This window comes from Corvus kubaryi, unplaced genomic scaffold (assembly GCF_017639235.1).
Source record: "Corvus kubaryi isolate FWS band 111438036 unplaced genomic scaffold, C.kubaryi_AGA036_p1.0 split3-73, whole genome shotgun sequence".
NCBI lineage: Eukaryota > Metazoa > Chordata > Aves > Passeriformes > Corvidae > Corvus > Corvus kubaryi.
In genome coordinates, this window is record NW_024582091.1 from 8,741,473 (window position 1) to 8,813,561 (window position 72,089).

General features: G+C 35.4%; 1 long non-coding RNA gene across 1 annotated transcript; it reads right to left on the minus strand.

The window, feature by feature from the left end:
• Positions 1-9,891: 9,891 nt before the first annotated feature.
• LOC121659270 lies at positions 9,892-38,049 on the minus strand. Its single transcript, XR_006014244.1, has 3 exons — positions 37,849-38,049; positions 17,727-17,819; positions 9,892-14,440 (listed from the first exon to the last, which is right to left on the minus strand). It is a non-coding gene; the product is annotated as an uncharacterized LOC121659270 (long non-coding RNA).
• Positions 38,050-72,089: the final 34,040 nt, after the last annotated feature.

Sequence of the window (72,089 nt, forward strand, 5' to 3'; positions counted from 1 at the left end):
AAGATGATCCAAAAAAAAAGCAGACCAAAACACAAACAACAAAACTCAGAAGAAGCCAAAAAGTCAACAATTTTAAACTTGTGTAAGATTAGGCATATCACAAAAAAAACCCAGTCATGATGGAGAAGAGCTATTGCATTCATCTTAGATATCAATTGCACAGTGAAGAACAGACATTTTCTCATAGGAGTAAAGTTGCATAGTGAGTTTTACTAGATACTACTTCTAAGTATAAATTATTATTTTTAATGGGAAAGCCTACTTTTGTTTTTGAATTTATCCTGTCTTCATCACTGATTGTTTTTCTGGCAACCTATAAATTCTGAAAAATATGATTAATGCTACAAATGTGATTTCTTTTTTTGTTGTTTGTTCATTTGAAAACTAAATCAACCCAAAGAACACCAAAACTGAGCAAAAGTAGACACATGTGAGAAGTCTGCTGATGAACCTGGGTAGTGAAACTAGTAATAAGACCAAAGTAAAATGCATACTGGTTGAGGGTCTCAACAAATGGTCAACCTTTTCTGAATATTTATTTTCATTTGAGGAAATAGGTCATATTGGACAAATGTCTATTGTTATTGGTTTTGTCAGCTTCTCATCTGGTACCTCGTTCTGGTCTCAAAGCTCTGTTCTTTTCTCTGCTCCACTGCGTATCCAGTACAACACACCAGAGTCACTATCTAAAGCTACCAGATAGGCAGGTAGCCATCAGATGCTCTCTCTGCTCAAATGGCCATCTGGCTTGTCTGTTTCCAGATTCTGAAAAACACTTAACCTTTTATTTTCCTGAAGAAAACAGAAACAGTGGAATTGTTTAAAATCATAGCTATATTTCTCAAGAAGATGATTTGGAAAAAAGGCAGGGACAGAAAGCTACATACAAGACGAGAGGGAAAAATATGAAAGGCAAAGTGACTATCCAAATAGGAACTGGGTCCAAGATCTCATGGGAACAGTAACATGATGTTTCTTTACATATTGGTTTCTTCAGAACAATTTTAATACAGACATCAGTCAAGATTTCAGACGTAGAAGTCCTTAAGTTTTTTATATAATACACGCAAAACATCTGAAAGACAACAATGCCCACAGGCAGAGCAGACAACAGAAATGATGAATAAAAAAATCACAAACACTTGTGCTGTCCAATACTGAGCTCTTTGTTTCTGTACGAGCTACATTGATTCACTGCTGTCTCTGCCCAATTTCATGGTTCATTGTCCTTGCTAAAAGAAGACTGGTTTCAACTTCATTGTCCTATACAAAAGAACAGTCCATCCTTCCAAAGATAACAAATGGCCATTAGGCCTTACTGTGAGTACAAACACTACAGACACTGGCAGGTGCACTGTTGTGGAGCAACTCAAATCTGTTACAGTCGTCCTCTAACGGGGTAGTTGTTAAATGTATATTTAGTATCACTGTCAATCCTAGCTCTCTCCAGCAGATGATGAGCAGACTTAGCCTAAAAGCAAGACAACATTTTTTTTATAGCTTCTCCTCTCTCTGTTTCTATTCTACCATTACATCTGCTATACTGTATATATTTTGCGATAGAGAAATTATTGGTTTAGAGACAGTGAAACATTTGGTTGGTTGAGATTGGGTAACCACAGCATAACCATTATTACCATCATAAAACAGAAGAGAGTCAAGCACAGAGTGTTTGAAAGAGTTCCAGATATACCAGGATGAACTGAAAATCTTGGATTATTTTAAGAAATATAAGAAAATGGATGGAATACTGTAGCCTGGAAAGTCCTTTTTCCTCTCTCATTTGTAAAAAAAATATAGGCATCATTACAGAACTGAAGGATGGTTGGAGAGAAGAAATTAGAGCAGAACCTATAATGTAGCTCTACAAGAGGTACATGAACCTGTCTCCAAATACATGTGTTCTTTCAATGAATAATCTGTTCCTTTCTGTGCAACTTGAATAGGACTTTGCAACATGACTAATCCCCTTTTGGAAGATATTCTGGTAGTTTCCTGTATCCTCAAAGAAATTCTCAGGCTGTAGAGGATAGTATCATGTCTCCCACCTTCTCATCTGTCATCTAATATAATTAAATAAATTTTAACAAAATAAGTATCATATCATTACCTGAACAGCAGAAAAAGGAAAAGAAAGCAGAAGAGTAATGTCAGAGTATAGACATTATAATTGTATTTATTATTATTACAAAATTCTTATTGGCAAAAATGGAACAGATTTTCAGTATCAGATTCTTATACTGAGGTATCATTTTTTATCATCATACTCTATATATTGGCTTCAAATCTTTGGTGTGCTAAGATTACACAAAGTTATTCCATCCTAAAAAACATATAGAAAATAAAGAACAATAAGGACATCGCTTCTTCTTGACTTCTAAAGAAAACAAAATTGCAACTTTTTAAACTCAGTGATGCTAGATGTTATCACCTGGGAACAGCTTTATGTGGAAAATGCATTGTGTTTCATAGAATTCTAATTAAAAAAAAGGTTCCTGATTCTCTCATTCTGGGAAGGTATTTTTTCTGAAAAAGAAAGCAGATCCAGTCTACAGCGCATGAAAATTGAATCTCTGGTTTCAAGAAAAAAGAAACAAAGAAACTAATCTAATCATTTATTGTGTAAAAAAGGAAGAGAATGACTCCACAGCACATTTTGAAACCACCAGTTGAGAGAGATATTCTGTATTTCAGTACTGGCTCCATTGCATGTTTGGTAATACCAGTAAAATCAGAAGACATTCATTCTTCTTCTGGGGAGAGCTAATAACCAGCTAGTGGGATTTGAGGTGGAACTCTCAGGCATGTGAATGTATTTGCTTAGGAAATGGAATGTGAACTCTGTCAAATATTCTCATGATAAGTTAGTGGAAGACTGGACCTGGGATAGAGAAAGGATCACATTCATGTACCTCTGTATTGTGTGTGATTAAGTAAGTTATTGTAAGGCTTCAGAGGTAAAATAGAAGAAGGAAATGTCCATACCTTTGAGAGAAACTTAGATGTCCCTGGAAAAATATGGGTATTTTTTAAGGAATAATCTTTGACATATATCCTGTAGTTTGAGGGGGGGGGGGGGGAGGAAGGGAGATATGATAAAAATATGCATTCATAAACAGTGCCAAGACTATATTCTGACCCACAAGCCTAGAAACAACTTGCACCCATACTATTAATATTCCTAAACCATGCTCAGATTCCTTTGGAAGGATGCAAGTCACCCAAGACTGAAACTGCATAAGAAACGAGCCTGAAAACTGATCTCTTAGATGATTAAGATGCAGCCTTGTCCCAAGTCTTTGCAGTGCTTGACTAATTAAGATGAAAATTATGAGCTTACTTACCTTTCATCAATGTAACTCTGTCTTTTTAAAATGTGTATGTGTAACACCAGAGACAGATGATCAGAATCAAAAATAACAATGCAACACTGAGATTGCTTTTAAAATCTCACTTTAAGCAAGGAAATACTTTAAGCAGGAAGATATGAATAAGAAAGAAGACAAAGAGAAAAGAGAAAAGAGCAACAGCACAGATGAGAAGTCTCAGACTTAGAGTTAACATTAACCTAAAAATCCCCTACATGATAGTTCAAAAAATCAAGTATTTCATGGATTTTTTTCATCTCTAAGGATATAGCAGCAAAATTATTCTAAACAGTGAGGTGTGTAATGCACTGACTTTCTACTGCATAGTACTAAACCTCATATATATTCACTCTAAAAACAAGATCTGCTCTTAAAGAAATGAAACAGAGTTTAAAAGAATACAGTCCATGTGAGGTGGTTTCAGTGCCATAGGATAAGTGGAAGCTTCATTCAAGCCCTGCCTTAGCCTCACATTTTGGCAACAGTTTAAATTTAAGGAATCCCTCTGGTCCTCAAGTTCTAATAACGACAGATCAGGTCTATTTATAAAAATGAACTGTTTATTAAACAAACAAGAGACCACAGATAAAAGATCTTAATCAGAATTACTTACTACACAGTATAAAACTAAAGAGCTACTAGCAGATTACAGCACAACACAAAACAGTGGACTACATCAAGGGACTTACATTAAAACTAGCAAAAGAAATAGTATTGATTAGGAGGAGTCAAATGTAATTTACCACTGGAATGACAATAATGTGCACAAATTCCTTCACTTAATCCCTGGGGAGTAACTGTGAAGAGTCCCTACTCACAGGAGAAACTCCACACAGTTCCAGGAAAATATACAGGTTTCTCTTTGTGAAAGTTTGGAGTGGCTTTTATGGTCATAAAGTGAGGTGTCTGTCAGTCAGAAATCTGGCTTATCTTCCCAGATCTCACTTCAACAGCAAGATGTTCGTTGGCAGCTGGGAGATGCCAGACCAGCATTAACCCCATAGTGCCAAAATAACTCACGACAAGACAGCTTGCCCTGCTTGAGTTATCTGATGGGTTAAGTAACAAACAGATAAGCTCTTGTGGGGAGTGAGATTCCCTGGTACATCTGGTCCCTGAACAGATTCAGATCTTACCTAGCAATAGAAATGAAGACTGTGTAAGGAATTCTGGAAAGACAATCTGATTCTGTAAGGAATACACAGTACAAGGAAAAGGAGCAGGTAACACAGCAATTGGTAAAGTACTGAAAAAATTTGGAAAAATGCTGTAATATGATAGCCACTTTGAATTTTTAATTGAACTACTTATTCTGACTTTGTCCTCTTTTATGTTAATTCTTTCACAAATACTTAAGGAAGATATAATTTTCTCCATGTAGTTAGTTAAACACTCCTTTTATATCAAATTTACACTACTCTTTATTAGAGTGTACCAATTACTTGCCTTAGAATCATTAATATATTATTATGCCATCAATAAAATAACGCATAAAATTTCAACTATTTTCAGCTTTGCTTTCCATTTTTTGGTCTAAAAAAGCAGACAAGCATTCCAACCCATAGGCTGGAGTGGTAAAGAAGAAAATATATCAATAAGGTTGTCCTCTTGCTGTTATTTTCATAATGTGCACATGCCTACTGAAATAATCACATCATTAAAAGACATGAGCTGTAGGTATTTCTTCAGTCTATTAACATTTTGACATCATGTATCTATGTTCAAATATAGGATCAATTAATAAAGAAATAAAAATTTCTCTAAGTTTAAAGTTTCTAGATTGGGTAGCAGCGCATGTTAACTCTGACTTACTGAGGCAGTGAAACAAGATTGCAATTGGGTACAAAGTACACTGTACGGCACAAGAAGAAAAAGGAAAAAGGACCATTTTTTGGTTTAGAAATTAAAATATCCACTATAGAAGTATCATCAAAGGAACACTGCCTTAAACCGTGATTTGGGGTTATAAAAGACAAGCCATTGGTCACAGCTAGCACGAGTTCAGAAGGGGGAAGTCCTGCTTGAAAAACTCAATTTCCTTTTGCTACCTGGTAAAGGAAATACAATAAATGAGCACAAAGCAGCACTCAGTAGTGCTATACTGGATTACTTAATTTCTAAACCTAAGAATACTGCTTTTTTTTACAGAGTTTCTCTCCTAAGCTTGTTAAACTCTATTTTAAATTAATGTAGATAGTTTGCTCGTACAGTGTACTGCAGAGTACTGCTTTGTGCTCTTCTATTATATTTCCTTGACTGTTAAAGACCCAGGACAACCCACCATTATTTCCAAATAACATATGTAGTACTGAGTCTTACACTAAATGAGATATGTTTGTTAAAAAAGAAGTATCTCTGTACAGTCTTGATATTCATATAGAAGTTTCTGTTGCACCAAAGCCTAGTGACATTGCACTATCCACACATACTGTTTTGTTTCTTCCTGATCAAGAGGAAGACACAAAGTTTCTTCTGGATAGGTGAAATACTGAGAAATCAACATTAAAATGATGCAATATAGTCTTATGGCTGTATACATTTTACTGTGTTTCAGTAACACAAAACTTACTTCGTGTCTATGATGTACCAAAGCACAACTAGGCTCGATTTTAAATGGGAGCTATGTCATATAATCTTTAAGTATAAGCCATTAATGTTATTCAGAAAGTATCACAGTTTAGTGCTCAACACAATGTCTGTAAAATGCTATCATCTAATGAATATAAAGCCAATATTGACTTACAGCTCATTGAGCTCATTGGTATTTGACCATGGGTCATTGACGGTAAAACATTTTACATCTACTATGATTGTGTTTGGATACATATTTATACCCAACAGTTTATTGTTACAATTATATAGAAGATTAAAAATTACACTGAGTTTAAAGCAGCCATGTTAAGGAAACTCAGCTTAAAGATAAAGTGATATCCTCATCAACATGTTACCTCAGGAACCTGTTATTATCCAGTTACTGCATTGCTCCACAAAATGGAAAATCCATCTTAATAAATTCTTTTTTTATTGACTAAGCAAAGCGTAAAACTGAGTGGACTGCTGTTAAAACTCCTGGATGATGGAGCATACTTTGCTGGACCAGCCTTTCACATATATTAAAGCAACTCCACAAAAGGCTAGTCTTCTGGTTTTAACTGGTTTTTCAAAGCTCTTTTATAAGCCAAATTAATGCCCTAGAATATTAGCACTTGTATGATCATTGGTGTTATATTTCTAGTTGCAAAAGACATCTCTGTAGAAGAAAACTTTGAATATTCATTTATTTATTTATTTGATAGATTTTATATCACTACATCAGGAATAGCTATTATTTACAGTATGGTTAGATACAAAATGTAGCCCAAACTTCAATAAGGTACAGAAAAAGACAAAGACTATCTTCAAAAGCTAATGCAGAGAAAGTGTGATGGCTTTAGGAATTGAAAATCACTTAGATATATAGAAAGAAATAATAAAGTCATTTCAAAGGTGAAAATAATTTTTTCAGTTTCATTATCTATTTTATGAATCAACAATACCCTGCTTTGCAGAGAGAGGTAGGTCTAGCCTATCAACTGCCAAATCACAGAATGAAAAATACTTTAATCTCAAAAGCTGTGTTTTCAAATTTTGGAAGGATAACAATAGGTAAAGCTTTAGCACTGAAAGGCCTCACTTTGTTACAATAAAGTGACTCATTCTGTACAAGTGGAATTGGACAGAGAAAACTGGACAATCCATTTAACTCCACAAAAAAAAAAAAAAAGACTGCTATCTATGAAACAGCCTCACAATTCTTACCATAGAATTAATACAGAAAAGTTTGTTGCTTGAAATAAAGAAAAAATTGCTTGCTCTTCCTCTAGCTGAATAATGTTATTGTGAAAGTTATATATCCTCATAATTAAAAAATATGGGACTGAATTAAATTCTCCTAAATTTAATTGCTCCACTCAGACATTAAAGCAAAATCCCTAATCTTACCTGGGTTGAATATAAGTTTGGTATACATCCTTGTGTATCTTGTTCCTTCTCCTGAGATTTAGATAAAAAGAAGATCAGCATTCTTCACAAAAGCCGTCTTTTCAAAGGTTTATTCTTACAGCAAAAATACCACTAAGCTAAAACTTGGCTCACAGGTTTTCAGTCCAGATAGGAAATTATTCTTTAGAATCTAAGCTGTCACTACTGTTTAGTCTAGAAAGAAAAGACTAAGAGGGATCTTATGACTGTGTATAAATATCTCAAAGGTGGGTGCTGAGAAGATGGTGCCAGACACTTTTCAGTGGTGCCCAGTGACAGGATGAGGAACACTGGCCATAAACTAAAACACAAGTTCCACCTCAACATGAGGAAGAACTTTACATTGAGGGTGGCACAGCACTGAACAGGCCCAGGGAGGTTGTGGAGGCTCCCTTTCTGGAGACCTGGAGGTGTTCCTGTGTAACCTGCTCCAGGTGACCCTGCCTTGGCAGTGGGGCTGGACTGGATGGTCACTTCCAACCCTAACGATTCTGTTATTCTGTGACTGCATAATCAAAGTGATTTTTCTTTAATGCCTGAAATCCACATAACAGAAAGAAATAGTTGTTTCAATAAACTCTGTATATGCAAGGCCTCATTCTATGCTCTTGCATTTTCGGTGTTATAAAATCAATTCTAACAATGATAAGCTAATGTTGGCATAGTGGACAGTAAGGGCAGATCACTGATCACCAGTTAAGAATTCTTTTTCTCGTGTCTATTTTAAAATGCACTTATATTTGCTTTGAAAGTAGATAATGAATACAATTAAACATTTAAATTAATGTTGAAACTGCATTAAAAAATCTTCATATTTTATCAGATTTGGCTCTATAGTGATATTTATATTTCTAGCCTTAAAATTTTTAAATTCAAACATTTAAATATCTTTTATATTTATCCTCCTTATGATCTATATAATTAGAAAAAATACTATCACTTCTTCTCTACTGTAAATTAGATGAAATACACAAGAAAAATAGTGATGGTTTGTACATATTTAAAGTTATAAATTGATTTATATTAGCCTGCTTTTTATCACAGATTTCGTAATTCAGCACTGTATTACACAATCCTAACAAAAGACTGAGTTAAGTAAGGAGCATTTTTTGTCTAATGAGTAACTGGAAACAAGAGATTTCACTGTGTTCGTAAGATAGAGTGATAATCTCCAAATTAGCACCATATTCACCATTTGTTGTTTGTGAAACAACTGACAATTTTCTTACTAAACTGTTGAGGGGCATAATTTGCCTATTACTTGTCATTTTGGCTTGGGTTTGGTTTGAAATAGGCAGAAACAGCTTAATTTGAATAAAGCATTTTTAATGAGTAAAATAAAATTTAGTTTAGTTTTCTTTTATTCAGATGTAAAAAAAGAAGAAAGTTCTCATATTACCTAAAAAATCTAATATTTTTTAAGTAACATGGTGTGTCATGAAGTTCTTATATTTTGACCTCCCCAAAAGTAGGAAACTTTCATTAATGGTAATTTATAAATATAGTGACACAAAGTTAAGGGACTCATGTAGAAAATGCACTCTAAATATAGAATTTGCACTCCTACTTATGGTATCCCAGGAGACTTGTACTAAATAATATCAAAATATCCAGTCAGCAGGATTGTTTTAATATGATTGAAAAGGTAATGATTTAAATAAATCGTTATTTAAATAATGATGGGCAGCTAACTCTAAACTCAAAAGTTGGATCACTGAAATCAACAGAAAAGAAGTGCAGGCATGTTTTGCTGTTCAGACATCACAGGAAGCACACAAGACATTCAAAACCAATGAGCATTTTAGTTTGTTTGTTTCTATTTGGGTGGAGTATTTTTCCTTTCTTTTTTTCACATTGACTTCAGTGTCAATTATGGAATGTGCTAACATATGGAATAATGGTGGAAAAACTGAAATCAAGAGTTTCTGATTTTTTCCACTGGACATGGTTTTGCATTGGTACAGTAATTCTTGACTCAGTAACATAACAGCTGAGGTTCCTCTCCCGTGTATCCTTTTTTAGTGTACTTTCTCATTATGGATAGTTTTCATTTGGATTATATTAGGATTGGGACTAACCAAGTAGCAGTTTTCTGGCATCTAATTATCTTTTCCATCTTTCTGATGTTACTGGTTTCTTTAAAGGGTGTGTTAAAAATGTTTTGCTCAAGTTAGCTTTTAAAAGCTCAAATATAGAATGTGTGCCTCCTGTCCACACAGGCTATTTTGCAGTCTGAAAGGCTGCCCTGTATTCTGGAATGTTTCATTGTAATCAGTCTATGCTTTCCTTTGGTTAAGATTATCTAGCTACTACCTAAACAATCTTTTCTCTTTCCCGCTGTCATGTCTATAGCCTTCAATTACACACCAGTCTCGCTTCATCGATTATACTGAGGTTCCACAGTGGTATAATAATGTTGGAACATGTATGTACATTTCCAAACAAAACCGACATTTCTAAACTTGAGCATATGGAGGGGGGTTTGTTGTTTGTTTTCCTTTTTTTGTCTTTTTATATTCTCACTGCATTACAGAAAGAATAACAAATGTAACTGAAATCATCTGTGGTTAGTCTGAGCTATTTTATGAACTGACTAAAAGCAAGTAAATGTAAACTTAATTTATGCATATAGACAAGATCAGGAATTGGCATTGAATTCAAGGATATCCAGATTACTCTTTACAAAGCAGAATGGAATTTTTCATTTGTCTGCAAACTAAGGTGGTTTTGTTCAACACCGTGACCCTGTAGCACTTCATAAAACCATTTTGTAGTTCCTAAAAGTGAAAGGTTATGTGCAGAGGGGTATTGAGGTAATGCAGAAGAGGAAATTAAATAAACATGATCTTAATATATTACTAGTATTTTATTTGCATTATTCTTGCTGTTGTTAGGTGTATCTGGAGATCTTAACAAATCATACTATGTTATTGTGTTATATTTGACAAATACGAAACAAAAATATCCAGAATGTTGGTATGTTTTATGTCTGGATTGAAAACATGTACTTGAAGATAAAAGAAAAACAAATAAAATACTAGTAATTACACAAAAAATCTAGCAGTCCTTACCTTGATGAAATAGAAGGCACTCTTATAAAAAAAATCATAATTGCAATCTAATCTATCAGCATCACAGTGGACACAGTTTTTCATTCCATGAGTCTGACTGATAACTGTTGAAGTCTGCATTGGTGACAGAAGTATTGAACTATTGAATTGTTTCTTCTGAATTAACTGTCATACAGGTATAGGTTGAAACTTGTGTGCCAGTCTAAGCTAGAAGAAAGACCTTAACAATAACACAAATTATTTTTCTGGACATTTTTATCCAGAAAGAAGCAAGTACTACTCCAAAGAATTTAGAAGACTTTCAATTATGCAGTTTCCTGTTACCAATGACTCTGTTGCTTCAGCAGTCAAGATAATAAACAGGGTATTTTTTAACACTCAGTATATATTTTATTTTACAACATGTAAAATAGGTAATATAAAATAAGTATTATTAAAGACAAGGATTGATGCCAGAAAACACATAAATTGGGGATGAATTCATCTGTGATGACTTGGCAGGCCACAAACAGTTGTCTAATCACATTTGAGATACCTAAAACACTGTGCCTGGCCTTCAGGTTCTGCTTCACAAAGGAACAGTTCTCCCATCAATTCCAAGTCATGTTTGTTAGCTTTCCTGATAACTCTAATATCCTGTAACATTCCAAATGCCTATTAACATTGACGTTTGGATAAATGAATCAAGCTTGTTCTGTAGCCTGTAGAGAAATTCTTGGGCAGAGTGCTAAGAGAACTTTTGTCTTCCTGTTAGCACTATGGAGTTATTGCGCATCAGAATCACAAGTAATACTGCCAGGGTGGGCTGTTCCCTCATGTACTCAGCTGGTCTAAGATAGATGTCATTTGTATATCTTCTTATCAATGTGTGTTAATACTTGGTGGGAGGAGGTAAAAAAAATGGCTCCAGACTGCATCCAGAGTTGTTTAGTGACAGGACAACGCACAGTGGTCACATATTGAAATACAGGTAATTGCATTTAAGCATAAGAAAAAGAAAATACTGTGAGGGGGATCAAACACAGGATCAGATTGCCCAAACAAGTTGTGGAGGCTTCATCAGTGGAGACATAGTCCTGAGCAACCTATGGTAGTCAACCATGATTGAGCAAGGATGTTTAAATAATACCCAGGGATTCTTCCCAAACTTAGAAGTTCTGCGATTTTTCTTCCATTAATAGTCAGTCTCTGTCCAACTTGTTAAACTTTTAACAGGTACAGTTTCCTAGAGTGAAGACAGCTTGACAACCCATTGCTTGAAGCACCATGTCCTTCTGTTTGAGCCAGTGTCCTCCTGGCTTGTTCTAATGTGCCTTTAATCTTGTGTTGGAAAAAAAAATGGAAAATCAATCCCTACCCTCCTTACCCTCTTGCCCATAATTTTCATGTCCCTCTTGACCCTATAAACCTCTGTCAGTTCTCCTTTGCACATATTTTATTAATAATGAAGAGCCCAAATTTATTTAGCTGTGGCTTAGTCATTCCTTCAGAGACTGTTTTCATGCACTGCCTTTATTTCTCTTTTTCTGAAGCTTTCTATTTTAATACACTTTTTTTGACATTTAGGAATCCAGCATGTACATTCATATTGTGACCCAATTCTTTACAGTCTAGTATAGTAGTTGTCCATTACTTTCAAATAATTCTTAACAGTATGATTGTTTGCTTGCTTTCTACTGCTACCAAATACTGAGCAGATGTTTATATGGAACAATTTACTTTAATCCCTAGATTTCAGATTGAGTCACAATGATCAGCTCAGAACACATAATTTTTTATGCAATGTGATATATTTATTTATTTATGTATTTTGGTTTAATTACTTTATTGCCCACCAGTATTGTAAGAACTTTTCATGATTATTCACAGACTGTCTTTGTACTTGCTAAAATGAATAACGCGATAACATCATAAAATTTGTCAAAGGTCACATCAGCATATCTTGCACAGTTTGTTGGGGATCTTCCCTGTGAACTCTGACCACTATGAAAATTGATCATTTATCTTTACATTCTAATTTCCATCTCTTAATCATGCAAGAACTTCTATTCTCGTCTAAAGTTTTTTTGAGTTATTTCCCTGTCAAAAGACTTTTGGTAATCTAGCAATACATGTCAATGGGATTGACCCCTATTCACAAACTTGTTGGCTGTTTGACATGGTATTTAAGGCATGAAATAATTTTCCAAAAGCCATGCTTCCAGTATTTTATATCTGTGCACAGAACAGCTGCTTCTGTTCTTTATCTACCAAATTGCCTAGTATGTATTAGTTTTACAGAACTGTATGTTATTGCATGTCTTATCAAACCTTTTCTCTACTTGTATAGTACATTTCCTACATATAAAGAAAGAAATATTCTTAATACCATAACTGGAGCAAGCAAACTGCAAAAGAGCTACAATTAAATGATGTTTAATACATAGCATGAGATTATTAGGTGAAGCAGAACCTTAATGGAACCTTCAGGAGCCTCAGTGCAGAAACATAATTTGAATGACTAGACAGAATCTAAGTTACACTTAAGATTTTATTTTGTAGTGGAGAATTGTTTCACAGATATCTTACTGGTTTCAAATGTCTAATAGCTTGCAATATGCAAGGTATTATTAATCTAAAGTTAGATGAATCATCACTAGAGCATTTAAAAATGCACATTTTCCTCTCTGATGTCAAAGTAAATCACAGACCATCACTCTTTATCAGTTTTACTCTAGTCTTTTAAAGAGCAAAGTCAAGTTAATCTGTACTCTACAAGTCAGAAGAAGGACAAAAAGGAGAACCAGTCTTGACACATAGGGTAGTATATGTTAAGTGTCTTCTGATTCATTAGAAAGAAAAACTGTGTCTCCAGGAGGTTTTAAGCTATACATGTAAATAAATCTTGGCAGGTAAAACTTTTTACAAAATGGCAGAACAAGAATTCAGCTGTCTGGTGTGTTGTTGAATTTCTTGCTAATAGAAACTTGCATTTTGAAGATGAAATTTTTGGTGGGCTATGTGGTAATTCAAAATGTAAACTTTGTTAATATTCGCTTACATTTGGTTAACCACTCTTAGAACTGTTGTCCACCATGGCCCTTATCAAGACTGAGACCTGATTCTTCCATGTACTATGTTAATATGCAATTAGGTGCATTTTGTCTCAAATAGGTAGTAGCATGAAGATGAAAGATAGTATACAGATGGACAACTGAATCTTAAATAAGTGATCCAGTATCTTGAGCTAGGTACAAACCAAGCATCTATTTATAGAATATATCCCACTTAGCTTTAGTGTCACAGAAGTAATCGAAAGTAATTGTTCAGAGTCCATGTGATGCCAGTGAAGAAAGTTAAACTTACTGCCTGTACTGCTGTTTGCCTCTGACTATTACTTGCCTGGTTATTTATTTTGGGGGTAAGCTGGATGTGCCAGAACAGCCTTTCCATCAGACTTCTCCTTTCATAGGAACTGAGGTTTGCTCATATAGAAGAAGAAGATGACCTGGAGTTTATGAATTCCAAATGTAGGGTCAGAACATGATTAGAGACCATCAGAACATGACTGGAGAACACTATTAGATTTAGCTCGGATAATATTCTATAGTTTAGATACAACCACTGCAAATTTCACCTTCAGATTACTGTAGTTCAGTGATTTGCATTAAAAACTCAATCTTCCCTTCCATAGCTTCTTAAAGTTACCATTTCCAACAAGGCAAATTCTTACCACAAATTTTCTGGTTATCATTATATGCTGTTTTGGGTTGTGGGTTTTGGGTTTTGGTTGTTTTTCTTGTTTGATGGTTTGGGTTTTTTTTAGTTTTTCTTTTGTTCTTGTTTTTAATTTTCTTGATCAACTTGAGGATAAGATTACTTCCTGTTAGTTTGCTTGTTACCCATTCAAAGTCATTCAAAGTACCAAGTGACCACTGGAAACAGGTGCAATAGTAGACATGTTCAGTTTGATAGGAGAACTGAAGTACACCATGTTACCCACTAATGGAAAGAAAAACATTAAAATATTATTTCAGTGAAATGTAAATTTCTTAATAATCAGGAAAAATCTCATTTAAATTGGAGAGTATTTAAAATATATCTGCTTTGTTTGTTAGACCACTTTAAAAAGAAAATGTAAAATGAATTCAAAGGTATCTAAATGTTTTGGCACTTATTGAATGAAGCTCTATTTTGACTTCACAAAAAAGCCCAGGTAAGTACTCATTAAGTAAGCCTGTCCTTAGAAATAATGTCTTGCGTGTCACAATAGAGCTGTTGACTAGAATTAGGAAAAATTTACATTTCAGTTCACAATTAAGCCAGAGCAATTCAACTGACAGTAGATCAGAATTTGGCATTTAGTTTGGGCATTTTCAAACCCTAGTGGCATTTTTATATTTTTCATTACAATTCTGATGAAAAATTTAATTTGGGAAAGTAATTAATTTGCTTGTTCCCTTGCCATCTGAATCTGTCATGGCTCAGCATATTCATCACAAGGGGTCAAGCATGGGTAATGAAGCAGTTACGAGCTCACTGGCAACTACTATGCCAGCATTGTTACTGAAATGTAACCCAATCCTCTGATTACAGTTGTCTATATTGGGACACTGAATTTTTTCAGAGCCTCTGTCTTAGCTGCATCATCATCATCTTCATCATCATCATCTTCATCATCATCATCATCATCGTAATTCTCAATACTACTATGAAGGTTTTTCCTCAAATCAAGCTATGAAACTTTACTTTGTTTACATGTCAAGAGAAGGTCTTTGCCTCAAAAAACATAGAGGTAAGGGACAGAATGAAAAATAGTTAATCTACTGCTGGCATACTGAGGCACATTCAACTTCAACTTTCTGTCATTTCAGAACCACTCCATCTCTCAATAATCAAAATTATTTGCAGATCATTTACACTTGTCTTCCTTAATAAATTAGTTAAAAGAAACTTTCATTGTGCAGAAATATTAAGCAGAGAAAGATAAAAGCAGGAGATACTTTTCTTGCCATTTGAGATTGTCTCTGTAAGAAAAAGACTGAACAATGATTGCCTCTCAGATGGGGACAGTACAATACAGGTAATGTTTTTTATTCCCTAATCCTAGTACTCTTCTGAATGTTGTTTCTTGTTGAAAATGTTTTGAGAGAGGTGATATATTTACAGAGACTTTGTAGTCTAATTTTTATAAGTCCTATGTATGTAGCCGTATAACAGCATTTATTAAGATTCAAATTCGTACTAGATCTTCTATCCTCCACAAACTGACATATTTTAAAATTAAGATCTTCCATCCTCCTGTATTATTATCTTTGAGGGGAAAAGACCATTTGAAAGGCAGAGGTCATATTTAGTGCCTCATCTGACATGGCATCTGACTTAGCAGTTTTACTTATCCTTTTGTGAACAGTTAAACATGCACTGTGTAAGTGCTACAATGGGACAATTCTACATTAATGATGGTTGTAATAATAATGGTTTTATTTTATTATTTGTTTATCAAGGTAAAAACTGATTTAATTTTTTATTATGCATATGGTAATGTGTCTTAATTTGGTTACAACTAGTATTCTATGCAGGCAATCAAGATGCTTAGAGTGGTTTTTTTAGCAGTTACATTATCTCTTTTTCCTTGCATAATATAAATAAAACATACCTCATTAAAAAAAAAAATTCTAATATATTTTTCTCTGAGCTATCATTTATTTCAATGAAGACAAAAAGTGTAAATCATTGCCCTTTGTTAAATTTTATACATCTCCTGCTTCAAAATCTTGCTTACTGTAGTCTAGTACCCTCCAAGAAAGCAGTTTGGTTAGGAGTTATGGTTATCAGACATGACAGTGTAGTATTTCCCTGCTCTTGATGAATATTCCTTTTTTTTTCCTTAAGCTTCGACTACACTATTAGCTTCCTCAGATGACTGAAATAACTAGTCTCCTTCAATGAAGGATTCCTAAAGGAGACAGAATGTGAGTTTCTCTTCTTCTGGGAAACTGATTTTATAATGGTGAAGGTGTCAGACATAATTAAGATGAATGATTGTGTACCCAACTAAATGAATCTTATTGTTGTAAATTTGACATTTTTCCTATACTGTTCATGAGCCTAATAGGAACAAATCAAATGCACATCTTCTTAGCAGGAGTCAGACAGGATAAAGTACACAACACTGTTACATAACTGCTGAAATTGCAGAAGTCTGAAGCCCTTCGTCAGACATAACCCTTTCAGTATTTTCAACACAAATGTTGAAGGGGCAAATTTTATGTTTTATGACGTAAATGTGATTTATGTAAAAAATTTTGTCAGATTTCCTCATTCAGTGAAGGTAGTGAAAAGAGTACATAGGCTCTCAGTCACGATAATATACTGAGTCTCTTATGAGATATTTGGATCATTTTAGAGATTAGTGAATAAGACAGAAATAATGTCCACTACTGTTCTTTATTTTGTCTTTCTACTACCTTGTCCCAACAACCTTTAAACTCTTCTCATGGCTGGGGTTTTTTGGGGGTTTTTTGGTTTTTTTTAAGAAGTAGCAGCTAATCCAGGCCATTACAATTTTTGTCAGTAAGTCAGTTTCCAAATGAATTTCAGATTCCAATGAAGATGATGACATATTTATTTTTCAGGAAATAAAACAAAAAAACACTTTACAGCTTGCCATCAGTTAGCTTGCTATCAATTATTTACAAGCACTACAAAATCTAATTTATGTCTCAGTGCACTGTAAATAGGGAATACATCCAGATATTACTAACCACTGCCAAATTTACTGGCAAAATCTTTATTTATATTATGTATGGCTCTGGCTAATTATTTCGTATTAAGAAGTGAGCAGCAACTATCAGTCCACAACATCCAGTGGTCCAAGACAAGATAGCGTTGTCTTTTGATAGTCTGATTTTTGGTATCTGAGTAAAACTTGTTACAGAGAGAAGAAAGATAACAAAGAGCAAATATCCAATGCATTTAAAGCAGAACACACATAGTAAATTCAGATATGTTATCGAATTGCAAGCCAATGAAGAAAATAACAAATAAGCTAATTCTACTATCTAAAAACCATAAAAATTATGTTAATGTAATCCAAATGAGTAAGAAGAAATCATTAGCTTAAGTATAAGATGCCTCCTGACAAAGAGCTTGGGATGGTAATTTGCAGTGTCTGTCTTCTTCCTGAAGAAAATTCATTTCATCAACCCTAGGACCCAAGGAGAGGCCATATGTAACCAGTATTAACCTGCTCCACATCCCTGGTAATGTGGTTAGTATAACTTACCCTAGTTTATAAAGCAAGCAGCCATTCTCTGTGACCAAGTGGGTCACTCTTCATTTCCTGTCCTCCCACAATTAGGGCCGAAGATCCTGTTAACTAAGAAGAAAAATAAAATAAAACTTATTTCTACTTCTACTCTGTACCAGTCTCAAGATTCCTGTGTGCCAAGCCAATTACTCCCTTCCTTAGCAGCCTTGTAAGTCCTAGGCACTTGAGCAAACAGATGTTGTTGAGGACCCCATCATAGAACAAAGAAGCGTGACAACACACTGCCTATGAAATCAAGCAGCAACTTCTTAGTCCTAAGTAGTGATCTTGGATGGATAGGGGACATATTGGGCATAGCATTCATGAAATGACAGACTTTTCAGTTCTCAGAGAAGTAAGGAGGGGAGTCAGCATAACTGCTACCTTGGACTTCCAAAGGGCAACCTTTGACTTGTTTAGGAACCTGGTCAACAGAGTCCCTGGAAGACAGTCCTGAAGGGCAAAGGAGTCCAGGAAGGATGGACATTCTTCAAAAAGAAAATCAAGAAGATGGAAGAGCAGGCCATTGCCGTGTCCCAGAAGACAAATCAGTGGGTTACAACAGCCAGGATGAACAGAGAGCTTTGGCTGGAACTCAGGGGAAAAAAGAGTTTATGATCTTAGGAAGAAGGAGCAGGCAGCTCAGACGGATATTGTGAGGTTATGCAGGGAGAAAATAATTAGAAGGACCAATGCCCAAATAGAACTTAATCTGGCTCTGCCATAAAAGACAATAAAAATGTTTCTATAAAGACCTCAGCAAGAAAAGGAGGCCTAAGGGGAAACTACATTCTTTACTGGATGCAGAGAGAGACAGAATGACAAAGGATGAGGAAAATGCAGAAGGACTTAATGCTTTCTGTGCCTCAGTCTGTAATAGTAAGACCAGCTGTTCTCCAGGTACTCAGCTCCCTCAGCTGGAAAACAGGGATGAGGAACAGAATGAATCCCCTATGTGAGGGGGCAAAAGGTCAGTGAGCTGCTGCTTAGAAACAAGTAAGTCTATGGGGTCAGATGGAATCCACCCAAGAGTACTGAGAGAGCTGGCGGAAGTGCTCACCAAGCCACTTCGAAATATTTATCAGCACTCCTGACTAAGCAGGGAGGTTCAACTTGACTGGAGGTTAGCAAATATGATGTCCATCCACAGAAAGGATTGAAAGGAGTATCTGGGGAACTATAGGCCTGTCAGCCTGACCTCAGTGCCAGGGAATGTTATGGAACAGAAATCTTGAGTGCAATCACATGGTGTGTGTGATCATAGTGTTTGGGCTGATAACCTTGCTTTTAAGACCCACCTGTTAAAATTTTAATGTAACAAATGACAATATGTCTAGCCCTCCTGTGAGCTCTGATAGGGCTCTGTTGTCCTGGGAGCATTTTTCTTAAAGTATGACAAATTATTTCCAGCATATAATTGGGAAGCATAACAATGACTTAGGCTGCAATTTGCAATGCAATGCAATGCAATACAAAGGTCAGTTACACAGACCTATACAATTCAAAGTTATAATAGGAACAACATAAGACAAAAGAGCATGTCATTCTGGTCCTCTTCTCTGGGACTTAACATAGCAAAAGACATGAACAAGTAAAAACAGGGTAAAAATTAGAAAAAGAATACTTTTATCAGCTGTCATCAGTGAAAAATGGAAAAGAAGAATTTAGTGTACATCATTCTGTATAGCTTCCTCTCCTTACCTTAACAAAGGGACATCATGATTTGCTTGCTCAGTAACCATTAGAATCTTCAATGTAAGAGGCAGAGGCAAATTTTCTAAAAGGCTAGTGTCTTTAGAAAGCGTGGAATTCCAGGGTACCATTTCTGCTATTAAAAATTGCCTTTAAAATGGTGTTTAAAATGATCACATATGACCAATACACTCAAATGTGAAGAAGTGGAGAAAAGGGTCTCCACAATCAGTACCTGAATTCTACTCTTTAACTTTTCAATGTCAAAAATCTTCATTTTGCCTAAATAAGCCCAAGCAGAAGTTCTTCAAAAAATAATCACAAAAGTTAGAGCAGAGTAATGAGTCAGCATTTACCAGATGACCCGTTGTGCATGCACAGGTGTTCAGTCTTGGCCTATGGTCTCAGGGAAGTAACTGAAGTGAACCCTTGTCTCAGTATAAGATTCCATGACTGATGTTTCACATTGGATCATTATTTGATATAGACCAATAAATGATCCAGCTCATGTCTGGACCATAGAATTTTATTGCTTTGTTTTTTTTCAGTATCTAGCACTAGGCTGATGCAGTCATGTCAGCATAATTTTGGGCTTCTTCCAGTGATCAGCAAGAGAAGACGTGTACAGAGATTTCCTAATCTAATAATGCTTTCAAGTGGATATAACTACAAATGTGACTCAGACAGTAACAGCCTTTTCTGTTAAATTCAAAGGCTCTAGTTTCACTTCCTGCACATGATCCAGCTAGGATCAGTGTTGCATTCATAAAAGTACCTCAGAATTAGCATACTGCTCAATGCTGAAAGCTTTTACAGCTAAAAAACATTGTTAAATGACAATATAAAGTATTTATAATCAGCTGTCATCTTGATTTCAGTGGGACAACTCACATCAAATAGATCTTGTAAGTGTTTAGGATCAGCCCCAGGCTCTGTCTCTAAACTTTTGTTAGGCTTAATCAGTGTCTCACACACAGAAGCATTAAGAGGTTTTTCAACTGCTGTAATGTGTGCAGTAGCATGTATTATTTTTTAATCTTGTTTCTAAGAATTATATAAAAAAATTAAGGAAAGGTTGAAAACCTCAAGTATAAACAAGCACTGAACAGATTGCTCAAGGTGGTTATGGGACCTCCATAACTGAAAGATACTAAGAGTAGAAAACACAATTTTACTCTGGGGTAGGAGGACAGACTACCTAACTTCTTGAGGTACTTTCAAGAGAAAATCATGGTGATTGTGACATGTCTATGCAGAGAAGAAAAGTAGTTCTTGCTTCCGTGATGGTGCTGCGAACCTTCAGATTGCACGTAGTTGAGAAGAACAATCTTTCTTGGTCAGCACATTGTCATAAAGAAGCAAATAACTATCAGCTGGAATTCAGTTGCAGGCTGCTTCCTCCCTACAGCAGGAAAGAAACACAAAATTAATTGAAACTCTGTATGAAAACCAATTCACTAGCCTAGTCCTGAGCTCTGGACACATCCTTATTCTTGAAAGAAACTTTCATGTTGCAATTCATCTCCTAGGAAGAGTATAAGGGGATGGAGGATACCCTATAAAATGGTTGTATAACGCCTTATAAAGGATCAGAGTAGGTATTTTACTATATCTGAAATTATATTTATGGAGATGGATGATGAGGAATTAAGATATGTACAGAGTGTGTCAAATATGGTTATTATAAGGTGAAATGGCTTCTGAAATTGATTGGGCCATGACCAAATAGGGTATGTCCAAAAGGGTTAAGGAAATAAGCAGAGAAATTGAAGAAGCTTTGGCAGACATTTTTATGTACTTCTGCTCTTCAAAATAGATCAAGTGAAATCTGAGATGACTGGAGAGCAGCCAACATAATGCCATTATTTTAAAATGGCCTAAGGAGAGACAAGGGAGGTAAAGATTCACTAACTCATTGGAATTCTCAGAGGATATGGCTGTCAACCTAGACAAAGGAGATATGAACATTACACAAACTTTCAGAAAGCATTCAGCAAAATTCTGCATTGTAGGTAGTCTCAGTTGCAAAGTCAAGAAATGAGTTAAGAGCAGACATATTAAGCTGAATGGAGTAAATCGGCTATAAAAAATGCATGCTGAAAGTAGAAAATAAAGTTAATGAGGACATTTTTTATCAAGTCAGCTGCTTAAAAAACAAATGTAAAAATGAGATGTGTCTAACAACTAGACTGCTAACTGCACTCCTCCTTCCAAAGAGTCTTCCCAAAGGAGGTGTCTTGCTTGAGATTGACTCATTAGTGTAGATCCTTTCAAGTCTGACATTTTTGTAGTGTTATTGTACTACCCTCTGCTGTCAGAGCTTACTCCAACATACTGCCCTTCTTCGCTTTAACACAGATGAATTTTCATGCTCATGAAAACATTTTCCTGTCATCCTCAGAAAAGAAGTACTCTTTATTTGCACCATGGGAAACTGCAGCATAAAGTTTCCACACTGTCCTGTGAGACTGAGGGGAAGAAACACCAATACTGTGTCTCTACCATTCAGTCCATGACAACTTTATTGATACTACTAGTAATGGAATTGTTTTATATGTGAGGGCTGTGCCATAGGCTGAGTTCACAACTAAGTGTAACAAATATTCCATTGAATATTCCATTGAATTGTTATATAGTCACAACCTTTGGTAGCAAGTCAAGATAGATTTCTATTAGTAGGAAAGCAAGAACTGGCTCTGATCCTGATTAGTAATTCCCTGAGCCATCCAGTCCTACGGTTGTTATTTGTGTTTCTATACTGCTTTTAAAGATGGAAAAGATGAATAAAAAAAGAGGGATATATCAAAAGCTTTCATACCTTGAGTTGGCATCACCTTTCTTCCAGAGCAAATATACTACCAACAAAGCAAGTAATTTATTATTTATTCAACATTTTCCATAACACTAATGAAGGGTTGTATAAAATATTCCTTTTCAGTTTTTATATTAACATGGGAATTAGTTGGAGATATTTTATGAGGTTAATACAGTCCAAAAAGAGTAAGAAATATTTCTAAATAATTAAGAAATTTTTTTTAAGTTTTGTCTTAATCAGCAAGTGGAGGACATCCTAAGCAGTGTCTTCTTTCCCACAGACACTTTATTTTTTTTTAAGTTACTTTAAATATTTTAGCTGAATTTCTGTTTTAAGATGGCTTTATACTGGAAATGTCCTTCTTGAGGATGTGAGGAAACTATTTAGACAACCATCTTAGTGCAGGTCTCCTTAAACAGGCAACAGGTTATACTACAGCTTTGAATGTACTAGTCACCAAGTTTGTGATTTTTAACATTGTGCTTATATCAGAAACTCTAAAAAGGTCATGCAATATAAATATATTTATATAATAAATATATTAATTCCCTTTCTGATGATAATTTATATGGTTTTCCACTCCATTTGAAGAAACAGTATTAGTGGCACCAGATTTGCTCATCTGCAGAGATAGAATCATAAAGTCAAATAATTATTTGGGTTGAAAGGGACCTGAAAGATCAGAGGATGTCCTCAAGTTGCACGAGATGAGGTTTAGATTAGTTATTAGGAAAAAGTGTTAAAAAGGTGTGTGACTGTGGCAGTTTGGGATATGATTTAGTGGTCAACACAGTGTTGCTAGGCTAATAGTTGGACTCGATCTTAGAGGTTTTTATTTCAACCTTAACAATTGTATTATTCTATGTTCTAGTTCCAATCCCCCTGCCATCACCAGGGACACCTTTCAGTAGATCCGATTGCTCAAAGTTCCATCCAATCTGACCTTGATCCTTTCCGCTACTCTGGGCAACCTCTTTCAGTGCCTCATCAACCTCACAGTAAAGAACTCTTTTTTTACTATATTTAATAATTCAGTTATTCATTTGACTTCCAAAAAAATCAAGTCTCTATACTAAAATTTTGTCTAATGCCTATGTTCTGGATCTTAAAAACTGAGTTCTGAGCTTCTGAAACTGACTGTTAAGCTCCTTAAACTGACTGTTTATAGTAGTAGCAATATTTAAAACAATAAATGAAAAAAAAAGAAAATAAACATCTAAACTGAATATGAACAGTCACCTACATGCAAAATAAATATATATGCCAAAATTTCTAAATTGGGTTGAATCAGTTCCTTGTGGGGCTTTGCATGTGGTATACATATGCAAGTATAGTTTTATGGTCCTTAAAAGTCTCCTCCACAAAACTGGCCTATTTCCTACAATTTGAAGTATTCTATTTCGCAGAAAATTTTTCCTGTTACCTATCTTTAGCCATCAATATATTGTGTTGTATGAGGCATAGTTGGCAAGCTGTTGGCAGCAGGGGCTGCAGAGGGGCTCTGTGAGGAAAGGCCAGGGCTTCCCTGTGCCAGACACAGATGGTTCCAGCTGGATCCAACCCACCCACCGCAGGGCACATCTGATGTGGGGACATCTCAGGGAAAATGTATTCAAGAAAGGGTTTAAAACATTTAACAGAGGAAGGAAGGAACAAAAAGTGTAAAAAACAGCCCTGCAGACACCAAGGTCAGAGAAGGAAGAGGATAAGGAGACACCTACAGCCTGTGGGGAAGTCATGGTGGAGTACCTATCCATACACATGGAGCACCCTACACCAGAGAAGTTACATACTCCTGAAAGGCTGTGGACAATGGAGAGCCCAAGCTACAGTGGGGAAGCCTTGAGGATGAAGTGGCAGAGAGGAGCTGTTACTGACAGCTAGTTATATGTCAGTTGGGGCGGGACTGGAAGTAGGGGAATTGGGAATGAACAGGGTGGAAATGTTCTTTGCTTGCTGCTATCCAAATCTATTTTAAGTGACAATAAATTAAATTAAATTTCCCAAATTTGAGACTACTTTGCCTATGACAGTACTTGGTAAGTGATCTCCCTATCCCACATTTTTGCATCTTATTTTCTCCTCAGTTCTCTTTAAGACAGCAGCTGGATGTAGGTTTGGCAGCCAGCCAGGGTTGGCCCACAACATACCTATGTAGCTTAACAGGATCTTCCTTTACTGAGAGAAGCAACTCTAACTACATGAATAGGCAGAAGACATTGTTCTGAAACATTTCTCTTTGCATTGTCTCTAGATGGAGCTAAGATTAAACAATCAATTTATCAAGTCTAAGGCTAGGTGAGATGAATTCTGTTGTGGCTGGCAAAATGAGAGTTAGAAAGTGAACAGAAATTACTAAAAATAAAAAGTGTTTCAGATTTACCTGATTAGATATGGTGTTATTTTCCTATATCTGACAAATGTCATCAGATTAAATTAATTAAGAGAAGTGTGATAGGTATTTCACTGAGAAGTGTTAAAAGTAATCAATCATCCCATAAGACATCTTCAGTCAGAGAACATATGCAACATATAAGACTTTTGTGAACCTTGATCAGCACCTAAAAGGTAACAGGCAGCAAGGAACTGCTTTGAAATAAGAGCAACTTCTGCTGCTTCCAATGGAGAAATGTCAAATACTGGAATTCATGTTGCAGTAAAACAGAAGATTCAGTTAAAAATAGGAAATGCAGATCTATTTTGGTCTGTCTTTGTCATTAATTTCCCTCACTAAACATGGGTATTTTAGGAGTCTCATGACACTACTCATGTAGTGATTTATGTATTGTCCATCAGTGTTCCAACAGCCAAATCTAAATGAGAAAGACCATAAAGTTATGTCGTTTTACTTTTTTACCCATCATTCATTTAAAATGTTTTCTCAGGGGATCATTTGTAATACTTTCTGACCTACAGTCACAATATCTACCTGCTTCCTTCTAATTAACAGAGATGGCCCTGTCTTTTGCACCCAGTCTTTCTCCTGAAGATCAATTACCCAGCCATGAATTTTACTAATAGAAAATCCTAACTCTGTTGAATTACAAGACAAAAACAAATACAGTGGAAGAAGTGAAGATGACTTTGTAAAGAAGCCCATGTTTCAGTAGAGTACTTCATCACTGATACCCACAGCTTCTAAGGTCTGACTATTAAAAAACCCATTTATATTAAAAAGGATGTATTTGGGGTATTTATCCCCAAAGACCTAGAATAATAGCAACTTCCTTCTTTTCAGTTTTTCTTCAGTGTACTGATAAAATTTGTTTAAAACTCTTTCATAAACATGAACTGTGCATACACAATACAGAAAAAAAAAAAAAAGAAAACAGCAAAGAAAACCTTCTTTTCAGCCATATATATAGTAAATCATTAATTCCCAAATGGTAGTCTTTCACTGCTTGATGCTTGAAAATGTGTCTGAACTTCATGCACATGTACTCTACAGAATTATTGCCCTTGGGAAAACTCTACTGACTCTTTATTTTGTTAAGATATTGAATATTAAAATTAAAGTAATGGTCTAATGATGTCATCTTTATTGAAATGGAAGAATGGGACTGAAAAAAAGGAATTAGAAGAAAGTAATTACCACAGGAATTTATGTCAAGTATTGCTTTTGTTTTGCTTTCAGCTTTGAAAGAAAAAATAGATAAATGATTGTGGTGTTGAAATGCTTAAAAAGAACCAGTAAAGGGACTCATTATAACATAAAACAAACATTGCAAATATTTAATAACTTATACATTACATTGAGACATTATAAATAAAAGCATTTTTAAGCATTGCTTTCTGCAGTTAAACCTTTTGTTTTGTTTTTCACTGCGGTAATTCTTAAAGCATAGTAATCTTAGATCTTAAAGGAAGCAGAAGATACCTAGATTCAAGGTTGGTGGGGTTTTTTTCCATTTCCTTGTTTGAGTAGAATTTGAAAGCTACCCCTCAAGGTTATTGCTCACTTAGTTTTTTCCTAATAAGAAGATAGGAAGAATTTTAATGTTCCCATTTATTTTCTTTGAAGAATATTTATGAATATTAGCACAGAGTTGCCAAAAATTCTCCAGCCAGAACAATTAGAAAGACTCCTGAATAATGATAAGGTTTTAACAGCACCTTTTCCAGCTCCTTTTCAGTCCTAAAGTACAGACTTTATGTAGCCTCAGTGAGTCCCTGAGTGTTTTCAGTTGGAGTTTTAACTTTGTGGTTTATTGAATGGCAGGTATAATGGTTATTCTACAACTAAGTAAAAGGTCCATGTGCACCATAAAGAACTTCTGTATCCTAATAACCTTCATGAACTGTTAGAAGATACCAGACAACAAACCACGAGGAAATTAGGATATCAAGGTAAATCAGAAGCCAGCTGAGCATTATGTTTTTGGGGGTGTTTTTTATTCAGGAATTATAAGAAAAGAAATTGATCTAATTCCTGTTTCAGGAAGCAATTAAAGGCCTATGGCACTCACATTGAAAAAAAAACTCAAGAAAACCTATGAGATGTTCAATGAACCATTGAATATTTTGAATAATCTTGTCTCCAGTCAAGAAGTGAACCAATTCCTCCTTTATTTAGACATCCAAAAAAAATTTGAAAGCTCTAGATAGTTCACCACAAAAGACTGCACTAAAGGAAGGCTATATAACAATACATAGAAAGCAATTTATGTATAGAATCCATTGTTTCATTTGTTCAAAATGTCTAGTAAGACTAGTGATGTCCTATATTAAAAGTACATTGATATTCCTAATATTCTTACAAAATAAGTACTTTGTACATAGCTATAAAGTACAAAAACCAAACAAATAACTTCCCAAAAACTCAGTCATAGCCCATGTATAGATGGACTTAATTTTGTTCCAGAGCTTACTTAGTCGCTAATGGCTGAGTTTCAGACAACTAAAAATGTTCATGTTAGTCATTTCACTAAGGTATGATTTTTTCCGAAATTTATTTTGTTTTCTTCTTATTGCTTCTATTGCTGTCATCATCACCTCTCCTACAAACTTTCATAAATCTTATCTTCAGCATACCTTGGAATTCTGCTTTAGTAACTCTGAACACCATGTACAGGGCCAGCTCATCATCTCAATGGGAAACTGAATATCCCACAGAGAATCTTTTACATGTCAGATGTGAATGACAGAGGAAGCTAGAGATAGAGCTGTTGTCTGTTTCAAGCCTTTCCACTTTTGCTCTAGTGGAGCAATTCAAAAGTTTGGCTCGTCATCTCCTAGTCACACTTGGCTTCTCCAAACTACTTCTGCCTCTTGAAAATGTTCACGCACCTTGACAGAAAACTCATTCTTTATTTAAGCAAACAATTAAAAGTATTAGCATGCAAGTAATCAAATCAAAAGATAAAAAGTTCAGTCATCCAGCAGCTTGAAACTAAAGACTATTTGCAGTGGTTTTCCTTATATATAATTAATGTCATACATATCTACTTAGATGAGATTTTTACCACAAATTTTCATCTTTTTCATCTGTCTTCCACAATATTGCTGCAGTTAATATGTGGGAAACTTCTTGTCCTCATTATTATGTGTTGTTTTTAAAATTCTGGCTGCAAACACCTGGTTGGTTGAATGGATGAGGTGTATAAGGGATTCATCGTATTTGGCAATTGTGACCTACCAGCATATAAACTTCATGTTTTACAGACTGCTACAGAACACCTTTTAATTCTTTACCTTTTTTTTTTTTTAACGTTGATAGAAGTTTAAAGCAGCTTTCTTGACTTCTAAGCACAGGTTTCAGTAACACAGATATTGTATTAAATATATCACTTCATAATACACCTGACCTACATTAAGAACATTTTATTTTATTTACATCAAAATGAACATTTAATTCATATTATTGTGAGTGCTCTTTTGTGAACACAGCTATCCAACAACATTCTAAAACCAAATAAGCTTTATCATGTAAAAACATTCATGCTCACTTAAGATCAGTAGTACAGGAGAACATGATTGATCTTGATGCCTTGAGAGGCCACCTAGAAACAGAGACTAGACAGGAGTAAGGGAATAAAGGTAGGCATTTATTTGAAAGGCCTTCAGAGGTACACCCTGGTATTGCCAAAATGGACCCCAAGATGGACATCAGGTCACGAGTTCTTCACACTTTTATAGGTTTGGCTCATTTGCATATCAGGGTTAATTCTCCAATTAAAGCTTCAGTTTAATGAAGCAATTCCCCTATCTTTCCCCCCTTTCAGAGACTTTTGGTTTATACTTTTTGGGCCTAGGACGGTTGCTCAGAATAGGAGAAATGGGCAGACACAAAATACTCAATAGTATGGAAGAGAGAGAAATCCATCTGGAAAACTCTGGGAAAAGCTAGAGAGATTTCCCTGATAAGCTTAATAAATTGTTTTTAAACTTAATCCTTCTTTCATTTAGCTTCAGATTGAGAAACATTTTCAATAATTGCCCAGATATTCACAGGGAAAAGAGTTTACACATTTCTTGAGCAAACCGAAGGAACAAAAACCAACTATCTTTATTTTAGGGTCAGTACAGAGTTGAAAGGCTAATAATTGAAAATAAACTTTTATTAAGAACACAAACAAATTAAAATAAAGTTAAATCCAAAGGGTTAAAACTTAAAAGATAAAATGATAACTAAAATCTTTGAGGGTGTGGAGTAACAGATCTTGAGTTTTCAGGGATGCTTGGAGTTTCCTGAAGATAAATGTTATATTATTGAGGGTCTGTATTACAGAAGGATGGATTTTTCTTATTTCTTTTTTATCAGTTTCTCTGTTCCATGATTTTAAAAGTGGAAGCTGCTAGACGAAGTGAAATTCTTCAGAGGCAGGGGGAGATTGATTCTGCTGGAGAAAAAAATATGTCCCAGGGGAAAAAGTACCAAAACTAACAAGATGTTGCCAAGTGAAAGGATCACACCAGTAGCAGAAGCAAGTCACTTGCAAACGCAGAGATTGCTAAGAGGAGAGCAAAGGCAGTTAAGTCATAAACGTGATAGAAAACTGGAATTTAAGTCTTAATAGCAGATGATTTTTTGCAATTTCATTATCTCAGGAAGGTAGTATTAGGTGGAGACCCTGAAAAATTAGTATCTTCTCTTTCAATCAAGAAAATTATGATCTGAGCCTTTAGATGTCTGTATGTTTGATATTAGTAAGACTTAAACTCCTGGACTGTTAAGAAGACTTTGAAGAAGAGGATAACACAGAGGAATACAGAAGTTGGGAAAATGTGTAAAACAAGTTTGAAAATGTGAATTATGACAGATTAATATCACAACATTCTTCCACAAAGTCATTGTTACATGGGGGAAAAAATAAAGGAAGGCAATAAACACAATCTACCCGAATTTCAGTATTAAATTGACCTGGCAGTGTGCCCTTGTGGCCAGGAGGGCCAATGATGTGGGATGCATCAGGAAGAGTGTGGCTAGTAGGTCGAGGGAGGTGATCCTCTCCTTCTAATTGCACCTAGTGAGGCCATATCTGGAGGCCATATCAATTCCGGACTTCACAGTCTAAGAAAAACAAGGAGCTACTGGAGAGGGTTCACTGGAGTAAACCTTACCACCTTATAAAGGTGATAAGGCATCTGGAGCATCTTTCTTATGAGGAAAGATTTCGGGTCCTGGACCTGTTTAGTCTGGATAAGAGAAGACTGAAAGCAGGTTTCATCAATACATACAAATATCTCAAAAGTGGGTGCCAAGATGAAGGTGCCAGACTCTTTTCAGTGGTGCCCAGCAACAGAATAGGAAGTATAGGTCGTAAACTAAAACACAAGAAATTCCACCATAGGCCATAAACTAAACCACAAGAAATTCCACCTCAACATGAGGCAGAACTTCTTTACATTGAATGTGGCACAGCGCTGAGGCTACCCAGGGAGGTTGTGGAGTCTCCCTCTCTGGAGACATTCAATACCCACCTGGATGCATTGCTGTGTCACCTGCTCTAGGTGACCCTGCCTTGGCAGGAGTGTTGGACCAGATGCTGTCCAGAGACCCCTTCCAACCCTAACAGCTCTGTGATTTGGTGACTCTGTCAAGAGTTTAATGTGGCACAACATTGGAAATATTACATGGGGGAAATGGCCAGAGATGAATTCTGATGAAGAGGAATTATAAGGTGAATAGACAGCTTGCAAGAGAGAGGATGCAAATAAGAAAAACTAAAACAGAAAACTATCAGATTGGCTACCAACAAATCACAGATCAGCTCAGACATCACTGTTATTTAATAATTTCATTAGTGATGTTGGCATGGATATTAGAAACATAACAATGAAGTTTGCCAAAGACACTATGTTGGAAACATCACCAAGCAGTGCTTAGAAATAATACAGAAAGAACCTGATGACCTTGAGAATCACAGTAATAGAAATTAAATTAAATATGTGTAGTACAGATGTAAAGTCACACACTTTGTGATTAATATACAAAACTTTTTTGTCAGTAGAATTGTCAGCTGAAAATTGAAAAGCAAAAGGACAAGAGTTTGAATATGGGATGTCTAGAACTGCCAGCATTTTCTATTTGTGAAAGAGAAATACAAGTGTGAGGTGCTGCAGATGATAAATTTTTCAGTGTAATTAAGGAAATATTACTTCTATCAAGTAAATTCATCAGGATACAGTCTTGGTGAACCAGGTTTGAGAAAAAAAGAAGTCAAAAGGAATCAAGCAGAGGAAAGAGGTAATGTAATCATGAGGAGAACATAAGTAGAAGGTCAGAAATGCACAGGTTTTTGCCAAATCCTTAAAATTATTTCAAGTCAAACCAGGTGTATTAAATAAGCTTCTGTTGAAAGAGCTTTTTAGAATACATTCTGTAAACACCTCCAAGTTTTTCACTTAGGAAAGCAACACTTTAATTTACTTCATTTTGCTTTATATTTACTATGAAAAGAAAAATAGAGAGGTATGTCAGTAAGACAGGTAATGAGTTTATGAGCAGAGCCATAAAGAAGACCTGTTGGGAAAAACTCATCTCAAGTAAATTTATAGTGCTAAAATTATTCCTTTGCGAAAATTATTCAAAATGCTAAGCAATGCATTATTAACTGTATTCTGCTGGGTGCTGCATAAAAACATTTTGCTAGTAGAAATACTGTTACCCACAACACACCAGTCTATAAACTGCAACCAGCTTTGTGAATGGTTATATAATTTGGGAAACATGAATCCATGTTGCAATGGCTGAGTTATTCTTTTCTTTTTCTGGGTTTGCTAAAAAATTACTGCATTAAAAATACAGGTGGGAATAAATTGAGTTGGGATGGCTTAATCTGATGGGATCATGAAGACATCCAAAAAAACCTATGGGAGGAGAACACAAGGCCAGAATGCAGAATTTTTCTAAATCTTCCAAATGTTAGAAAAAGTCATGTAATCTTAGTGCAGGTTTTATTGGAATACCAGATAGATTGAAGTGATAGTCTCCTGGCAATGTATGGAGAACATCTAGCTCATTTAGGTTCTGTTTTATCTCCTTAGATCCTTATAACAAAGAGAAAACTGTTGAGGGAATAAGGTATCCCTGTTGGAAATTTATTTTCTGTTTAGTTTCATTCTGTCAAAATAGCTCTCTATCACCTTCCAGAATCAGGACCTTTGATCTATCCTTCTGGTCTAAACAGAACACATATGTATAAGAGGCTCTAGCCTGAAAGAGAGCATTGAACAAAGGATTCAAGCTAAAGCTGAATGTATATTAAAGGAAAAGAAAAAAGAATGATAGACTTGTCTTGATGTCCCCAAGCACATATGTTACCAAGGAGATTTTTTTAACATACTTACTTAGAAAAAAACAAGAACCAGGAAGAGGAAGAATGTGCACAGGATTCTGTTGATTTGACCCTTTGTTTTATGTCTTCTCCATCTTCTGAGTTAAATAATAAACATAGCTTTGTTTTGAAAACACTGATACACATTTTTTAACGTATAATTTTAATGTATAAAGCAGATGACAAGAACAGTACTTGTACAAGAACAGTACTTTGACCAATAAATAAGAGCTGGCCTGAGGGAGATCAATATAAGGTAAAATCTGGGACACGGAAACTCCTGTGCCATGGACATGTAAGACCGAGTTTGAGTTGTTTGAGAAGTGGAAGAACAGAGGAGGAGGAATAAGCATGTTAGATATTTTTTTTTTTTTAACAGTCTTACTGTCCACGATGAAATCATGTCCAGTAGTTATGATTCTGCACTTACATATAGTAACATATGTATTTTAAATATGTTCATCTGATTGCAAGTACATGGTTCATCTCTGTAATAGTCAGGATAGTCTCCTTTCTGTACATACAGTGATATTTCTACCGGAAAGCAGAGACCTAAATTGTATTAATCCAATCTTAAAACCAGTTATTTTTTACTTGACTACAAAAAGACTATAGAGTGCTGAACTCCAATATATGTATTTATATTTAGTCATATCAGTCCCACTGCTTTGTGTTCAAATTATGAAAAGTTCAATTCAAACCTTTATTCAATCATATTTCTCAGTTATTACTGTGAAGGGTTTTGCTCTTAAATTTAAGAATCCCTGCCTGAGCTCTTTATATAAAACAGTATAATTGACATTTTATTTGGTAATTCTGGTGTGGCAATTAAAAAAAACCCCAAAAACTAGTCATATTTTTATTGTCTGCCAATATTGGAATGAATTTAGCAGTGCAATGGTCATAACCTTGGAATAAGCCTATGCCTGCTGTTGCACTTAACATATTTGCATGAATATAAATAGAAACAATAACAAAGCTTACACATTTTTATATGTTGATGGTTCTTGTATTTAAAACATTACAGAAAGCTGAAAAATATTTCTATGCATTTTTTATTTTTTCCATTATTTCAACATGATGCACACTGCCTTTACTTGTAGTAGCACTTACTTGAAACAGCTCATGATATTGTTTTTTATTCTTTTGCTTGTTCACCTGAAACACTGCTGGTGCCAGTATTGTTTCAAGCTCTTTAAAAGTAATAGTTAAGGGCCAGAAGTGCAAAGACAAGGACAAAACACCATTGCTTCAGGGTTCTATTCAATTCTCTTTAATCAGGCAGAGTTGCCATTGAAATCAGTGACAGCTCTGCTTGAATAAGAAGGGCTGGATAGGGATTTCAGTACTATGAGCATGTAACTTAAAAATCTGCCCTACATGGCAGAGAAGGACTACCAAAGGAAGAACAGTTTCTCTCAGTTAAAAAATACTCCTTATATTCCTTTTCTGTAGAATTGAAATAAAGCTGTAAATTTTTTAAGAAACACATTCTTTTCTCTCTTACTCCTCTGTAAGTATATAAACATCCCATGCATTGTAACTCAGCCAAAATCCCTCATCCCTATCCCTATACATCACTTCCAATATCATGCCCCCTTTTGTACAGTGAGCTTTCCCATCTAAGAAATTTTCCTACCATGGCCAAAAGAGAATAAGGAAGAACCTAAGTGCACTAACAACATGACCTAATGTAACCTAAGTACCCTGATAATGTAACTCATAGTTTAAAAATCTTTAAAAGTCTTTCTTCTTTGCAGAAAAGTAAAAAAAAACCCCTAAAATATATTTTGAAATCAGAAGATATCCCCCAGCAGACTGCTTTGAGAGCCACTGAGTCATGACTTAATTCACTTCTTTAGAACACTCTTAATTAGTACCATGGGAATAAAATGCCAATGATTTATTGTCAGAAAATAAAGATAAATGGCAACGTGGTGCTCTCCTGACTTTAAAATATACATTTTTGGTATCTTTTTATTTTCTCAGATATAATAAGTTTTGGTGAAAAATATGGTAACTGTAAAACACTGAGAAACAGCCTCAAGTGGGAATTTCCATGCTGCTAAATACATTGTCCTCATTTACTGACATGAAGAGTCACTTGGCAGTCTCTGGTGCAATAGAATTATAGATTATGCAATTCTTAATCAGCTGTGTAATACACAAGCCTTCCTCACCCAATTGTACCAGTTCAATTTAGGTCATTAAAACTTCCACAAGGCAGCTTTCCTCCTCTGGCATTGACTGCCTGGAAAGACATGATTTTCCAGTAGTACAAGTCAGCAGTCACCTGCTGAGAGAGCTGGTGTGGCTTTTAAAAGCTGCTTCAGCACAAGAAGAAAAAGAGAGCTGACACTAACTACAGTTGTCAGAAATTCAAATACTGGGCTTTTAAACATTTCAGAAAACCAAACTGGAATGGAGAAGAAAAAAAAAAAAAAGAAGAGGAGAATTAAATGAATTAAACAAATGGAAGAAAAATAATCCTAGCAAAGACAACAGAAGGGAGAAAAATTAAAAGAACACAAACAGAAAAGAAAGGTCAAACATTAACTCCCTGTAGGAAGGTATTGGAAAATAAATAAACAAACAAAAAAATATCTGCTCATACTTTAAAAAGAGTTCCAAAACTTTAAGTAATGGGTAATATTTCTCAATTAAAATGGAGATTTTAGGTTTCACACTGTATGGAATTGATCTCTATCCATTGAAGTCATATTAATTTCTCTGTTAACCTCAGTCCATATTGGGTGTAGTCTCAAGAAAGCACAGAACCAGAATAGTTTGACCAAAAAAAAAAAAAAACAAATGAAAAACCCCCCAGAACAATAGATGAGTAAATGTATGTAAATATTAATTATTTATATATACCTGCATGAATTTTCCAAGGATGTATCTGCCCTATTCACATGCAGTTTCACAGGTGATATGCACTCTTGTTAAACCAATGTATGGTGGCAAAAAGTAACTTAACACTGTACAAATAGATAGAACCTATTTTACCAAAGAACCTACACACAATATGCTAGTACTGTGCTTGAAAGCACATCTACAAAACAAAGTACATGATAATATCCAGGAGTACTGGGCATTAATTTGAGCTGACATTTGCTTGCCTAGGCAGGCTAAAAATATTAGTAAATATGAACAGCTTATTTGGGATGAAAAGAGGAGGAACTGGTTACCATGGAGGGTGGCAGCAGGGAGAGGAAGAGAGATTCATGTTTCAAAATTCAGCCTCTGAATTTAAAGCAAAACCCCTAAATATCAAAGGTAGTGGATGAATTAATAATTGGTCTGGATTTCACTTTTTACTAATTCTTTCATAATAAGCACTAGAAAAAACATCTTGCAAATCAATCTACTAGAATTATTTTTTAAAACAGGAACTGGGTCAAATGAATGGTTTGTGGGACATTGGTTTTCAATGAACGAATTGTCCTGCCTCAAGGCTGGTATCTTAATTGCATCTGAGCATTGCAGTAGTTTTCCAAGATGGAAAAAAGTATGCAGCTCTTGAGATCTCCTCTGAAATACAACAAACTAGAACAATGTTAATTAGTAAAGGTAAAATAGATCTAAAGAGAGAATGGAATATTTTATCTGAAGATTTGCGTTAAACAGAAATAGGCAAAGATGGAATGAAGGTAGCAAAATTGTAATCATCAGCTCTAGTGATAGCTGTTTTAGAGGAAGAAAGGGTGAAAAATCAGATGATTCTCAGTTTCTGTGTAATTCTCATGTACAGGTTTGAATATATAAATAATAGCTTATTCAATACTCTGGCTTTAGAACAAGGGCATTCAGAAGAAGCATGGTATGGGTAAAGAGTAAATTATCTAAGAAAAAAACATTGCATTTATAAGTAAGCCTACATTTGAAGTCAGAAATATAGCAAAAAGAGGAAGTTCAAGGAGGAAATTTGTTAAAGAAAAAATGATGATGGTAAAATTTCTGCTGGCAAGACAAGCCTTCAGATTGTGAAAGTTCCTCCCTCAACTGCCCTATTTTCCAACTTTGTTTTAGACTTGGCACACACCTAGGTCTAACAAAGGACTTCAGAGGATTGTGGCTAGTTGCTGAGAAGTGTTTATGTTCCAAAGTCAAGTTTCACTATCCAAAGGGAAACTCTAACAAGAACAGCCATCCTGTGTCAGAACAAAGACCCTTCTTGACATTGTTTTATGCACTGGCTGATACAAACGGTCACACTAGGAATGATCTCTTTGGTGCCAGATTTGTCTTTCCTATATTTGCCATCTTCAGTAGTGCAACACTCACTCTCTTCCCTTTCTTTTCAGTTACTGTCCCTTGAGATGATTTTGTTTCCCCCAAGTCTATTTTTATGCTCTTCATTAGGGAACAGAAGATATTTCAATATTTTTCAGTGAGATTATTGTGTGTTGCTGATTGGCATGAGTGAGCACTCTGGCCATTGGTAGTCAGACTGTCCAGGGTGCTCTGCCTAATCCCCAGTCTGTTTTATGGCGGAGGGATGATAGCTTATCTTTGTCCTCCTGTACTCATTGTTTGCTCAGCCCAAAGGGGAAAACCAACAGAAACAATGGCAGATGAAGTTGTCTAAGTGAATACAACAGCACTATAATAAAGAAGACTCTTCTGGTCCTGTCCTGCCTCTTTAAACTATTTGTGACCCACCACCATAATATCCAAAATTATGATTAACATCTTTATCAGACTTCTATTCTATCACCTTCCAAAAGTTTAGGATCTAGAGACTGTCTGCATCCAGCCTTTGTGGAGGAAAACTTCTGAAAATCTATATTAGCTTTTTCATTCAGGAATACTGAAGGCCAACATGCAAGCAAAACTGTAAAGTTACAATTCCCTAATCATCCAGCAGACTTGGAAACGTAAAGCACCTCTTTGATATTTGCAGACAATGTGCTAAACTGAAGAGAATGGACCAATGTACCCAAAGGAATTCAGTGTATTTATGGAGTGTTCTCTTTGCTCTCCTATTTGTAATTCATCCTGCTTCATCTAGGGAATTAGTAAACATAGATTTGCTTCCATGGCCTAAAGAGAACAGAAGCTTCCCAAAGACTAGGTCTTTTATTTAGAATAAATTGCAATTGTAAGATCTATGTACTGTCGCATCTCACAGAATCCCCATAAAAGCATTTTGATTGCAATAGAAAAAAAAAAATAATTGCAAAGTAGAAAATATTAAACCCAAACTTTGTTAAGTAACAGTGTTTAATGCAAGGGGATTCTCAGGTGATGCCATTTCTCATTACATTCAACTGTTTCAAGTTTATAAAATGACTGCGAATTTTTCTTGACAATTAGATATTGACAATACAAATACACAGAAAAATTTATCCATAGCAGTATCTTGTGTAACTAACAGACTGCATTAAAGTCTATACATTTCAACTTTTTGCCTGAGAAAACAGCAGTTAACATCTATTGTAGTCGAAGTTGTTGTTTCACAAAACAGCCTGAAGTTTGCTTAGCAGTCATATCAATAGCAGGAGTTTATCAGATGAAGTCTTCACCAGTTATGGGTTGTGACATAAGGAGAAATTTGGAGTGAAAGGAGTTCATTTGGATTATAAAAAGCAATAAACTTACACTATTCATGAGGTAAAAATATTTAGCTTGGTGCCATGGTTTAATCCATTTGGCAGCTAAATACCACCCAGCTGCTTATTCACTCTCCCATAGAGCGATGGGGAAGAGAATTAGAAGGGTAAAATGAGAAAAGTCATGGGTTGAGATAAAGACACTTTAGCAGGGAAAGTAAAAGCTGTATGCCCAAGCAAAGCAAAACAAGGAATTCACTCACCATTTCCCATGGGCAGGCAGATGTTCAGCCATCTCCAGGAAAGCAGGGCTTCATCACACACAACTGTGAATTGGGTAGAAAAATGACTTGACTCCAAGGGTTCCCCATTCTTCTAAGCATGACTCCTTAGGGTGTGGAATACCCCTTTGGTCAATCGGGTTCAGGTGTCCCTGCTGCCTCCCCTCTCTGGGGACTGTAAGGGCTGACACCCTACACAACACATGATTAAGGCAAACTGTCACAAGACAGGGTTATGATCGTAAGGCATACAGTTCTGTCTGATTATATCTAAGAATATTAAAAGCAAAAAGCAACCAGCAAGGCAGGAGAAGCAATCCTGACTGCAGTACAGAAAAAAATGGCAGTGATTCAATGGCCACAAGGAATAATTGTTTTGTTTTGGTTTAATTACTCAAAAAATTTGAACGTAAACTTTCTAAAGTTCAAATCAGGCACACAACTTTATATATGCAATATAGAATGATAAAACTTGCTGACAGTTGGATATGCTCATTAGGAATTGTAAGTCAGCAGCACCACTTTCAAAACCCGAAAACTGTTAATATGCGGACTTCAGCCAAAGGAATAAATCAAATAAATCAAATATTTAGCTTGATACATGTTGTCATTTTTCTACCTATGCAATATATTTTCAGATCACAGCTTCTTTGGATTTATTAATTATTCCAGTATATTCCCCAAATGCCTTATGAAATTGTATATTATATGAAATACAAATAAAGAATCAGAAGCCAGGCATATCTGGTTAATAGCTAGTCTATACATCTGAAATCTTTTGTCAAGAGAGCTGTACCAACTCATTAATTCAAAAAGAGTTTAATAGGGAAACCAGCATCAATAAGCCAGCAAAATCCCTTTTACACTTTTCTAGAATGATCAACACCTCTGAACAATGTAATTCATTGTGGACAAAGATTGTCAGCCTACTGATATCAAAGGCTAGGCTAAGAGAGGAAAATATCCATAAAACAACCAATGGATTAGAAACTTATATTAATATCTGGGCACATAGTAATAATCCAGTGAAACAGATTTAATGCTTTGTGTTTAAATTATCCTATTGAAAATAATATAATTTAGAATAATATTAAAGAGATGGTAGCTGGGAAGGTAACAAAGTTAGAACTCCTATCTGTGTAATTTACTTGCATTTACAGAGCTCTCAGTCTGCACTTTACTTATAATTGGTCACTCACGTTTGCTATCTAGGACACTTTCCCTGTGCTTCCTCTAAAATTATCTACTGATAAGTCAAGCTTTCAGAAGCTTAATGCTGTGACAGCCAGGCTTGTATTTTCTGTTTTGCATAAGGCATTGCAGACTCCTGTGTTCAGAGATTTCCAAAATTCAAAGTGCAGTCATTTGAAATTGTAAATAAATCCACCTTTAATCCACAGGTAAATTTAACCTGGTAACTACCCTGAAGTATCAAGCAAGAGCAGGTTGTCCCATCGTGATACATAGTTTGAAGCAGGATTATCTGTCAAGTTATTTCATTAGGATGTTCTGTGAAAAAATAAGCAGTGCCAAACATTTCAAAGTGGTCTCAGCAGGGAAGTTTGGGATTGTTGCATTAAGTGTTTGTAAAGTAATTCCATTATTTCCATGTAAATTGACTAATGTTAATTAATTAGGGAATGTGCTCCAGCCTCCCTTCTGCACCTTGTTTCTCCCCAGTATGATGAGTAAAACTGCTGTAGCAAGTTTAGGTTTCATGATGGATCAAAATCTTTCACAGAAACCAAATTCTTAAACTGTAAGTATTCTGTTATTCAACCACTGGGCCTCAACAAAATTACTTCCTGCATATCACCGCCTACACAAACTGATCTGTTGTGACTGCCTTTTCTTATTAGTAATCTACATTTAAGTATTATGTTCTCTCAACACCTGGAAAAATGTAAATTACCCTATTAAGAAAGGGAGAACAGAGACCAAGCCAGCCTGGATTAAAACAAAAGACCTCTCCTACTTACATTTCTTTGATAAATGTTTTTACTTAAAGGTATTAGTTTAATCTTTAATAATCTCCTGTTTTCTTTTACTAAAGAAAAGTTTAATTACTGTGTCCTACCTACTTGTCAAATACAGATTTAGTGTTCTAACCGTTAAGAGGACGTAAGAAAATGTTGAACAATTGCATATAATTTTTAATTTCATAATGCTAATTTCATACAGGAACATTATCCTTAGCAGACATTAGTACAAATATAAAGATGTTTTTACGCTACATTAAAATTTTAAGTGTTTATCTATGTCCTTGGTAAGAGAGAAAGCTTCTTTATGAACAGACTGCTTTGCACTAATTAAGGCACTTATAGATAATACAGAAAACACTTCTTCTTTGGAAGAAGAAATTGTCTTCCAAAAAATTTGGCTCTATTTACTGAAAAAAAAAAATCAAAATTTTATTTAAAAGAAACAAAACCAACTCTTCTCTTTACAGACATTGTAGGGTAGTAAGCATAAACCATAATAAAAGGGTTTTTTGTACAGATGTCCTTGTTGGTGCACTGAAACAAGTCAAAAGGAGCCTAAAAAATACATTCCAAATGGATAGTTTTTGTGTAAAGAAACACCGACAATTGAAATACAGATTAAACAAAAGAAATTAGCTGTAACACTTGCAAAACGCTCCCCAACTGAGTGTTCTTCAGGACAAATGCTGTAACCATCCTATGATATGGGGAAGACCCTTGATTCGGAGAAATTACTTTGAAAATGGAGATTGCTGGGGGTGTGGACTTCAAGGTCTGCATTTTACATACCTTTCAAGTTTCATTTAACTACTATGGTGACAGGCTGTCTTGGAGTAAAAAATACAGGTCTGGAACCAGAGGCCCCCTTTCTAGTACTAGGACAGACAGAAACTGAAAAGAAACTGCAGACTCCACAGCAAATCTGTGACCTGGAAGCACTCTGAGAACATCCTGTACCAAGCACTTCTGAAATTATTAACCACTTCTCTGCACATGGACATGTTTGAGTCATCCTAGATATATTTTGTGATACATCATGAACTGCCTTTGGTCAGAAGTGTAAGTTTTAAAACACCTCTGAAAGAGAAACCTCCTTCACAGACTGTAATCATGAGTCTTAACTGCCTTGGTTTTGTTCCCTGACCGCATGACTTTGAACCTGTAACAACATTTCGGTTACACTCTACAGAAGCTCTGCCAGTAGAGTTGAAAATGGTAGATCCATGAGTAGACTGCTGCACTGAAATCAGGTATCTGTACATGGTTGCTATGTTGTCAGAACTTTTCAGTGGGTAAACAAACACACAAAAATAATGAATTATATTTGATTATGCAAATAATTGTGCCTGATTTCTACACTGCTGTTTCATCTAAATTAGATCCTTCTGGGTTTTGTGATCATTACATTTTCAAACTGAAATGCATATCTGTGTTTAAATGAAACAGTTAGCATCTGAAAAGATTTACCAACATTAAATTACAAACGTGCACAACACTGCAAAGCAGCAAGTTTGAGCAAGCAAAAAAATTAGAATGGTTCTGAATTAAAACATATTTATGTAAAAATTTGAAACTGTGACATCCTTTAAGAAGATACACACTTATGGTGCCTTAGCTTTATTAAAAAAAAAACGGTTTGTTATAAGTCTCAAGTTTCAGATTTCTAAAATAATTATTCATTTCATCCTTTTTTTGATTTTTAAAAAACCCCACAGAACAGTTACAGTAAGAGAGCTTTGCAAGCAGTTCTTCTTCAGTCCCTATTAAAAATATATCTGAGATCAGAAATCCTCAGATATTATCAGCTTTATAGCCTAGAATCAAATGAGCCTCCACTAATTTTTTATGAAGGATCCTCTTCTGTGATGCCAAGTCCCTCATGATTTCAGAAGCTTCTGAAACACACGGTACTAGTCCAAAAGGCATCACAGGCACAAAGCTAAAAACAAGGACCTTAAGACTCCCCTTGGGAGTCTCAGCCTTATTGACTGTATTATATGGATCAAGAGGCTTCTCTAGTATCCATGAATTTCCCTGGTGGTTTTGTGGTGTCTTAAGCCAAAGCCTTTTAACTGATTCTTTTCCACTTAACAATTACAAAAGTTTGACAACAAGAAAAACCCCAGAATCTTTGGAAAGTTGGTGAGGAAAGCACCTCTTTCTTCTGTTCCCTCTGTGTTGAACTAGACCCAAACTAAGTCAAATAGCAGTTATATAGATTTTATTAATAGTTTCTATTAAAAACAGCAACATAGACATTAAAAGCATTAAACATATACTCATTACATTTTTGTTGGGTATAATCCTCAACCTTACTGTCAAGATTGTTAAAAGATTGTAATTTAAACATGTATGTTTAAGAAACAATCCAGGTCTGTAGGTTTGGAATCAATGCATAAGTTTATTTAGTTAGTTTATTTCACAGAAGATGTTTTTTCAATAATCATAACAGGTCTTATTCTTATAATCATACCTTCAAGTAAGTTGCCAACATGTAATTCAATAGCCACTCATTATTTGCTAAAATTTAATTGACTGGACTAATGAAGAACCAGTAGTCCAACAATGTTTTTTATCTGTATGATTCCTTTTAATATCTATTCTTCCATTTCTCGCCTTTTTATTGTGTATTTGTTTCCTATGACTTGTGAGAGTCAGACTAATCTTTTCAAGATATAAACTATTGTTGAATAACAAATAACTTATTACTGTATCCTGCAGCCGTAGGGAGAAGATCCAACAGCAGGAGTTGTGCAGCAAGGTTGATTTATTTAATTATTTTACAAACTCTTTTCTAGACTTTTTTCTTCATAGTCTAATTGGACAAAGGATCAGTCACCCCCTGGGTGGATTGGCTAAAATCCTAAACATCCATTGTCAAAATATTTTTCTACTGTACCATAAACGTAATTGTACAAGGTTGCAAGTGTTCATCGTTTATAGAAGTTCTGCTATTATCTTCCGTGAGAGAGAAAAGTATCCCACGGGTTAGAAAGAAGCAAGAAAGTTCTTGCTAGCAGCAATATTGTATCCACACAAACTTCTTTATTTTACCTTCTAAATTGAGATGATGCCATTATTTGAGGTTATTTTCTGTGTTAGAGGTATCAAATACGTCATTAATGTCTCCAGCATGCTGTTTGTTTATCTGTGAAAAAGTCTGGGAATTCATTTTCACTTAATGGCTTGTTCTCTCAGTCATAGCAATATATTACATACATATTTGGTTCATATAGCAACAGTTCACACGTGTGACTGGACAATGGGCATAAAGGCCTGCCCATCTGGAAGCTGAACAAAACCTCTACATAGTGATGGAGTAACAACACTCAAGGTCTTGTTGCAATCTGAACAGTCTGCAAACGGCTGAAGAAATTAACCTTCTGCTTATAAATTTATCAAACCATTCTCTCACTATGCCTTATTCTTTCCTTCTATGCAGTTACAAAGCAATCTCTTCTATTCATAGCACTCATGATGGGCCTCAGTCCTTTTCACAAATAATTACTTCTATATACTAAAAATGGATGAATTGCATTCTTTTTTTGATAAAAAAATCACAACCAAAACAACAACAACAAAAACCAACCAAAAAAAAAAAAAAACCACCAAACCAAAACCTTTGCAAACTTAGTGCTCCCTAGAGTAATAATTACAATTAAACATGTACGCCAAAAGAGCAATGTAACTTTGGGAATAAAGCCTGCCATTTTCTTATCAATTTTTACTTATGTTAACAGAAAGGTACATAAGGCCTTGAGATGGAAAATGTACAAAATTGAAAGTATAGTTATAATAAACTACAGCATTTGAAAAATTCTTGCCACCATGTGAGTTTGTTCCCTAACTCATTCTACACACAATAACTGCTTGATTAATGGAAATACGAAAGTTTCAAACAAGCACAAAATTTCAGAATTTCAAAATGTGAACTAGGCACTTAATTTTGTGTTGACAAAATTGTAAGTGCTTAAACACTTGTGTGGATCTGAGTCTTATTTTTTACATAGCACTCTATATGTTCAGAAAGTATACCTCAGAATTTTCACATAATTAATCCACAAAATACATGTACAATTCCTACTTGATACAAAGCACAAAAAAAAATTACTTTCGCAGGTAGGTAGCAGGTAGAGAATTAGAACTTAAGACCTCTTTATGCTTCACCAAGCCTTTATTTCCCCATTTCACCCTAATTTCTTGTAATTGAAAGATAAACTGATAAAAGTTACAAACAATATGAGGATATCAACCAATATTTAAACACACGACACTTCAACATTAACATATTTCATAATGTGTCTAATGAACGTTATGAGTTAGAAGACATATGGAGTGTTTTATTCTTAACTGGATTATCTTTAGTTTGGTTTTTGTTTTGTTTACTTTTCTGGCACTCAGTTTTAAAAGCCTCCCTTTTTGTTTTTTTTTCTCTTGTGTGTGTGATTATAATTGCAGCCAGGTTTTTTTATATGAAGCTTTATATTTTATATTCTGTATAGCAATTCAATTTACAGTTCCTGACAGCAAGGGGTGAGTTTTTTCAGTGACTAAGTAAAAAGGCTGATAGATATGATTACTTCTGACGAGAAGGAGAGAAGTGATTCTGGGAATATAGCTTTGTTTGTTTCTAAACAAGGGGAGTTATGATCAAGAAAGCTCATCAGATGAACTATAGTTATGAATAAAATAGTTTTGATCATGTTTATGAGGAATTTTCTCTAAGACTTAGAGCACCAACAGAGAGACTCTCATAAAGGAGGAAACCAAGTTAATTGCAACAAAGAGAATAAAAGTCTTCCTTGAACAACAAACACTAGGAACTGGAAGTGGCCTTTCCAGACACCAAGAGATTTGCCTGCCCTGCAGTTCAGAGCAGAAAGGTAGTAGACTACCTAGCAGAGATATCGGGGTTTCTTTCTACAGCTGTAACTAAACTGAGATCAGTAAAGGTTGCAAAACCTGACTGAATAGTGTGTAAATCACACCCAGTCCCCTAATGCTGTATGCATATTTTTAGAGGTCACCAAGATATGCGGCTTCAGTTCAGCACTGTTAAGTTGGTGTTACATTGATTTTATTGCTATGACTGTAGTAAGGGTATGCATGACCGTTTTTGTCATATGAACATCCTTGTTTTCTGGTAGTTACTGTGTTCAAACCATGCAGTATGTACAGCATCATTAAATGACTGAGCAAAAAACTTACTGAGAAAACATCAGCCAAATCATCCACGCTTTTTATATCATTCTGAATATTGAATCAGTTATGCTAAGAATTTAGAATTAGAGTGTTTTATTTTTCACAACCATAACAGCAATGCTGATCTAAAGAAGGATAAGGGGTAGTCTGTGCATGACAAAAACTTTTATCAAAGATAAAGTCATATCACCAAATTGCACTTCACAAAGAGAGCTTTTTTTATTTGAAGTGGTACAATTAACAATTACAAGGCAAAGTGCAGGTTTTCTGCTAGAGTTTTATCCATATTAAGAGACTACTTTTCTTGTATCACACACTAGTGTTTTACAATGTATTCCTAGTGTAGGGCTGTCCAACAACAGCGCAGTTTCTGAAGGAAGAAGTGACAGCAAGTGTGAGAACAGGGCAAAAATTAATGTTTTCAGTCTTGCAGCCTACTATTTCACAGTTTAAACAAACTGTGAAATCTTTGAGCAGTAAAAATGAGCATATTTAAAAGGTTGTAAAAGTAATTCAATAGTTTTCTTAAATGGATTAAAGGTAATTTAAATACTCCCTCAATGCTGAAGAAGAGTATGTTTACCCAAAGTCTTCTGCCTGGCAGTGACCAGGAACAGATGCCATGGGGAAAAAAATGATGGAGCACAAGTACAAAAATTTCCTCAAATTTCAAATGTCTAAAATATGAAAATCATAACATCCTGTGGTTAGAAATTGCATTAACTAATTAAATTTTGAACTGCAAAACTCCCTGAGCTCCTAGCCTATGTATGTAAAAACTTTATCAAACTGGTCATGTAGTCATCTAGTGCTTGCCTAACTTCTCTTATAGTTCAGATATAACACTGTAAAACACACAAAGTGTCCCAATCCCAATGGCAGACAATTTGTAACATATTCTGAGTTTATAGCAAATCCACTCCAGTAGGACAGAGCAACTCACAGAGGAAATTTTTTCTAGGCATTGGTTTTGAAAGCACATTGCCTGTGAAGTCACCAAGACTTTTGGACATAACATAGCACAATTTTGCAATAATTATGTAGTGTATTTTGAAGTTGTAAGAGATTGAAGGGCTGCAGAACAGTGTTTTTCCTCATCATACGCAGGTTTTTAACTTGGCAACTAAGTAAATCAAACAAGTCAAATAACATATTTATTGCAAGACAATAATAGGAATGGTGTTTCTTTCTATGTCAATTATACTTCAAACACACACTGATGTTAGAACATTGATCAACATGTGCCTGTGAGTACTTTAAGTTCATCCTTTATGGTTTTACCAAATGTGCCAATTGGAACTTTATAATGCTGAAAGTCCAAGGCGCTGAATACCTGTGTAAAGTAATGAGTATGTCTACCCATCTTCAATCCATCACTGAAAATCTCTATTTTATGTCAAAATCTTCTGCAAAATATTTACTAAATTAGGGACCATATGTCTTTCTGTCAATGGTTAAGATAATTTAAAAAAATAAACTCTTTAGTTCTACTTTTTCATATTTTATTCAAAAAATAAAATAAAACATGATATGCTCAGTACAAGCTGCATATTGTAAATCAGCACCTATTATGTAATATACGGGAAAGATTAGATCAAAATAGAAAAAATGGTTCGATGAGGTGACCTTTCAGTCATTTGAATTACCATCCTTCTTCCAGAAAAGCTAATATTTCTTGCATTGGAAATTAATGGGGAAAGCAAATGATCAGCCCACCTCTATTCATGTATACAGCAGTTTAGAAAGAACCCAGTGTTCCCTGGGGCAAATTAGTTGTTGCTGGCAATATGTGCTTCTGCTGTTGGTACAAAGGGCAAGGTAATGCAGTAATATTTTACTAGTGTCAGATGGTGCTGTGCAGTAAGAGGCTAGGGCAATTTAATGCAATGCCATTTATTTATAATGGAAGCTGGAATCTCCATCCACTAAGCTATAAACTTGTATTTTTTGGATATAGTCTATTTCCCTAGATCACTGAAGCTATTAAAATCTGAAGACTAAGTTATTGATATGGAAACCTGTTGCTGAGCTGTTTAGATCTATCTAGTTTTCTAGCACATATATTTTGGAGGTCCTAGATATTTGTTTCTTTTTCAGGCTTTATGGTATACTTAAGCCTGTCACATAGTCACTATTTATCTTACAGTTGATGTAATAGGAAATACAGCTTTAATAGCCAAATGGAACAGAAGTTCTTACATAGTATAAACTGATTTATCTTCAAAATCAGCATATTGTCACTAACCCTTAATATTTTAAGAAAATAGATATAATTTTATAAGAAAAATCTTCACTGTCAGACTCATACTTGTATTCTTGTCTTGGACATTGACATATAATTGTCATCACTGAATTGAAAGTTTCATATAAAGTAGTATCTAGAAACAATGAAGAAAGACAGTCAAAAATTGTTCTTGCACTTTGTAATAATTTAAGCTATGCAACACATGTATTGTAGTGTTCTCTCTCTCTCCAATACGCATTGCTACAGAACATTATCCAAGCACCATAGAAGAAAAGAAGATGAATTCAGATTTCTGTTTTTGATAGCTCTAATATACTCATGGACACTGGATGATAAACTATGACTACAATAAATCATATCCCGATATGTCTGACTATCGGAGTTCTTTTATGTCTCACCAGAACCTTAGCATTACCTACTACTTTATAGTGTTCTTTCTCACTGTCAAGGATACTCCTCTATCAGGTCAATTCTTGAGCATTTTTTTTTAATTCAAGGCAGGGTACATTTTTTAAAAACTGCCTGTATGAAACAGAATTTATACCTCAGTATCTAACAGGTAATGTTTTTTTTTTACTGAAGCAGGTTTAATTTACATTTAATTTAAAGATATTAAATGTACCAAGGACCCCAACTTTCAAAGAATTGAAGTAGTAACATATACATGTATGATAGGAGAACAAAAGAGTCCAAGATGCTTTTCCTAAGTGTCATACGAAGGTTACTCCCACAGTCCCAGACATGTGACAGAAAACATTTTGATTGTTCTCTCACTAGTGCTGCTAACAGCTAGATATAATTCGTTCAAAATCTGCCCACAAACTTAAATTTTAAAAATCTGGTTAAAATTCCATCTTGGAAAAATCAGAAAATATACTGAAAACTGAGCTAAAACTATCATTATGACTATTACAAATCATCCATGTGGCAGATAGTCCTCAGATCCCATTGGAGTATACATTACTTTTCTGCATAGAGAAAGTGTAGATAAGAAGAGTAGAAAAATACATACAATGTATATTCATGCTCTTTTTCTATCTTCAAACTTTCTTAGTGAAACTTAGTAAACTTGTTGGGTGTGTTGGGTAAAACTAATTTTTGGTCTAGGACCACTAAAATCAATATAATGAGAAAAAAAATCTGATGAAAGGTTGGGAGCTTCTTAATGTTATGCCTAAGGCTGAATAACAGTCTCTTATTACAGGAGAAAACAGAGTTCCTGCATTTATCATCAGGAGTCCTTAGTTTTCAGCCAACATTAAACATTGTTCCCCCAAATATTGGTTAATGAGCTTTGGTTTTCACCAGGTCTTTCACATCTGCATATCACGTGTTTATAGTTACAGCTCAGACACTTTTCCTAGAAGAAGGCAACATATATTTCTGAGTAATATGAAACTATGGAGACTATGGACAAGAGCATTATGAAATATAAAATCTATCTGTGGAACTACATCTGTTTATATCAGGTTAGACCTAGTCTAACATGCAGTGATATTTCCAAGGATGATTACCAACCTTGAATTAAGAATATATATTCCATTCATGCAGCACTGTGTTCCTGCAAGGAGAATTTGGGGTAACTACGCTTTAAATACTCTTTTATTTGTTCATGACAATTACAGTAATAATGGTATTGACAAAAAACAAAACCAAATAGAAATGTTATTATACCCAAGAGGGAAGTAAAGGTACTAGAGACTTTTCCTCTACTAGTTATTAACAATCAATTCAATATTAGTGGTCTCTGAAAAGTATTGTGTCTGTACTAACCAAGTTTTTCAGCTTTCCTCTTCTTTTCTCATATATATTTTAACTCCCTGTGCCGTATTATAAATCATAAGAATCAAAAGTCACAGTGATGCCACCTAATGAGTACACAGACTTCAATCCAGTAACATCCAAGCTGTGAATTTGACTGCATGGTCATCATGCCCTGCAATTTCCCAATACTAACAAAGCTTAAAGACTTTCTGGTTTTAGTCTGGCAGTTTACTTGGTGTCTGAATTTAAACTCAACTCTCCAAAAGGGATAGTGGTGAAACTGCTGGGTTTCGTACTTGATTAGCTGTAGAAAAAAGATATGACATCTCCCTATCAACAGAGCAGAGATGGCAGATCCCATACCTTTGACAGAAGGAGGATGAAGTCAGCATCACCGAGGGTCCGTTAAAATGTAGTTGTTACAACTACTTTGATTAATTTAGGCCAGCAGGTGATCATATATGCGGAGAGCATAGGGCAAGATGGAGAAAAGGCACAAAGCAGCAGGGCTCATCCCTGTGAGTTAATTCCTCCAGCTGAATGATGAAGGCTCCAGTATTTTCTACCATTATGAGAAGGATGTCTCAGTGGCAACAGCAAAAAGTCCAGGATTCTTGTCTCTGAAGTCTCTAGACATACTGAAAGACATGACTTCGTATGAATATTGTATCACATGGGCAGACCTACTTTGTATTCAGACCTCTAAAAATTGAAGGAGCTTTATCTCTGAGATGAAGACTATAGGATAAGACATAAATGATGCAAGTAAGAATTATTCAGCATTACACATTCATTCAGAAAAATAAAAACCCCTGTCATGTTCACACATATTTATTTGAGACATTTCCACAGATGAAGGCCTTTAGGTAGCATATTCTCAGAGGATCAAGAAGCCAAAACCATTTCAGTTCATGCTTAACTGAAAATAAATCACTACATGCATTCTTAATTTTATTGGCAGAATGTAATAACTCTGTAATCTTAAAATATACAACATGTAATAATGTCAACTATTTAATAATAAACATCTCAATTGGCATTATAATTTTAAAGACCAGAGACCAGAGTATTCCATCAAATTTCCTTTAGTATACAAAGAAAGATGTTAGTAAAGAAGAAAAAAACCTCCCAGTTTAAAATCAATGCCTGTCTAATTTTGTGAAACTATTGGGATCTCTCAGTACTTCGTTATCTTATGCATTAAGTCACTCTAAAATATTACAATGCTTTTTGAGAAGTTTCAAGGACATAGTGAAGAAGAATTAAATTATCAAGTAATGTTACTGCTTGCTCTTGTATTTACATTTATCCTGGATGAAGTTAATTTATTGTGGGGGAGGGGGCAAAGAGAACTATACATCACACTAATGCAAAGTCCATGAAAAATTTGTCCTTCATGCTGTGACTGGACACTGTCAAGCAAGGTTTACAGCCTTTTTATCTGTAGCTAAGAGAAGCTGCAGTATTTAGCTACCTCGGTTGCCACTAGATAAATATTTTCCCTTGATTATATTTACGAGGAAAAGGTGGAAAACAATTCATCTGTTAAAAAGAAATAACCTCTGAAGCATAACCTCCAGAATCTGATGTACTGATTCGCTCATGTTTCCCCAGATGGCAAAGTGGTGAAACAGAACCAAGAACACCCAGAGGCAGTTGCTGCAGCTTCTCTCTACAGGAATTGAGGAAAATTAAGATTATGTTTTCATTGTCCATAATATTGCTTTGGTTCCTTTTACATTGCGTGCATACAAATTCGCATGTGAAATCTGTGAAAAATGAGATTTAAAATAGACTGCAGTCGTGACTAAAGAGCTGTCAGTGAAAGCCTGTAAATTGGTACCCACACTGAGACTGAAGTCTCACCACGATAGAAGAGAACAACACTGTAGAACAGACAATTGGACAATAAGATCATGACAAATCCATGATGCTTTATGCTTGCAACAAAGAGTTAATTTAAATTCAATTTCAAGTAAATTTCCTGTATGAAAACTTAATCTTATTTTCACTCATTTTCTAAGTATTGTAAAAAAAGCCTAGAGTAGAAGCTTTGTTCAGGAGAATTTACATTGGATTCTAAAACACATGAATAATCATCATTATTTGTCTTCTTGAAATTAAAGAAGTATTTTAAAGATAATATTTATACACCCCAGTATTCCGAAAAGAACCAAATCAAAATGAAACTACAGGTGAAAAAAAAAAAACCAACATAATCAACCCTTTGCATAGATAATAAAGTGCACAGTTGTAGTCTACTCTTCCTCTAGCCACAGTATTTCCCACTGGGTTTTTTTTTTTTCAGCAGTATTTCCATCTCTGTCATTTCATCTCAATAGCTCTGTCTGTTTCAAAGGCAGGGATGCTGTTTTATGCCTGCTGCAGCACAGGACTCACAGCCATATGGATTGTCCCACAGAGACCCCTATGGGCTCCTAGAAAGGCTTTACAACCCTCATGTGGTCCTTTTAAAGGTATTTTGCTTCTTTCTAGATTCATAAACCCCATAGGTAATATGAGAAGACTCAAAAAAAAAAAAAAATTCCCAGTGCTTCCACAGATCATAAATTAATATAAACAGACTGACTTCATGAACAACCTGTTTATTAAGAAATACAGAATCAGTAGGACCAGTGCATCTGCTAATGAGTCTGGAAGCTCTTTTTTCCCCTCTAACAGGGCAAAGAGGATAGTAGCAGTAGTGAAAAAATTTAGCTATTATGCACTGGATAATTTTTTCTGGCCAGAATTATGACACGGCTCTAAGCAAAACCTATTAAAACGTGGGAAAAGGACCAAAACTATTCAATATATCTTGTGAAAATACTCTGAAAACACATACTTTTAAAAGGTTTTTTTCATTAAGATAGGATCAGCTTCTATTGAAGTATCGATGTGTAGTGCATTTTTATATCTAAATTTTATTATTAACATCACCTTTGAAAAAGCAGCATGTAAATGCAGGGAAATATTGAAATGGGCAGTAGAGGGAACTGCTCAAGAAGTTAGTAATTAGTGTTAGAACTTGACAGAACCTGGGACATCTGAAGTTTAGCTGTTCTTCTCTTACCTGTACTTACCTTACTGGTGAGAGAGAATTGCTACCATCTTTTCAGGAACTGCATACTTCTCTTGTTAATTCCTTTCAGATTGCTTCTCAAGTCAGCATTTGGCTTCCTACTCTGTGATGTATGCAATAACTTTTATCCCTGTTTAATAAATTTTGGTAACAGACTGTAGATGTTCTGTGTGCAATTATGCTTTTCAAAACCAAAACCAATCAAAGTTGTACCATTATATTTCATGCTGCAAAGGCTTTCACAAGTATTTCAATAAACTATACAAAATAACACAATATTGATTTTTATCACTTTAAATAATAATTATCTACCTGTAGATTACCAGTAACCTAACTATAAAAGTTAAAGTAACAATTTTATTGTTCCAAACTGATATGTAGGAGTCTTGTTTAAGAGATGCTGGAGCAATTCTGTGGGAAGCAACAATCATCCATTGCCCTTCTGAACAGAAACAGCACACACACGCAAATGTACATCACAGTTTTGGTCTTTCTCATCCTGAAGGAGTAGTAAAACCATAGTTGTATTAGAGGAGTACAGACTTCTCAAAGAACAGCCACTTTCTCATTCCTCCTTGACCAATTTTTTTACTCTAAGTGCAAGCAGTGGCATCAAGAAATTCTGTTGCTGCAAAAGCAAATTCACCATACCTTGAAATCTTTTTATGGATTTAGACCTACTATAAATTCAGAACATTCAGTCCAGGTTCTGCGTTTACTTTAAATATAACACTAACAATGAAATTTTAGCTTGATATTTTTGCTGTCAAACACCTTCCAACAAAGTCCTGATTTTATCACTTTATGCAGAGCAGTGTTCTTTTATGACTTATGTACAGAATTAGTTAATGGACTGTACTCACTACTATCAAGAGAACGTCCCCTTAGAGAAGTGAATAATTAAAGAGTTGTGTCATCAAAATACTGGATAGATCATGCAGCAGTGTATTGCAATACTGCAAAAACTACATCATATGCAAGCAATGTTTTCCATACTTAGCTGCCATAAAATTTGCATGTTTACATGTTATTTCTCTACTGTCTTGGATTTTAAACTTATGCTCTTGTGTGGGCTTCTTCAGATGTGTTGAGAAGGGAATAAGTAAGTAGGTCTTATTATTCCACACCAGAAAAGAGTTCTAAACCTAAACCAAGGCAGTTTTTCTACACTCCCATTCTGTAACACCAAGTTATCCTCCATCTCTGCAATTTGAGACCTCAAATTTCAAGCAGCCTATGCATTAATTTATTAGCTGAAAAAAAAATGCCTCTGAATCTCAGTTTGTGGCTTGAATTCTTCACTAATTACTAATTACCCTTTAGAAAGGGGTATGTTCAAATTAAATTTCAATTTTTTTAACAGATTGTTTTGTTGTGTTAATAATGCAAGAATGGTCTCTGAAAATAGGATATAAACAATGATTGCATTGCAATATAATTGTAAAAAACTTGTAAATATACTGCAATGTATCCAAAGTATGACAGGGAGATCATATAGGGATACAACACAAGATTTCAGACACTGTATCAGCAACTGAAACAAAAATAGGATCTTATTTTTCTCATAAACATATGGTGGAATCCCATCTGGTATATCTAACCAGTCTGAGAATTATAACATGTCCTGGACTGTTTTTCAAATCTGTTAAGTCTTTACTAGCAACACTGGTAAATTTTTTATATTCGCGTTGCAGTAGATAAGTCTGAATTTATGTGTGAATCATGCAAAGAGTCATGCAAAGTGATTTTTACAGAGGTTTGTAGGTGACATTTTGAAAATATAGTTTCTACTTCTCTGTAAAAACAAAGGAGATAGATGCTTGATTATAAAAATCCATATGAGATTATACAGTCAAGGTGAATTCTTATGTATTGATGTAAAATGCCAAAAAACCTGCAGAATTTTTTTTCTTGCTCATTCTTTATGGAGAAAGGTTAACTGCAGCCAAAAAAATATAAATTCTTCACTTTTGCACATTGTGCATTTCCATCAGAAATGAGAAAGCACATGTTAGCACATGTTTCAGGGCAGCGTCATTGGGTCTTATACTGATGAGTGGTAAATTGTCCCACATGTATCTTTCTTCTCCACTAAATTAAAACATTTTTAATCCCTTCTGATGTACTTTTAATCATTAAATTGTGTAAATAAACAGATTTCTGGATTTCCACCAACCATACTGACACTAAATACTATCAGAGTAACAATGCAATAATTCTGTATGGGTTTTTGCTGTGCATAATGCTATATATAGAAAGGTTGCACAAATTAGATCAGGTAAAAGGAAGAAAACTTCAGAACTGTCAGCTTGACCTCATCATTTCTTCTGAATTTCATGCATTCTCATTATTTTCTGCATCTGAATAGGACTTACAATATATAAGTTCTTTGATATATAATCTTAATATATTGTTCAGAAATATATATAGCTAAATAATTTCTACTCTTGCCATTTAATGAGAATATAAACCAAGTAGAGCAAACACCTCCTCACTGTTTTACCACTGTACATCAAATAATGCTGATGAATTTAATGGAAAGCATGAAAATCATTATTAAAAAAATTACCATGAGGAAATATAACTTGATCTGAGGCATCTATACTGTGTGCCTGTTACAGCCACACAGCTCTAGAATGTCAAAATCCCCTGGACTCCATTGTGACAAAAATACAAGCTGCAGGACCACGCATGCAGCAAGGACAGGATTTATTTGTAAAAGATAGATGCATAAAGCTTTAAGGAAGCCCCTAGGTATCCAAAGTATCCATATTGATGCAATAAGAGATACAATATTGGAGCTTTGGATGACCCATACCTTTTTAAGAATGGCTGCTGAAAGTGACCTGTGTTTCCCTGGGCATTAGATATCCACATGTAAACAGCTGAATGATTCACAAGGTATGTGCAATGCCCAGACAAGCTCCTGTACTCATAAATTCTGTTATATATATACCAGTTTTAAAATTTGTAATAATTCTGTACAATTGCCTGAAATGTGTCTTTATAGGCATCATAACACAAATAAACCTATTCCACCATTTCTTTAGGTAAATACTGTCCATCTTTGTTTGATTTTATAGCAGCTTGGCTAATGAAAGTGAATGCTAGACTTGATAAATTAGAGAATCCCAAATTTCTCACTGAAAGTAAAAAAACAGAGCAGAGGCTTTAGGGGATTTCTGTTTCCTTGATGCTTCCACTTTTTGCACAACAATGTAACTATGGGGTTTTTTCACAGTGTATACAGAACCTGGATGTATTTCATCGCTGCTATGGAGCAAAGCAATTCTTAATAGACTCAGTTTGTCTTGCCAACTCTAAACCATTTAGCTATAAAATACTCTATCAAATATTTAGTGTTATACTCCAGTTTGCTATCTATACTCCAATCTGAATTTTATTCGGAATGTGATACCTTTTGAAAGGTACTAACTAAAGAAAAAGGATGCAATCTAGGTTCAAACTGAAATAATTTCTCTAGCTCTCCTAATGGTGCACAGACTCTCTGTGAACCTGATATCTTTTTTTTTTTTCAGGGTGGGAGGGGTGAAGTCTGATAAAACTCACAGCATAAGAACCGAGAATCAATGATGCATCTACTAGCCCAGTTCCAAGTCTAGTTATTGCACTCAGATATATTTAATCCTTGAGCTTGTTATAGACTTTTATAAGACTTTTATAAGTCTTTCTTACTAGATATATAAGGACTGCATTTTCTTTCTGCATTATCTTAATGTTTACAGTAAAGAAAGAAATTACTTTTTTTTTTGCCATGGTGTACCCTATTAAATTAATGCTCCTTTATATATATATATATATATCTTAATTATTAGGCAACATTTTCTGTTTTCCCAGCATAAATTGAGTTTCACTCCTCTTGCTTTAATGGAATTTTGCTGCATGTACTGTGATGGCATAAAGAACAACATTTTGCTCAGTGACACTCCGCAGATGCTTTCAAATCTCTTCCTGTGTAAAACCAGGACAAAGGCAGAGCATTCAGCCTGCATTTGGGGGTGGAAAGATTTTGTGGTTTCTCCAGGAGACAAAGCTTTAGTGCCACAGTTGAATCCACACTCCTGACTCATTTTTAGAGTGGCACAGAGCTTAGAAGTGAGGAGACAACACAATAAATATATCCAAAATATTACATGGAATATGACATGTACAAAGACTAACCTTTGAAGATTTCTTTAGGAAAGAAACAGACATGAAGTTTTATTCCAAAAGAGGTGTAATTTTTCTATTGGCCATTTTTGGTGATACAAAAGGAAAGTCAAATCTAATAGGAATATCAAAGCTTCCTTCAAAACTGAATAGTAGCCAGTTATCAGAAGACAGAGAAAGGTCTTTGAATAATTCAAAAACAGCTACCTGTTCCATAGAGAGCTGTCCTCTTGAGGTTTTAAAATGGTTGTGAGAAATGAGCTCGTGCCAAACAAAGGACAAGACTATGAATTTGAATTGAACCATGAAAGTTCTAATAGAATATGTATTATTAAATGTAAAAATAAGTACTTAGTTACTGCAAACTTCTACATTAACTTTAGGATTATTCTGGTATTGTTGCTTATTTGAAAAATGTTTATGCTACTTATGTTCATAGGATGGTGAGAAATAAAACAAAAACTAAAACACCCTAACCCCACCTTCCTTCTCCCCAGTCTCAGCTTCACTTGCTTCGCACCTGCTCTTCACCCCTGAGCAGTGCCGGGGGATAGGGAATGGGGTTGTGCTCAGCTCATAACTTCTTCCCTCACTGCTCTCACCTTTTTCCCAGCTCTGACATGGGCTCTTCATGGGCCACAGCTCCTTCAGGAGATCTCCATGTGCTCCAGCATGGGTTCCTCTACAGGCTGCAGTGTGGATGTCTGCTGCCCATGGTCTTCCTCCCACACTGCGGGGGAATCTCTGCTCCAGTGCCTGGAGCACATCCTCCCCCTCTTTCTTCAGTGACCTCAGTGTCTACAGAGTTGTTGCTCTCCTATATTATCACTCCTCTCTCTCACAACCTTCAGCATGGAATTTTTTTCCCTTTCTTCACATCTTTCTGCCAAGATGCCCCCACCTGGGCTGTGGGTTTGGCTGTGCTCCGCTCCAGGTGGGTTGGAGCTGCCGGGAACTGGCTGTGTCCAGCACCAGGGAACCTGCACCCAGCACAGCCCTCAAAAACCTGCTCAATTCCTTCTAACATAAAGGAAAGACTTTTTTAAAAGACCCCTACTTAATAAGAAACACATTTAAATCTGCCCCTGCCATCAAAGGATCTGCCAGGAATCTCACTGAAATTAAGGAGGACTTAAGCACTTAAATCTACACATAAAGCTGCTTCATAAAATCTACTTAGGTTTCAACTACCACAAAAAAAGTATTATGTCCACTACAGTCAGCAAAGAAATCACATTAAACCATGCATGTTTCCGGCAAGTATCTCGATGGACACCTGATTTATCAAGGTCCTTCATCCCATCAGCCAAGTCATAACTGAATTGAGAAGATGAAGTCAGGGAATGGTGTGAATCCCTTAGATACACGAACTAATTGGAAAGTTCTTGTTTTTGCTGATTAATTCTGAAAATGGATCATTACATGCCTTTTTTTTTTATTACAAACATAAAGTATAATGTTGACCTGTCATCAGAGATGAAGAAATATTTTAAGTACAACTGGACAATCACACGCTCCCTAGAAGTATCTTCTTCTCCTGACAAGTCTTCATTATGCTTTATGACATTAATTAGAGACACAATATAGGAAAATATTTCAACTGTCTTAGATACTAGACAAAAGTAATATACTTTTCCCAACAGTGTGAGCTAACCTCTATATTGAAAGTGCCACCATATGATAATACTCCTTGCACTGTCTATGCTTCTATCTATTTAAACACTACAGGGGTTGTCACTGCTTTACTGGATGGATATCTACTATTGTGGAGCAATAATCAACAACATTTTGTATGGTAGATTACAAAATGTCTGAATTGTTTCGGATGAACTTTATTCTTTTATAGCAGTAGAATTGGCAAAACACTTACTAAAAGTAAATTGATTATAAATAATTTTAACCCATGTTTTCTTAGAGAAATACCTCCAACTTGTGGAGACAGGACAGTTACAGGTAGTTTCAGTCAGAACAAGAAAGTGTATAATTATCTAGGTGAGCTAGTTAAACCTTCAGATACAATAGCCTTTCCCTTTAAAAAATAATTGGTCTACAAGAGTTTCTCACATTGTTAATTGTCTGGAAACTAAGGTGAAAACATCCGCAGGGCCAAAGAACACTCTGCAATGAACACTTTAGCCTTTTGCAGCTCTCCCCAGGCTGTACCTGCAGAATAACACAACAAACTGCTACAGTCCAAGATAGGCTCAGCCATTTATAATTGCTCTTTTGCAGCTGGAAGGCTTGGCTCATTTTTTGCTAGGAAACATTTAGTTATTTGTGTGGCAGATTTTATGTGGAAATTAGCTGTTGGATGATCTGGACTATGTAGCACTGACATACAGAGACAGAGTGTTAAAAAGAAAAAAATTGTGTTCTGGACATTGGGCAACTCTTGCATGGAGAATGAGAGTCAAAAACAGGACAGTGAGCTGCTCTACAGATGGAAACAGAAATCTGTGTTGCATGCATCCTTACAATAGTGTCTTCAGCTGGATCACATAAGCCTTCCAAAATTTTTATTCTGCTCAGTTTGTAAATTCCAGCTGGTCCCTGGTTCTACATGACCGCTCCAGTTATTTGCCATCTTAATTACACAAAAAATCTCTCTTAACTCTCTTTCCTGTATACAAAAGGCTGGCCTACATGACTATTTCTACATCTGCTGCAACAGTCTCTATTGACCATTTTAAAGTGCCTTATCTAGGTACAATTTTGATAAATCTACAGCAGGAAACACCCAAGGGAACTTCTGGAAGGGCCAGATTCTCCACTTGGGGTTTTAATCAACATGTTTGAGCAGAAATTAGTACAGCCAGAGCAGAAACTGCCTGGGGGAAATACTCTGAAAGCCTTCTTGAAGCCGCTTTGAAACCTTTTGCAACATTTGCTCAAATACTTTGTTGTGAAGGACGTGGGATCTCAGTCATTCAACTTGCCTCATGTTCAGTGTGTTGTTTCTGCAGAAGAGTGCCTGAGGAAATTTCTCACTCCCCAAGGAATTAATGATCCAAGTTAACTGGGTGTGTAAGAGCTACCATTCTGATACCCAGCTATGCAACAACTATAACACATAAACTGTATTTTATACTTTAAATTCTGTCATGTTTGCCATATTTGCAATACCTCATAAAATAGACTTGAAATAGCACACATATTTTAAGTTGGTTTACGAACTAGATTATAACTACTTCTCAAGCAGGAATAGAAATAAGGATGTTCAGAATTATTTCTCCACTCCATCTCCTAAGAAGCATTTAGCTTTCAATTGTAGCAGATTCCTAAAGTCCCCCAAAGCAGTACCTCAACAGAGGTTATATGCAGACTCTTTTCTTAAAAACAGACATGTAGGAGACTTTGAAAAGAACCATGGACATGAAAGCAGCTTTAGCTCATACTTCCAGCAAACTTGGTACATGCACATATTTCTACAGGAACATACTCATATCACTACAGGTCTTCTACTTCATGTCTTTTGCTTTAAGTTAGTTCTTCGACCCAACAGAACTGCTACATACTAACAAAAATTTTGAGAAATTTTAGTCCCAGTGCTAGTCAGATACATAAATAAATACATAAAGTACGGAACAAACAATTGAATTCTCTTTGTTAGCATGAGATTATGTCTAAGAAATTCTTTATTTTTTTGTTTTTTCCCAGCCTGGAAGTAGTTTTGAATTCTAAAATCAAACTCTTTGCCTGTCCCCACAGTGATCTCTGCTGCCTACCTCCACAAAGAAGGTGGATCCAATCTGGCTGTTGAGAACAATCTTTCACACAAGGCATCGCTTGTGGGAATTAATACAGCAGAACAGTCCCAGAGACCATTTAATGGCTGAACACATACAGAAGCAACAATTAAAGAAAGTGAATTTTTAGAAGACTGATAAATTAGTCCAGTTTTAAACTTTCCTGGAGTAGAAGTAATTAATAACAGCTTTCCTGCTAGTGGCTAGTTCCTACTATCAGTCATTATAATTACCACTATGTATTCATGTCTTGGGGTGACTTTATGATGTGTATCCCCTATTGCTGCTCTATGCCCAGAAATTAACTTTGTGCTTTTCTGTGCCTTTAAACTGAGCCTGAGAGGGGGGAGAGGGAAAAAACTGAGCTAACTTTTCACTCTCCTCTGTGTTCTCCTGCTGTGGTGGCAAGAGCAGAGGAAGCACTCTTCTTGCTTTTCATCCAACTTTTGGCTCCTTTTCTCCGGAGGGAAACAGAGAGTTGAACTTTGTTTTCCTGGGACTTCGGTTGTTCCCTTCTTCTGTTCTGGACTGTTTCAACATCAGAACACATCAGGAGAATTTTCCACCAAGGCCCTGGAGGTGGGCCCACATAGACCCAGCTCTGAGGAGGACGAGAGAGACCACTCCCACAGAAGGACTCTGAAATCTTCCCAGGTTTCTCTCCACAGTGAGAGGTTTTATTATTTAGCATTATTACCCTTTTCCTGTGTGTTTGTTAAATGAATAGCTTTTTATCTCTTTCACTTTCCTCCGAGGAAAATTTCTTTTTTCCCAAACCTGATGGGGGAGTGGGGTTGCAACCTGGCTTCTATCAGAGGATATTTTCCTCCGAATTCATCCAAACTGGCACAATTCAAAGTAGTCAATCCTTAACAATCACAGATGGCACCAGCTGCAAAAATGCAACATCAAGGACCTGATGCCACCTAATTAGCACTGATGGCAGCAGTCCTGCATGCTCTTAGTCTCCATGGTAAAGGTAAGATAGATCTTCAGTGGATGTCTTCTCCACATCCACCAAATTCTGGATCTTTCATAAGGCTAGTGAATTCCCATCCCTATTCCTAAACTCCATTCTACTTCCTGCCTGATCCTTGGGGAATATTACTTTTCCAGGTTGTGGCAGATGCCTTATCCTGCTGCTCATCTGCTACTGCTGCTTTTCCTAGAGCAAAAGAAGTATTTTCCCAGTTCACTAGGTTGCAGTTTTTCAATGAGCACTTACTGTCCATTGGTGTGTTGTTAATAGCTCTGGGGATGCTGCCCTCAACCAGTGCTCATATTTTCAAGGTCCTTGCTATTAACTGGCACTTAAACTGTGCATCATAACAAGAGACACCTGGCATCAAGCTGAGTCCACATCAACAATTTCTCATAACAATTTGATATCCAGCCTAACAGGCCAGAACTAGAACTTCACACTGTTTGCATCAGGCACAATAAGCATAAGGCCCATGGCCAGCAATGGTAGTACATTTTTACCGGATTATTAGGTAAAAAAATGTTTGCACAGTTATGCTATATTAATGTGTTCCTGTTTGGATTCAAAGGAAGCTACAATTAAAGTCTGCTTGTTGTGCTTCTACATTTATAGGTGCAGTATGCATTTGTTTTAGCTACAGCTGTTTTATGCACCAGTATAACTGTAGCATCAGGGACTGAAAGCTACATAGGACCAGGCAGTTTTGTTAAATTTACTGCTAGATGAGCTCCCTTAGGAAAAGGAGCAGCTTCACCCCGTTTACCAGCAGGGGATTCCATACATATATTGATGATGGGTTCCCAGTGTTGACCAGATCAGCTTTGGAAAAAAGTTGATCTAATTTCATATGCCTACAGAAAATCCTCAAAAAAAAATCAAGTTTTGATCCAAAACCCAGCACTCTCCTCTAGGTTCTGCTAAACCTTTATTAAGGAGTTACAAATGCCTTATGCCTCTCCTGTTATGTCCTATCAGGCAGAGGAGCCATCACTATCATCTTTGTACCCATTACTTGGCTTCAAGGAACACTCCTGACTCCTCTGCCATGATTCGGTGCCATATCCAAGGTTCATACAATACATACCCTTTTGTGACTGAGATTGTCAGTAGCTATTGAAGAAGAGAGTAACAAGCTTCTATTCTTGGATTTTGAGCTACATCTACTGCATGACAGTTATGTCACCTAATTTTCAAGTATTCACTGGTTGTATCCAAGCTTTTCTCAGCCTCATATATTTAAAACTCTGTGGAATGGCTTAACAGTGTGCAGCTGCTTAGGAAAAAATCCAAAACATCTATTTAGGGTTCTAAAAATAAGCATTTAAATGTACCTAATTACAAAGTACTAGAAACCCCACAGTACTGCAGCTATGTAACCCTGAAGGCAACAGAAATTCCCCTCTGCAGGTTAATTTAAATTCCCTAATCTGATCAACAAGGCACAAAGTATGTAGTGGAGCCCAAGGTCTTGAACTCTTTCTTCTTTCTTACTTATAGACACTTTCTCTCTCATCTGGTTTCTACATTCCAATGAAATGACAACCTGCCTTTCATACCCAAGTTTGAGAACATTTTTAGACACAGATTCCTCTATTGCTTCATCACTGAATTACTGTATATAATACTTACTTTTTCTTGGCTTTACAAAGGACATAGGGGTTTACTGAGTTAAGGATTTGTCCTCAGGAGATCTTCCCCATGCTGACTTCCCAACAGACAAAAGTTATCATCTGACCCTTAAGTCCAGGGTCCAGGATCTGGAGTCCAGTTTCTCTGAATTCAATCAAACCCTGGTCTTAGTGGTCTTGTTTTGGAAAGTTTACATATCAAGAGACACAATTAATCTCTTAAAAGCATCTAATTTTCTCCATCCAATATACCAGGACCTCAGCAACCTTATAGCATCATTTTACCTGGCTAATCTGGTGGGTTGACATTACAATACTAAATAAAGAAGTAGGGGGTACTTATTTTATGAGTTACATCATTAAACAAGATACATGATCCCAGTCAATGCAGGAGAAGGAACATTGTGCAAGCAGTCTTCCCATTAATCAAAGAATGGTGTGTTGCATGTTTTCCTTTGCTGATCAATGGATAGTCCATCATTATTGCCTCCTAATAAGGGCTAATAGGGATATCTTACTCACTATTTTATCTATACTCTCCACTAAATAATATACCTTGGAAGACAATTAGTCTTACTTTGTTTATCTCATGTGTATAAAAATTACCTTGATTTAGTGTTGCAGTTCAGGAGAGAGGTCAGAAGCTTAAGAGGAAGAATGATAATGCTCAGCAAAGGTAATCATTTTAATCTTGGATATAACAGTCTTTTTATTCTTCACAGAGATCTAGTGTCAATGTTTAGTTCACACCAGATGAAAATAAATGGATTTGAGTTAGCTTCTCAGATGCCAATCTAATTAAACACTTAAGGTAGAAAATATAAGTGACATATGTAGCAGAGCATAGATGTATTTATGCAGTTTATGTAGCAGTTTTCAGGTGTAAAATAAATGATTAAAGCACCAAATTGTTTATTTACTCATTACAAAGCAACTGGCCTTAGTTTTATGCAAAGCGAAGGCAGACTTTCATTTTAAATTACCCTTATGGGAGTTAAGTATCACTCGATAATGACAGTAGGGGAAAAAATCTGCTAAAACAATCCAGCTGCAAATTAAACAATACAATTATCATTTACAATAGCTGGGGTAAGACCAAGTGCTAATGGGTACTAAATGAGAAGGTGACTTTTTTTCACTGGCTTTGTTGGTCATTTTCTGTTGCTCTTTCCACTTCGTCACTGTTAAGGGAAACTGAGGTTGATTCAAAGTAAGTATTTAAGAGTTTAGGCAGAAAGGAGAGCATCTAGAATATAGCTCATAAGCTGCCTGTCGTGTCAAGTGTCGCTGGATGATCTAGCCATTACTGGATGTATTTGAGCGGGGCTAGGCACACAGCCAACAAATCTGTGCTCTGAAGTCCTGCATTCATAGATATCTTTATCGCCTGGTGGCTCGGGTTTATTATTTTCTCCAGACCAGTTCAGTTTGACTGATAAATGGGTGTAGGTTCCCCACATGACTACACCATGGTAGTTTTCCGTTTGAATACTTAGAGCATTCCCTGGCACTCCAGTCTGGTTAAGACTACCTTTGCCTGTTGATGACTAGTGGCTGTCATAGGAAACTCTTCTGACTATCAAATAATATAGGATCAGTAAGGAAGTAGATAGGAGGGCCATTCAAGCCCATTTTTAGCCATATTTACTACACTTTATACTCTACTTTCATGCTGCAGTAGGAATGCTGTCAGGAACTGCTGAGAAAAACTGTAGAATAAGTTTTGCTTTCTGGGGGTCATTTCTGGTGTTAAAATAATTTTAAAAAATCTGTCAGTGCAAGTATGTGGTGGACAATGAAACCTTATATTTGTATCAGCTTCGTTTTTTCCTTGTGTATTGCAAACAAAGAAGTGTAAGTCCTCCTGCAGGGATTGTTTGCTTTTATATTTTTACACGTTACCATTGTGATGATTCTACATTAAACCTTTCTACTTGCAGAAGAGATCCCTGTTTTATAGCCCCATTTTTTATAGTTTCTATTCATGGTATGAATATTTGTTTGTATTTCTCTATTTTGAACTATCATAGTTTCAAAAGAATAATCTTCATCTTAAACCTCTTCTGCTTGTCATATCTGATTTCACAGAAATTCTGTTTCTAATTATTTTTACCTTAAAAGGTTTTTATTCATGTCCTTACCCCTGTATCTCACTCTTTCCCAGCCATTCCCATATTCCCTCAAAAGATCCTGGTTTAATTTGATTTGAGCTTTATTTCAGTCACTGTACAAAGATAATTTCTAAAGGCAAGAAAATAATGTCCTAAAAAGCAAGTCCTGTGGGAGATCTGTAAAATGACAATCATCTTCTTAAAATATCACAGACTTATTATGCTAAGTATTTCAGTAATGAATACTGTACTCCAATCTTTAAGCATGCAACACAATTTCTTATTTCTCTTTTAAGCCATTCACAGGAATCCACTGACCGAATTATATTTCTGCTAACTTGCTATTCAGTTATAGGAGAGAAATGTTATTATATTTGTGCAAACCATTTTCTTCCTTGCTTACGAAACATAACCTTTGATGTTTTTAATAAAAATATAATTTTTATATATATATATATATTTGAGATTCAATTCTGATTTAAAGAGTGACTTGTGAAAAAGTGAGAGATTAGGATTATATAGATGGGCTACTGCAAAGCAAAGCTGATAAGGTATATCTGTACCGTGGCTTTATGATGGTGCTCACAACATAATTGATGAATTGTGATGGTGTCTCGTTACTGACAGCAGCCTTCTCTTCCTTCCTTTCCTCCTTTGTTCTCTCTGACTTACCCCAAGGCTGTACAATTACTGATCTATTATTCCATTGCCAATCATTAGCTAGTTCTTATTAACAACTTTTTGCCTGTTACAATACTGTAGATGTCACAGTGTTACACAATCCTTGTTACTGCATTTCTCCCTGCAGATTTCTTAGATTGAAATGGGCGTCAAAGTAATTTAGACTAAGGCAGCAATGAAATGGAAGGGGCGATTGTGAAGAGGTAAGTGAGTAACCTAAGGTCAGACTTACTAAATCTTAACTAAATATCCAAATGGCAAGGAAACTTAGGCACAACTCAACCTGTATTTCTGTTCTTTCTTAATTATCCTTGTACTGAATATTAATATTTTCATAACATAAAACCTGAAAAGAACCTTATTAAATATACATACACACTTGTACATCTTTCTTTGTGTGTGTGTATTAAGAAAATCTATGTGCTTCAATATTTATGTCTGTTTCCTCTGTCAAGTTAAATTTCTCTTTTCTTGAGTGAGGTGTCATTCAGTATTTTCACCAGTACCCTAGTAGAGTAAGTGCAGGCTGTTCTTATTAATCATTCCTCAAAATTTAAGCCAATGTGGGTGCCAGTATGCTGCCAGATTGAAAGAAAATTCAAAATAATTCAGAGAATTTGAACAAATAATTGCATGAAATTAAACACAAGTAAGTTCCAAGTCATGAATCATTTGCATAAACTTGTTTCAAACATATCTGGTTAGTTAATAGTTCTGTATAAAAGCATGTAGAGGTTGTAGTAGATCATAACCTGAACATGAGTCAAAATGCTGCCAAAGAAACCCTAACCAAACAAACCACAACAAAAAAAAACCTAGAGATGATCATAGATACAGAGAAAGTGGCATTTTCTGTAAGATGCATTTAGTATATTTTTTCCATCTATTTGTTACCTGTAAGGCCCCAAGGCTGGAACATTAGGTGCAGAGAGTATAGTGAAGAGCAATGAGAATTCTTGATCTAGAGTCTTGGTCTATATGGGGTCTAGAAAGCATGACCTATGAGTAAAAATTGAAAAAATTGGAATTGTTTAGCCAGAACAATGAGTTGGATTGAGATAGTCTTGAAAAGCATAAAAGGCTGGTGTTGGAAAGGAAGGAATATTCTATTTATGACCACAGGACATACAATAAATAACAATTTGCTTCAGTCTCAAAAATGTATAAATTTACATTTAGGAAAAAAGTGTTTCATGGTAATACTAGTGAAGCTTCCTGTGAGAGTGTGGCATTGCATCACCCTTCTTTTCTTGTGAACTGAACTAACATCTGTTAGAAATAGCTGAGGGGATTTTGCTCCTGTCTGGGATATTTAAACTATTAGATGACCTACTGAAGTTCATTCCAGCATTATGAATACATTATTATAAGGTGATTATTTTTCTTTTTACATGTTTTTAGGTTATTTCTGTTTATATAGTAGATATAACACACAGAGATATTTTTTAGTAGAGCAGCAGAACCTTCCAAAATTATTGCTGTGGGATAGGTAAATGACAGCAGTATTTAGATGCTTTTTGATATATCAATATGTGTGAGCTTTACTTTGTGTCATACCTCTTAAAAATCAAAAATACCAGGTTGCATCCAGAAGGCATCCAGATAGTTCACAAATTAATGCACAGCACTAGAGAATGTAAAACTTAAAACAAAATAGAATTTACGGGAAAGAAGCATCAAGTCAATCCATCCCTAAATTATGAATTCTCAAGCTTTTTTGAACTTGGTGAAAACTCCAGAAGCCTTTGAGCCAGGCTTACATGGCTCCAGTTAAGTCCCTGCTGTGTTGTGTGTGTCAAAATCCATTGAACTGCTGACTGCAGCTGGCTTGATATACTGAGCTGTTTATTTCTGAGAATTTTATGCATTTGACCAGTTTTGAATTTTTAATGAAATGCCTACGGCTTAACACAGGAGAAAACAATAAAGTAAATGGTGCTGATTCTCATACTGCTTACATCAGTTCATGTTTGAATCAACTTCACAAACGTCAGTGGAATTTCTTCTTGATTACATTAATAAAACCAACTCAGAATCAGGCATGCTTTTTACAACAAAATAAATCTATGTTTATTTTTAAAAAATACTTCATCTCCAAGTGCTTTAAGTACACAGTTAAACACCAAGTTAACAGCAAACAGCATTGTTCTCCCAAGTTGTGGCTCAATTTTCTCACTCTGATTAGCTAGCAATTTGTACAATTACACCTAAATGGATGCAATGCTGATTTCACTGCTTATTTTATTATAGCACTAAAGCAGATACAGACCTATCTGCAATGCTTGTTTACAGTATTACTCATAAACAACTTTTTTACACACTATTAAAATTTCCCAGCTTGATTAGCTACCAATCTGCACTAAAACACTCAAGTTAAAATGAAAAGCTAATTGCTCTGAGTTGCTCAGATCATTTACATTCAACAGGATTTATTGGTGCTAATGAAGCTCCAGAACAGGATGGCTTCTATCTCACAGCCTTTTTCTGCCTTTCTACTTAATAATAAAATACATAAAAAATGTCAATATTAGAAAGTTCTTTTAGACCTGTAGGGTAACCAGTCAATCTGATGATACCTTTAAGTCTGTGAAACAGCCACTGAAATCAGTGGAACTCTAGAAACTCTAACTAAAAATTGCATTTTAGGACTAATTATTTAAAGTAAAACATGCAGTTGAAGAGAACAAATCCTCTTCCAATTCCAGCTTATTAGGTAGTTCATCCTAGCAAAATTAATTTTATTTTGATGCAAATCAGACTTTTTTTGTTTTTACACAAGGGCAAGGAAATTTTGGAATTCTAAAAATCATGAATATAATTTCTAAATAGTATGGTTGTTGTAGTTTGAAATATTGCCTGATAACAGTTTGTTTGCTACAACGCAGGTTTATTTTCACTGCATAATGGTTCTTTCTTTTCTCTGCCTTTTCCAATGTGCAATATTCTGCAATGTGCAACACATTTCTCCTGCTGTACTGTTTCATATCGGTTCAAGAGAGGGGAGTGTAAGTCTGTCATCAACCACAGCACAGTTCATGGCTTGAAAAGGTAAGGCTTTTGAGCCTGGAAAGGCAGAGGCTGGAGAAAACACAGAAATCAGGTCTTGGACAAATACTCTGATCACTGAGAAACTGTGCTAAAACCTTGTAGATGTCAGTCTTGCAATACTCAAATCTATTTGTGAATCCACAATCTAAACCCTACAAAAATCAAGTTAGTTTCCTAAACATTTCACCTTGCCAGATGTGTAGTTTTGATGTAAAGAGAGGAACAAGAAACAAGTCCAAAAATATGGAAAGGCTGATCTGCCTCTGAAATGCTCTGCAAGGGAAAGAGGAGGCCACCTGGTACAACACTTGCCTGAGAAGTGTGAGACCCGAAACCCATAATCATCTTGGGCTGATGAAATTAAATGATGTTAACTGCTTAAAAACCATCTCCGCTCTTCGTTCTAGCTACATTCTACTTTTTCTGCTGGAGATGGAATGATACAGATCGAAGTTTCTAATAGTGGGCCCCAGTAAAAACGTGAAGGAAATTGACTTTTTTGCTGGATCTGGATGGGATAGAGTTAATTTTCTTCATGGAAGCCCTTATGGTGCTGTGGTTTGAATCTGTGTCTAAATGTTGTTAACACACTAGTTCTTTGGCTACTGCTGAGGAGCTGCACAGCATCAAGGCTGTTTTTGCTTCTCACACTGCCCCCAGCCCTCCAATAAAACCCACTGAGGCTGTTTTTTCTTCCTTTTTCTCTGCTTCCTGAGCTAGTGGACTGGGGAAGGGGAACTAGCAGACTGGGGGGGAGATACAGGCAGGACAGCTGACGCCAGCTGACCAAAGGTTTATCCTATATGATATCATACTCTACAATAAAAGCTGGGGAAAGAAGGAGGAAAGGACTGGTATTTGGAGTGATGGTTTTCGTCTTCCCAAATAACCATTATGTATGTTGAAGCCCTGCTTTTCTGGAGATGGCTGGACACCAGACTGCTCATGGAAACTATTGAATGAATTCTTTATTTTGCTTTGTTTGCACATGAAGTTTTGCTTTTCCATTTAAACTGTCATTATGTCAAGACACAAGATTTATCTCACTTTTGCTCTTCTGATTCCATTCGCCGTCCTGCTGGGGCAGAGGTGTAGGGACTGCTCTGTGGGGCCTTAGCTGCTAACTGGGATCAACACACCACAACTTTGTAGCCAAGTCACGAAGGCTGAGCTGAATTTGAGAACACAAAATAATTCTACATAGTGATGTGAAACATATAAATTCCATAAGAATCACACAGATCCCTGATGGTGTTTTAAGTCCAACAAAAAAGAAAACAGGATGGTTATAATAAAAATTTTAAGAGTTGTAGCCTATTGGCTGGATATCAGCTGGCTCTTTAAAACACTTGCACTCAGCAAACAAAAGTTGTTCTTCAAATAGAGAGGCCAGAGTTTTTTTCACTGATTTATTCATAAGCAGAATATGTCCCTGACATGTCAAAGTCACTGGTGAAAAGCAAATAAAATTTCACAAGTGAACTTTCTCAGAACTAGAATACAGAAGTTTTTCTCTTAACATTATCAGGGATATTTCTTAGAAAATGAGATGGAATGCATATATCAGAAATGAAGCATTCTTTGATAAGTAGGTGATAACAAATGTTCATTAAGAGTTCATTGAACTTAGTAATGTTACTTTTACATTGGCAGGAATAATCCTATCCATAACAAAATACATGTTATGATAACTGAACCCTAGAAAAAATTTCACAGATGAAACCACTGTCAGTTTACAGTTTATTTTGAATTCAGAAATATCTTACTCCACTCAGACAGATTAAATGTCAGTGGCTTTCCAAAGTGTTAAAGCTTTTCAAAAGAAATATTGTGATGACATTAGAAATTAATGTGATAAGCAAGCAGTTTCAGTAAATATCATCTTGTTAAAATGTCAACAGCTAGGCAAGAAAGACAAACTACATGTTTTAATATGAATTTGTACCCAGAAGGAAGCTTTACAGTGTAAAATATTACAGAATAAATATTTTGAAGCAAATTATATTAAATTCTATTTGGAACCTTTACTTTTTTTTTCTATCAGGCTTTTTTACTTATGTTAAAAGATGGTTACCCTTTCAAAACTTCATAATCAAATTAAATAATGACAACTAAAAACTAGTTACAGATGCTGAGATAAAGAACAAAATTGCAAGAAATGGGCTATTTCCTTTAGTACAGAAGATATCAAACTAGATATTCTAAAAATAAGATTTAGAAAACCTCATGATGTTATAAATCTCAAAGAAAGTGTAAAAGGACCTTAAAGATCCCGCATGTGACAGAGTTGAGGTTGTTTCAGGAAGCACATGGGCATGAAAACAATGGAAGATGATACTCTGTCAAGTACTTCATCACAGACTGTGCAAAGCAACAAACTCAATCTGCCAGTTTTATGAAAAGTTGAGTCAGATGTAAACACAATGCAATAACACTAAGCCTCTAAATGTCAATAAGAAAAGCTATAGAAGAAAAGAACATAAATAGAGAACTTGACTCTCTGTCATAATACCTGATGTAGTCATATAGGGATTTCAGCTCCTCGGAATCTGAGCTTTGTTCATCAAATGTTGAATTAAGAATTGGAAAATAAAATGCATGAAACGTCCCCCTTCATCTTTCCATACCAGGGAATTTCTTCACATATTAAAAAAATATATATAATGAGAAAAACTAATAACATTGAAGATTTTTAAATTTTTCATTTCCACATAGAGATTCTGTGAAAATATGTCTATAACTATAGAATAAAGGTTTAACAGGGAACATTAGCAAAAGTCGTGTGGATCAAAAGCAATCTTGGTCAAATGGCAGACATTCAAAAGCAGGGTTTTAACTGAGAACAGGCCTCTTCATTGCAGTATATTCCACAAATTAAGTCAAAGTTCGTAAATGAGAAAGAAATTATATTATTTTTCTATTAATAACTCAAATAGTGTAAAAGACTATATGCATGCTTTGGGGCTATTTCAGCATCCCAAGATGGAAACAGTTTTATTCTAGAATCTTCAGGACCTTTGTTTCAAGATCCAATTTATTCTTCAATCAGAACAAATTCAGAAGAAATACAAATCAATGCAGTTTTCTGATTAAAAAAACCCAAAACTGTTGTAGTGTCTGCAAGGCCTGTTCCACCTGTTTGTTTTTCATATGCCCTCTCAGAATAATACCTCTTATTTTAATAGTTTATAACATATTCAGAGACAGGGAGTTCTTAATCTTCTTTTGACTATTTCACCCTGCCTGAGAGGGTGTCCACACTGCAAACAAATGAAAATATGTGGTTTTAACTTTCAAGGTCTTTTCTGCATTACGCACCTTAAGCTGAATGAGGAAGAACTATTATTTCCAGCTTGTAGTATCCTCAAGTATTAATGAAAGAATCCACACATGGAAAAGATATTTTAAATTAACTCTAGCCCTCAACCCCAGTGGATCATTTTCTCATTGTTTGTCCATTTGAATTCAAACAGTCCAAAAGAAAAAAAGGGTTTTCAATAGAATAGAGATACTACAAAAAAAGTAGAATTGTCCTTCTTTCTTAATATACACTACTGAATGGTAAAACATATCTCCATGTAT